General features: G+C 40.1%; 1 protein-coding gene and 1 long non-coding RNA gene across 2 annotated transcripts; one reads left to right on the top strand and one right to left on the bottom strand.

The window, feature by feature from the left end:
• Positions 1–37,919: 37,919 nt before the first annotated feature.
• On the bottom strand, positions 37,920–41,037 carry LOC145447953 (uncharacterized). Its single transcript, XR_013917757.1, has 3 exons — positions 41,001–41,037; positions 40,396–40,555; positions 37,920–38,284 (listed from the first exon to the last, which is right to left on the bottom strand). It is a non-coding gene; the product is annotated as an uncharacterized LOC145447953 (long non-coding RNA).
• Positions 41,038–56,031: 14,994 nt separating this feature from the next.
• On the top strand, positions 56,032–68,105 carry LOC145447985 (ectoderm-neural cortex protein 1-like). Its single transcript, XM_080326297.1, has 4 exons — positions 56,032–56,123; positions 63,700–63,847; positions 65,249–65,460; positions 66,998–68,105. Exons 1-4 carry the CDS (start codon positions 56,084–56,086, stop codon positions 67,543–67,545), a joined length of 948 nt encoding a protein of 315 aa, XP_080182423.1. The 5' UTR covers positions 56,032–56,083; the 3' UTR covers positions 67,546–68,105.
• Positions 68,106–72,089: the final 3,984 nt, after the last annotated feature.

The raw sequence follows: 72,089 nt of genomic DNA, 5'->3' as shown, positions 1-72,089 counted from the left end.
TCATTACCTTTAAAAAATTCTGCGCTTGGCGCGACTAGGGCATGAATGCACAGTGCACACTCCACAGTTGCATGACTGTTATCAATTTTAAAGCGTAGTAATATAAGTGTTGTTTTCAATGTTACCTGATACGGTTCGCTCCTATCGGACGACTAAAAAAGGTTATCAACATTCCACTTGCCCGCGAAATGGTTCTCATGTGGCCCTATGGCCGAAAAGGTTGACCACCCCTGATCTAGATATAATTGGACATGATTTGCAAACTACAATTCAATTGCACAGAGGAAGAGAATCGCAATATGCATCTTCGCGATGCAGTGACAAATTGATTCAATTCTTATAATTATACCATGATACTGTCGCAGAGTGAAGATATCGTCTGGTTTTGTAAAATTGTAAAATTGATGTAAATATAACCAAATTCGCAATACAATGGACCAATGACTATGGCTATCACAATAAATAGGCGAGTTTATGCTTCAGAACATATTGAACGGGTGTGCAATATCGTACAATGTTCATTGTTCATATCAGCTGTACGTAACTTGTAAATTACATTCCTTTTTTGATGTCATAAAAAATGCTTCTCATCATTTCAATGTTGGTAATGGATTTATTGGTTCATTTTGGGGGAGAACAGGATGGAGTTGACATTTGTTGAGCTTGTCATATCTGTCTTTAATATTCTTGAGGAACCTGCCGCGAGGGCTCAGACATATCAAATTGTTACTCACTGTAAGATGCTTATAAATAGCACAGTGCACACATAATCGCAGGTGCGTTTAGCCAGGGTGGCAGGGGTCGAGTTTGAGAACAGCTGTGCTAGATGGTGGCCAGGTAACCTCGAGCCATCATTAGTATTTAGCATTTCTAATACATTGCAGCCTTGTTCATCCGTATATCAAAAGGCCGAGGTGGCCAATCTGCAGACGTACGGTCGCATGCAGCCGTACGGTCGCATGCAGCCGTTAAACAATAATTATGCGGCCCTCCACATATAATTAAATTAGCTTGTGTTGGCGACCATCAATATGCAATTTGAATTAACGAATAGGTTGCAAAATCTTTGAGAGATTTTCATTAAACTTGAAAATTTTATTCACGCTTGGCACGATTCGGGGCATACTTGGATTTTTCATATTTAATATAATAGTGTATTCTGAGCCTCACCATACAAAAGCGCACCGCAGAGGAAAATGATGCACCCGATAAAGATATACCAAGCCGGAATCGTGTGCGTCTCTCGAATGAAGGTTTTCCTCGCACGTTTGGGCGATTCCATATATATTTCGACTATGCTTACAAACCTGATTGGCGGTAAAAATAACAACATGTAACAAAGTAATTATTAAAAAACGAAAAATTCACCATAACTTATTGTGTGCCAAAATTTTCCGAAGATAATCCCACCATCAGCTCTACCGGTTTATTTTTTCACGTGAGCCAAGAATGGATAAATATTTCATGGTAACATAAGAAACAACCAATAATATCGATGAAATTAATTTTCCAGGTGGAAAAATATTTTGCGCTCCGCGTGACTAGAAAAGGAATCTAGATTACTTTTCCTAGCATTCAACTCACGATTTTGGTATTCTGCTGCTACAATTAAAAACTTTTATAGGTAAGGTACATCTCATAAAATCAGTGATGGTACAGAACACCACACGGGCTCTCCGTGGAGCGAAGTCTTTACTAGCCAATTTAACATGAGTATATGACGTCCAGATCGGCCATGACAACTCTCCACTGGAATGCGGCCGTATGCTATATATGGAATGGAAGTACGGCCTTGAACAGCAAAATGGTGTCAGACCCCCTGCAATAGGTTTACTAAACAGAATTAGTGTGTTATGTGGTCAGGGGTGTACGAGTTTCGGATAAACGTTAAAAGGGTGTACCACGACGAAAAAGGTTGACGAGCACTGGTATAGTGTATAATGACTCATACTGACTGACTCATACACAAGAGCTATACACTTTGATTGTGTTATCTACATTATATTTTACAGGATTGGATATATGCCATGCTTAAATGATTCATACATAATAGGATATTAGAGAGTCCATGTTATAAAAACTTATAAAATATGAAAAAGGAGGGATATTTAGAAAGGCATTCTTTCATGTTAATAGTATAGTGAATAATTCGAGCTGCGCCACAATGAAACAATTTTGCATGGCACCGTTAATCATATGTTTGCATATGTTTAATGGTAAGATGATAGTCATTTAACCGACACTGTTTTCGAAGTAAATTGGTAATACTGTTGGAGTCGGAGTTCGTGTTGCAGTTGGAGTCGGAGAAGGAATCGGAGTTCTCTTAAGAATATAGTCGGAGTCGGTGCGTTCAAAGACTCAGGAGTCGGAGTCGGTATATTTACAATGTGTGGAGTCGGAGTCGAAGTTGAAGTCGGTGGTAAAATTTACCGACTTCACAGCCCTGCTTTATAAACAATTTTGACAATTTTGACCTAACGCTACAATTCTGAAAATATTTTGACTTATTTTAACATGTCGAAAAAATCGCCCTAGTTATCAGCGAACAATAAGCTGTCAAAATTAATTGTGTGATATCGGTAACTAACCTTTTGCAGTTTCGACTTCAATAACTCCGGCAAATCGACCTGCTTGATGTACAGTTGTTCAGGAAATTTAATACTTTTTGCTTCGAAAAGACTTCCCAAATACGCCGCTTGAGAAAAGACAGCAGACTGGTCGAATATTAGCGAGGATTCCTGTGAAAAGCACATGTTATTTTTTCGTCACAAGTACAATACGACAACAAACACTTTATTGCAAGCTCACATATATACATTCGAGCGATTACAACGACTAGTAAACGTAACACCCACAGGCGATCAAAGTAGTAAAGAAAGTTACTTAAGTAGAAGTAGTGACGCAAAAGTCTGCTCAAGTACGAGATGAAGTAGTGCTTTAGAAATCCACCTAAAGCTACTTCAAGTATTTTCTTTCACGCTCCTCATCTTCATAAGTGTGTATCATCCCACCGGCTGAGCACTGCTATAGTGTGTAACATGTGTAATGCACAGTCCTGAGTCAAACTCCTATATGTTAGACTTCTAAGGTGGGTACTAGGTAAAGGTCGTATGCTTTACTAAAGCGTCAAACGGTCCTATACCCTATTCCTAATCCCTGTGTTAGAATCCTATATAGTGGAACCTAGGCATAGTCCCTAGGGCAGGGGTGGGCAATTATTTTTCTCCGCGGGCTAAATGAGAAGCAAAAAATACGTTGTCGGGCCGAGTGAAAACTTTTAGCTGTATTATCCATTGTATTAATTTTATTTTTAAATTTGAAGCAAGGATTGCACTGCTAATAAATGCTGTTCAGGGAATGATATCAGGGAATGAGAAAGTGACGGTTAATTAATTAATTAATTATTCACCGTCATATTTCGTAACAGTATTAAATATGATACATTTTGGACGCTCTTTCAACCCTTATCCGCGTTTTTCGATCAAGAAATTAAAATGTATAAGGAATACTACAAAGCACTGTGCAGCTTGGCGAAATAGCCTTGCCGTTGAGCGAAGCTTGAAGTATGTCTTCGTGTTCTTGTCACATGAATGTTCCCTCTAATTTTTGACGAGTCCGAGCACACTCACCAACTCACTGCGCAGACTCTTGGACAACAGTGCGTAACGACAAAAAAAGGTCATCACTTCGGATTTTCTGTGCGCAACTTGGATTTTCTGTGCACAGAGACCGTGTCACCACTGCGCATTTGCGCACGTGCGCAGCTTAGAGGGAACATTGCACATGACTGACTCAAATGTCAAATTACACTCGTAAAACACGGTGACCTGCTTGGCAGTAAATAATAAAAAGACAATTGTGTACACCTGACACCAGTAAACAAATATTTAGTGCTCAAAACCCTCTTTGAATTTCAGCTATTGGCCTATAGCGATAACTTTCCAACACCATCAGGTCAGTGTCAGAATGGCATAGTGATCCGAGTTTCATGAGTGTTCGGGAGTTCGTGAATAGTAGCCTAGAACTTAACGATGCAGTAGAGCGTAAGATAAAACTAAATACTGACTACGCTCTGTAGATACCTGACGACAAAAAACACAGGTCAAACCGTGGATCTCGAAATTTCGAAAAATCAACCCATTCATCCATGCACCTGATAGGTGTTGAATTTTTGTTAAATTAATCCATTTCTTTTTTTTTGTTTCGTTTCGTTATCTATTTCTGCGTTATGTTCTTACATTTCATTGAATAATAAGATATTTACAATATCGCTGTGTGATTGATGGCACATTTACAGTTGTATTCTTTTACATGATAAATCGTGCAAAATGATGCTAAGTTTTAGGTAAGTTTGAGGATTTCCAAGGCAGAGTGGAATATGAAAATGGTGTCCTGAACTCATATGGCATAAGGCATGAAAACGGACTGAAAATCGTGAATTTTTTGAAGTCGGTCAACTCTGAACAATCTTACCGGACACCCTAAAACGAGTTCACGGAGCCCTAATTTTAAAAACCCTGTATTATAATGATTGCCATTTCAATCGCCGGAAACGTCCTTTTAATTATAGTGAGTTGATTTTATAGAAATATGATGTCAGTGTATAAACTCGTCTTTCTGGCTTTTCCTCATCCTGTTGTTCGCAGAATCTGAGCCAATGACGTAAAATGGTTTCACTGATATATGCATGTTTCTGTAGTGAAATATATTACTATATATCTAGAAATATGAGCGATGAAATTGTTTGATGATTTAAATCATTAGCATCGAATGGCTATCGAGGTTGAATAATCGCGACAACCAACCTTTATGTTGAAATACCCAGGGCATAGACCTGTTATGATTATGACATCTTCTCCATTCACGCATTCATAACTTGAGCTGTCAGCAGTCAGGTAGACACTCTGAATATTATTCAGCTGAGAAACTTGTGTTCGTGGAGAGAAAAGATCATCAATCACATATCGTAACATGATATCGCAGACACAGTGATGGCATGGATTGAACGGAACCGCCGATACCGGAAGCCAGAAATATGACATTCATAGCAGCAGACGCAAAACACAACCGAGGCATCCAACGGCTTCACTGGTCTTCGACGACATCGTTGACAGGTTGTGTCATTTTACACTTGCAGAATTATTTTTGTCTACATGAAATATAGTCACTGGTGAGCAGCATCAGCTATAAACCAATACCGGTCCTTAGGGGAGGATTGGAGCCGTAACAACGTGCAGACGATTCATATGATGCGGATCAATCAAACAAGATTAAATGAGTGCCCAAGTAAATTGTGGATCCACACTCACTTCCCAATCCAAATTTCCAGATACCAGTTCTATTCTGCGATGCCCAAGAAGTGAACGAAGAGCTGTCGGTGAGAAGTTGTTTCCGGTCAAAAATACAGTCTTCGCCTAAAATGACGGAAATATTTGAAAGGTGGATAACTAAGCGAAAAAGTTATCCAACTTTATCGGCATCGACATACAAATTAAATTAATCTGGGAGCTAGGTAGACTTGCACTACTATATAATTCTAGATGTCTATAATTTCACTAAATTACGGCGAAATGGCAGTAATCCTAATTCTAATATAACTTTTGATATGTTTCTATGCACTAATTCTAATTCCAATTCCAATTTAGCTCGGTAAATATTTCTACACTCCAATTTCAATCCAAATCTAATGCATTGTTTTACTGGAAATGCCACTGTGTCCGCAGCCCTTTGCAGCAAGGTAACAAATAAATCACTCTCATGCGGGGAAATCCAGTGCCAAGCGTCCATCACATTACTTACACCGTGCAGCCGTGTTGACATGGTTGGTTGTATTCTTTGAACAACCTTCTAGTTTCGATCACAAACAGAACGGCAGTGAAGAAAAAGAGATAGTTAACACAGGCTTGTTCACTTTCATGCCCTTAACTGCATCAATCAAGAAGAAAAAAGGAAGATTGCCTTGGATCTGACCTAAGTAAATGTAGCTTGAGCCTATACTCTCAAGTGTCCACTGTCCACTATCCACTAACCACTGTCCACTGTCCACTGTCCACTGTCCAGTCATGCAGGAGAGCTGTTGTGTGCTGGACGAGCTAAGCTTGGTGTACAGACGTTACCCATTCTCGTACTTACGAGAATGAACTCTGATTTGCCATGAACTCAACCTGAATTTTGCTGTATTTCATTCTTCTTCCGAATTTCGTTCAATTTATAAGATTTTGCGAATTCAGTGATTCTAATCTGATTTTGAAAAAACTGCGCAGCTCTAATAAAATTCAAATCGAATTTAGAGATGTTTCTGTAGTTCTAATTCTAATTTAATTGGGAAAATCTGAAAATTTCAAAGATTTTGGGGTCCATAGGAGATAGCGTAGTGGTGAGCTTCAATGGTACTGATGCTGGCGTCGCGGAATCGATTGCCGCCGTTGGAGGCTTATCTGGGCTATTCTTCTCCTGAGTACGGCATCAAAAAAAGCCCGGAGAAATAAATACCCGATGAAGGTCAGAAACAATGTATCGGATGAAAAAGAGCAAGGAAGAACTGTCTAACACAGTGCTTTTTAACCTGTAGGATGGATACGCACTTGTGCGAATGAAAAATCTGCTGTGCGAATGACGAAGGTGGTGGGAATGGTGCGATTGGAAATCAGGATGAGTGCGGATGAAAATCGTAAATAATTGTTAATTTTTTTGATGTTGAATAATTCAAATGAGCCTAATTGGAAATTCAAGGACAGTGTCTCCCTAACTTTTGTATTTGCGATTCACTTGTAAAATATTGTTTTACCTACAACGCACTACTGATCGAGCTTTGACAATAACTTTGTCTCTCACAAGCGTTAAATTAATATTTTCGCACTATAATAAATACGTACCGAAAAGCGTGGTTTGTAAGCCGATGTAGTGACAGACATACAATGTATCAGCCAGTCTGAGCCGGCGAAAGGCTGATAAAATAACGTCAGATTGAATTTCTGCTTTGTTTCGTTGTACATTATGTAGCCTACAATCATCATATCTTCGTAATGACAGTTCGATTAGTGCGAGGCACGAGAATAGTAGTAAATACCATCATTACACACTCACATTTGCAAGTTATTGTAACGCAAGTTGTTAGAATTAGAAAACTGAATTGTCATACAGGCGCCGCCATGTCTACTCTTCTCCACGATCAATCAACGTATTGTGCAAAACTGAATTCAGCCTTCAAGGCACGCCATCTGTCCGGTTAAGCGAATTCGGAAGGGATGTTGACAGCGATTTTGATTTGTCAAATGTACAGACTTCACGTGGAGCTCGATTTCGATTATTATTGATCGTTTGCTATAGATTAGAATTATTTTGCGCATAATTTCAAAATTCCGAAGAAATCGCTTGCGGCACACTTGCGAGACGTAAATGGCACACTAGTGTGCCGCGGCACATCGGTTGAGAACCACTCAGCTAAAGATCCGCACACACGGGATCGTGACCTTCTTTGATCTTATCATTTGCTCGCCAAACAGAAAATAGGAAATGGAAAAAAAGAAACAGATCACAAGTTGGAGCGACGTATCACAAGGTAGCGAGCTATAATGTACCCACTGTCCTCGATCGTTATGGAGCTTATTTTCCAAGGCTTTTGTGTCATCTTTCAAAACGATTTCTGCCAGCGAGCATTTTCGTTCGCGGAAAATACGCTGTATTTGGGATACAGGAGTGCAGAACAGTTCTTAAGTAAGTTCTTAAGCACTATTAGACGTTCTTGTACAAACCCCAACAACTTGCTTGGCCGAGAAGGGTTTTGGTGAAATAGTTGAAATGAAAACGAGCGAAAAGAATTTCATTTTTAATGGAACACTTGATGGCCAATTTGTTGTCTTCTTTCTGTATAACAATTTTCGGATGTTTTTGCAAAATAACATACATTTTCCACACAAATTGCGAATGGAGCTCCAAAAGTTTGAAAAGCACTGGTCTAATGAATGACAGACGCGAAAAGATCAACATCAAACAATTCTTTCATCGGGCAAGAGGCCAATATCAGATTGGGTGACCGTAACTGGTCGTTTCGGTATCCTCCTATCCAGGGTTGTAATGACTCGAGTCATGACTCGACTCGAGTCACGATTTTTTTGTGACTCGACTTGACTCGAGTCAATATTTGGATAGACTCGACTTGTACTCGAGTCGTTACGCATGACTCGACCCAAGTCATTGACTCGGCTTATTTTATATGACTTGAAGATGAATAAATTTGCAAATTGTAATGGCTAGATCAACGCATCTGACGAATTCTGCCGTCATCGCTATTTGTCACCACTGCTTCCGATGCACTCGTCTGATATCAGATATGCCGCCGTAAAAACAACAGACAATGGTACATATTAGCAATGAATTGCACAAAATGATCCAGTAATGAAGGTGTAATAGATCCTCCGCAATCAAAGTACTCAAGACTTTTCAATTATACAAGCAAACAATCGAAGCAAAGTTCAATTAGAGCCAATGCAATGACTCATATGGTCAAGTGCTTGGAAGAGCTAGACTGATAAGCTCTTGTCTAGATTTGAAGGCGATGATTCTTTGCATTTTTCGGCGACTAGAAAGAATGAGTATTCAATGCTCTTCAGTGTGGTTCAAAAATGCTTGTCCATTCCTGCATCTAGTGCACCAGTGGAACGTGTATTCAGTAGAGGTGGGTTAATTCTAAAGTGGAGTTGCCAGACGTCTGTAATTTCCCGGACATGTCCGGAATTTCACTGTTAAAACTGCGTCCCGAATGAATTTCGAAAATATGCCAAAATGTCTGGAATTTTGAAGTAAGCTCATAATTTTTTCCTATATCAACATAAACAATATTATATTTGGGTAGATTTATGCTACGTGAAATTTTTCTTCGCGCTACGCGCGATTTAGTATCACATATGTCAGCTTTAATATGGGGACTACCACCCTCGCAAAAACTGCGATCAAAGATAAATAAAAATAACATTCATTTACAGAAATAAGTCTAATTGTAATCGTAATTACAATTACAAGATAACGGTATATTCATAGAGTCGGTTTACGCCATTTCGATACTTTAATCAAAGATAGAGGTTCTAAACCTGGGGTTAGTTTGCCTTTATTTTGGGGTACGCGAAGTTGTTGAATGCAATCAAATCAGTTTCCAAATATGCCGTGGATAAGTCTGGGCAAATGTGCCTACCTTTAATTAGTAATCAGCCCATCAAATTTTGAGCTGGGCCACGGAACATTGTCATATTGGAAATGGAGTCGCGACCATAAACGGTTGGAAACCAGCAGATGTGCGGTGTTTATATAGCTCACTGATGCGTTGCGCACAGGCATTAGGCTGATAAATAATCCTATTGATGTGACATGAGCATGACCTTGCTATACTATGTACAATTTAAAGAAGTATTCGGAAAATTTGAAAAAATGGTTTTGAACAGCCTCGTTGTACAATTATTTCTCCAATGTTGTAAATGCGATGTAGTCTGTAATGCAATTGGGAAAACCTTTGGTAATATCACGAGGTATCTTTTCTTTTGTCACTGCACAATGCACATAGCTGCATGTACGCTTTTACAGCATGTTGGCCTGATGAAAATACCTCTCCAGACATAACCATGCATTTGTTGATTCTCTATTAGCTCTGACGCGAATTCGTTGGTTCTTTATCAGATAGCATGTAGACGTGAATTCGTTGGTTCTCTATCAGCTATTTGTGAGCTGTCGTCGATGTGCTCGAAAAAAACTGAATGCTTGTATTTGTGATGTTTATCGGACTGACAAGACAGATATTTGATTTTAAGTTCTAAGATTAGTAGAGTTATCATATTGGCAGCCTGTCTTGTCTATCTGTAGCATCGGAATTCGATATCACCCAAGCAGGATTGAAAACATGAGTGGAACATGACTTCAATACTGTGACTTGGACTCGGACTCGAGTCATAACACTATGACTCGGACTTGACCCTTTAAACGGTGACTTGGACTCGGACTCGACTCGGTGATGAACTGAAAATGACTCGACTTGACTCGAGTCAAAACCACAAAAGTAAGATTGACTCGTGACTCGGAACCATGTGACTTGGTTACAACCCTGCTCCTATCTGTTCGTTACATCGCGTTGTGCCTTGTGTAGACTGGTGCATTGTACATTGTGTGCGTCTTGATTAGATCAAAAATATAATCTGACGATTACTATTATGACTGGCGAGAGATCTTCAGTGCAGCCTACATAACATAACAATATGCTGTCATGGTTCGTGATAATAGGAGTCTAATCAGAAAATTAAATCAAAGTAGTTTAATATATCACTAATCAATTGAAAATTCAAGATGGAATTGGATTCAAAAAATTTGTGTCTTTTTCAAATTTACATGATGGTGCTTGTATACTAGGGGTGTTCAAAATGACTTTTTCTCTCGAATTGTACAGGTTACTTGATAAAATTGTTAAGTTACCTAATCATAACCTGCACACAAAATTTGGTTCAATTCCAACTAGTAGCCGCATTGCTACAGGATAAGAAAGTTTTTTATTGGAATCAAGCCAAATTTGGTGAGCATCGTTTTCATAGACAACGTATCAATTTCATGGGGTGACCAGAAAATTTTGAGATTTTCTCATTTTATATAATAAATAAAAAACTTTCTTCTCCTGTAGCAATGTGGCTACTAGTTGGAATTTAACCAAATTTAGTGTGCAGGCTTAATTTAGGTAAACTAACGATTTTTCAAGTAGCCGGTACAATTTGAGAAAAAAAGTCCATTTTTGAACACCCCCATTGTATACCGAAACCCGCAATTCCCTCAAAACTAATCAATGTATCCGGGAGAATTCCGCACATTTGAGATATAGCATGACGAATGTGCTGAAAACTGGACGACACGGATTCTGCGAGTGAGGGCCGATGATACATGTGAGCAACATATTTCAAACGTTCATAAATATTTATTTAAAAAGGAGGTTATTCATCGCTGAAGTTTGTATGTAGATCTTGAACCAAAGTATTGATCCAGCAAAAGATCTGCTATTCTCGGCTGAATGTTTGGGGGCAATTTTGCAATTATGGTTCATCGGTCCCACATATCTCCTACTTACAAGTCAGCAGCTGTGGCATCAACAACCCGGCATCTATTTTATATAATATTTTCATAAAGCATCAGTAAATGCGATGTTTTGAAAATATAATTAGCATCCATTGCACTTATTGTAGTGAGCTATTCTTCAATCTAGACAAGTGATTCCCAACCTCGGCTCCTCTCAGAGTCGAATGCGGCTACAAGGGAGCATTCTTGCCGCTCTGATTGACGTCTAAATATGCCACAAAAATATAATATACGACAAATGTTGTTTGTTTCTATGAATAGTTATAGTCAATTTATGTATATGAATGGTAAGATTAGTGATGTTATATAGCAGGGGTGGGCAAACTACGGCCCGCGGGCCGCATGCGGCCCGCAACACCGTTCTGTGCGGCCCGCGAGAGTTAAACGAAACTTATTAAAAATATTGATGAAAAGCGTATAGGCCTACTAAAATTCGAATTAATGCTGGGACGTGACTAAACTTTTACTTAGTATATTTCACCATGATAATTCTAACGCAGTGGTTCTCAAACTGGGGCGCGCGTTCCCATCTGAAAAGCAGCTGAAATTTTTTTTCGCGCTTCGCGCGATTTAAAGACAATTCTTAATTATTGCTCTGCGTTTAGTGTTAATTTCATATTTTAATATCTCTCATCCACAGTAGTAACCTTCCATGCCATCAAACTATCCGTTATGTTTGCCAGCATCCTGGTATCGTTTTGTGATATGACGATAAGGGGGGTGCGAAATCTTTCACCGTCATAAGGGGTGGGGGGGGGCGTGTCTTGAAAAGAACCACTGTTCTAAGGTAATCTAACTATATTTTTTATGTGTAATTTCTGGCGCGACAGCCCGATCTCAAGGCCCACGCAGTTCGCAAGGTTTCAACTGCTAAACATCACAGAAATCCTAAACGAGATTGATATCATTCGGATCACGAATGTGATTTCAGATTGGCCACTCCAGTTTTAATTATTTCAGTGATGTGCTTATAAAAAACGAGTCGCGCGTGTCTTAGGTAGATTATTCGATATGTATGCGTAGAATTGGGGTATTCATATTTTATCTGCACATAGTAGAAGCGTGTTGGAAGCTAAAATGGCTATGATGCTGTCAGCATTGTGTGTCCTGGAACGAACCAAAAGCGGAATTAGTAAATCTATGAACAGATCGCTCTTCACAGATTTAAATTACAATCCTGTTTTAAGAATCGAGGCAACCGACTTTCATCTCTATAGTTTTGACAAATTGGTTATTGAGGTCGACCAGCCTATGAAATCTCGCCACTGTTTCTGACGCGTGTACGATATCATCAAAGCAATCTTTGGTTTGTTTTAAATAAGCATATACATTATCTCCATGTCCTCACTATATAATCAAACACCAACATTGCGTTTTGGTTTATAATCTTAATTTTATATAGTGCGGCCCGCGAATGGATTCAGACGTTGAATGCGGCCCGCGAGCTCAAAAGTTTGCCCACCCCTGTTATATAGGTATGTCTAAAGCCGTCCAAAGCCGCTTCTGCAAACCAAAGAAGAGAATTATTGCAGACTATATAGCGTCAAACGCATGTATGAATACCCGTCAAACATGGGCATGGGCATATCTCGAGTTCTGCTGGTCATAAACCTTTATATATCGTCTATGTTAAAGGTAAATTTCGACACAATATTACTAACATCTAAATAACGGCTCATAGTCAAGTATAAATATTAATAAGTCCAATTTACTTAGCCTATTATGATTATCCCGCGCTAACTTGTGGATTAAGTGCCGGGATGTATGAAGTGAAGAGTTATCACATAACGACATAGTAGTACGTTGTAGTAATTTCAGTTTATTGCAATGTATAGAAATCACCAATCTGCGTCTATCAATGCTAAAATAACCGATATATCTACCTTTAAATTTTCGTATTAAGAAGCCTACTCGAGTGTTTCCACTCGGCTCCTATATCCAGAAAGGTTGTGAGTGAACCTATGATCTAGGCCAGCGGTTCTAAACCGGGGGTCCGCGGATCCCTGGGGATCCTCGAAGCAATTTCAGGGGGTCCGCGAGACCTCTAAATTTTTTAAATGGTTGATAACTTAATTTTTATTTTATTTTTTAATTTGAGAAAGCATGAGGCAGTTTTGCATCACAACTGCTAAAACCTCATGATTCATATCATCATAATAATCGTCTGACACGAACTATAATAGTGTGGAAATTCATTTTCACTGCCAATTTCCCAATAACCTGCTTATACAAACATATTGCTGTTTAGAGACGTTTTGTTGGGGTTTGTGGAGAAATAAAAACATGAAGATAATAACGTCAATCAGGGTGACTTCGTAATGTCTGCGAAACTTTCTCAATTTAAAGTTGTCAGTCTCATCAAATTAGTGAACAGTCGTTTGAAATAAAAATTTCCGAAGTATTTCCCTAATTGGTCGCAATGCTTGGATTGAAACCTCGCCACGAAATCCTTTCAATCCTATAATATACATAACCACGATTTGAACAGCTTCTTGGAGGCACAGAAATTCAATATACAATTGAATAGTATATTCATATTGAAATGAACCCGAATATTTTCGGCTGACACTCGTCATAAATCGGACAATGATATACCTGCTCTTAAAGCTCAGCTATCAGATTTGGCGCATTCTTATTGCGGATGACCTATCGACAAGGCTGATTTTTGATGAACAAGGAGTGTTTCGTTGCTATCAAAGCATTACGCTCCAACCCCGAAATTCATATCACCAGTTATATTGGTATGCGGCCTTGTCTTATTAATGTTCAAGTGTTCATGGTCGAAAATGTTTGTTTGTAAATATATATGTAATCCCGAACAGAACAAGTCGTTTCATGACAGTCTTTCTCACGTTGGAAAACTTGGATCCATTCCTTGGCGCATAAAATTTGTCTAATCTTTTACATTAGGATTTCACTTAGACGGTAGAAACTCTCTGCGGGCCGCAGTCCGTATGTTGCCCATCCATGCGCTAGAAGCTGGACGTGATATGTTCATAAACGATAAGTTTCTTCATTTTGGTGCCATAAATGTTGCGATCAAACCAAAAGTATCGTCGGAAGCGTTTTGCGTTAGTATTGCATTAGCCTTCATCTATCTCTGCGGAAATGGTTTTCGGCATTCCTCGTTCACATCAAAACGAAGACGCGGATTTTCAAGACACGACCACGTACTTCAAGAAATACAGCAGGAAAATAGCTTTGCAATAATAAAAGTCTACTAATTTCCAGTGTTGGGATGACTCGAGTCACCTTTTTCGTATGACTTGACTTGACTCGAGTCACTTTGCTAAAATGACTTGACTTGACTTGACTCGGCGTATCGAAAATGTGAGTTGACTCGTGACTCGGAGCAAAATTCACGAGTCAATTTCAAGTCATCAAGTAATCGGTGGCGATAAAAATCACTATCTTGCATATGTTCGGATTGTTCGCGAAACGCAGATGTAACCCGTGAGAGCGACCAATAATTCAGTGATAGTGCGTTTTACTGAGCCTCCATTGTTTCTCACAAATAAATTGGCCTCAAACGAAGTGATCGAAGCTTACAGCCTACATTGTCGTAAACTAACAAAGTAAAGTAATTTAATAGCAAAATGGCTACTTCTGTTCTATGTTCTTGCCTTAACCAAACCTCTTGTTTTATTGAAATTGAATTCGCATATAGTTTACATAGTCCTCAGTCATTGGCGCAGGCTCGAATTGTATCATATCAATTTGTAAAGTGGTAATGTATTGCATCTTATCAATTCGTTTCTCTTTTCTCTATTTTGCCTGGTAACTATAAACTGAGGCTATGCAATTACGTAATTTAGCAGATCTACGTATATGTGAGCGATACAGCGCCTTCTTGTGTGTATATTTAACTCTATATTCGTTCATCGGTTGAAGATTTAATGACCATTCAATCTGTGTTTCAGACAGCTAGAAAAATGCAATGACGTAATCATGCCCCCTACTTCGAAAAGGCAACTTGACTTGAATTGTGACTTGACTCGTGACTTGACTCGACTTGACTCGACTTGACTCGAGTCACCTCCAAAAATCGAGTGACTTGACTTGACTCGAGTCACCTTCGAAGATCGATTGACTTGACTTGACTCGAGTCAAAATGTGCAATGACTCGAAATGACTCGTGACTCGAAGGTAGTGACTTGATCCCAACACTGCTAATTTCTACATAAATAGTAGGATGTTATTTTCAAGAAAAATCATTATTTTGCTGTTTGTCACAGGCATACAGTTTATATTTGCACAAGACAGATGAAGGTTGCACCATAATAGAGCTAAAATTGAACTAAAACGTGAGGGGTCCGCGAGGGCCCGTGACGGTCAAAAGGGGTCCGCGAAGCCAAAAAGGTTGAGAACCACTGATCTAGGCCTTTACATGCATAGACTCACATGCACTCGATCTTTCAGACACCTTGTTATAATCGCCAAAAGCTCATCGTCGATGCTGCATCTATTTAGATCGAAAGTCTCTAGACTTTCACTGCTTGCCGTCAGCGATCCAATGATATGAGCTTCATCGCGACTCAACAAGATTTTCGATGCATCAATTTTGGATAGCTGTTTTATCAGAGCCTCACTTTTGGACTCGTAGATAGCGATATATAGTTCCATTCGTGGGTATCTCTCTCTTATTCCAGTCTTCAGCTTGAGTTGTGAAAGAAGCGACTGATTGAGAACTTGTTGTTTCTCCTCCTTATCGTAGACTGTCAGACAACAGGAAAATCTGATAGCACTAATTGGTACTCAGAAAAAATGGCACACACGAACTATCCCTAACTTGTTCTAATCATGCTGCCTGCCTCATTTGAGGATGCCAAACTTGATTTACATAGATCTTTTGCATGATACGTCTTTTATTGCAATACAATGAGAGCCATGTTATATTATTTGCAGCATAAGACAATCAAAATTTAGATTTCCAGCAGATGTAGACAACGGTGAAAGTCAGAATCTACTATTTACACGCTTTTTACAGGTAATGTGCTGTTTGGTGTTGTATATGGTATTCCTGGTGGCTTTTTATTCTGATTGATAAAATTGTTCGAGGATAAGCTGCAGTTAGATACCATCGTCACTTATAGAAGTTCGTGGATTCGTCTTGATGCTCTTTTTAAAGGCGATGATCCATGATCAGATACATCTATATATACATATATGCATCTAAAATTGAAATCAATGCAATTGTTTATACTTATATTTATTTTTGACTGTAAACAAGATCACGTTACGATTAATTGAATCTGGGCAATCACAATTTACAAAAAATGAAGTTTCACATCTTCGCAACTGAAATTGTGTCAGTTAAATTCAAATTACTTATGCATTATTACCACTGCTCCGACTCCAGCTCCGGCTCTGAAATTATCGAATGGGCCTGTCTATATCAGGGGTGCCCAACCCGCGGGTCAAATGTGGCCCGCGAGAGGGTTTTGCGTGACCCGCGAGATAATTTTCTATTATCTTATCGAAAATGAATTGCTCAGATTGTGAACTTGCAATGCCAACCAAAAATTACAATTCTGGCTGCGACCCTTGGGATGTTGATGACTAAAATATCAGTTCCGACGCATTGGCAGAACCAGGGTCCAGTCACATTTTCAGTAAATCGTCGTACATTACAATAAACTAAAATAGTAGCGAAATTTTTCTTCACGCTACGCATGTTTAATTGTCACACGCTTTCTTGCTTGGTAGCCTACCCCCTACTGAAAATGAAAAAAACACCTAATTAACCCGATTCAGTCTAACTGTATTCGCAATTACGGGAGAAAGTCTTTTCGCGTTTGCACTTGCATAAAGATTGTCGACGGTGAAATGTAGGCGCAACATGATTGTCGTATATTATCGGATACCTTCGATATCGATGTGACCAGACGTCGAATAGTCGTGTCCTTGCAAACTGAGCCTAGCGAGCGGTATACAATAGACCCGCAATACTCAAGTAATATTATTATTGACCTAGTTCATAAACTTACTAAATTTTACCCGCTTGGCGCAGCTAGTGGACCGCACATTCGTTCGTCAACTGCATGTGCCCCTTTAGCCGAAAAGTTTGGCCATTCCTGGGCTATATAAATCACTAATCTACCCATATGTTAGTTATCTATAGTAATCCAGAGTCTGTCAGACATCAGTAACATCCGATTTAGCAACTAAGACATATAGGTGCCGCCGTGCCGGTTTGTGACGTCATACTGAATACTTGTCAATTTTCGATAACATGGTAGTTGCACTAGAACGCACTTTACTCTATGCCATTGCTGTGCACAGCATTAAAATTCAGGCCTGCTGTTCAATTATGATAAATCAGCAGATGTGGTTGTTGCACATATATAATGGCATCTTATGAAATAAGTCGGAGCCGGAGCTACTCCTCAAATAATGGGCTCCAGCTCCGGCTCCGGCTCCAGCTGAATTTTATGTAGAGCTCCGGCTCCAGCTCCGGTGAAAATGCACGGCTCCGGGGCTCCGGCTCCAAAGCCCTGGTGACAACAGGACATACACAATTTTAATGTTTTTCAAGTAATAACCCTGTCCTACACCTGTCACCCAAAATGATGAACTCAGACTTGTAACCCATTGCAAGGATACATGCGCGAGTAACAAAAATCCTACTTTTCTCAGCTGGGGTAAATTGTCTAATAACTCACTTGTGCGAATATCATTTGATGATTCCCAGTAGACAACGCCTGCTACGAATCGTCGAACAATTGACCAGCGATCTTCATGAAGGTGTTCTTCAACGAATCGTGAGAAATCGTCGAATTGCATTTCCGCTACAAAGATTGCTGCCAGAAATTCTTGAATACTTTGATGACAGAAGAAGAAGTCGAAATCTCCTTGCAACAAATGACGGCTGAGTAGTTTATTGCCTGGAACTTTCGTCATTAAATCTTGCACCTCACTTGTGGAAAGTTGAAATCGACGCAAATCTGTCTCTTTGAATACGACCCTTCCTTCCTTCATGCCATGAAAAGCCATTTCCTTTAGTTTGTGGATAATCACGAATATTTCGTCACGATTGCGAATATTGTCAATGTTTTCTAGAGCTAATATAATCCTGTCATACAGTTCTGTCACAGTAGCCGGAGGAGGATTTTTCGGATCCCTCCCCATCACAATCGCTGTTAGTATCAGAAAAACGGGTACATTGATCAAACTGAGCAATCGGGGTGACATAATTTCGATTCTCTGCCAGAGATCCTCACCGTTGTCTCCTAGTAGAAAAGCAAACAACTTATGCGCATCGTCCAGTGTAAGGCCATTCAGCGTAATGATAGTTTTGGGTCGAGCCATCGCTGGCAACTCTGAGACCTTGAACTCACGTGAAGCCATAAGGATTTTGACCTGAGGAAGTATATTGCGGGATAGAATGTTAAACATGACCGTCGATGTACTTGCTTTGTCGTATTTTCTGATTTCTCGGAGATTTTTCTCATCGAAATCCCAGCTTACTTGATCAAGCCCGTCGAAAATTAAAACTACATCAGACTGGTGTCCGTCCAACCACTCAAATACCTGAATCTCCTCGGATTCATTTTTATAGAGTCCGCCAAACAAAAATTTTGATGGTGTAGTACGCATTTCTTCTTGGACATTTTTCAATTCAATAAAGATTACCATTTTCGGTCCGCGAGAAGGAATGTGTTTGGCTTCATTCATACTGAGAAGTTTTTGAGCTATTCTGCGAGTGAGAGTGGTTTTTCCTGATCCCGCAGATGCGACAATAGCGGTAACGCCAACTGGCTTGAGTGACCTTTTTTTACTCGAACACATCGATGTAATTATGTCGTCAATCTCGATCGATTTTGCCTTACTTTCGACTTGACGGCAGAAACCAACTTCCTTTATTAGCTGATGTCGACCGACTCTGCCCGGGGATTCTTCAAAAGCTGTGCTATCCATTTCATGCAGACCTTTGTAATATTGTTTTACGCCGACATTCCTCATCTGCGGGTGAACTTCGAAACATGGTTCCTCAAGTTCTTCAAACTCGAAGTCTTCAAGGATGCTACGTCGCGTTATGTATTTAGTCTGGTCGTTGCAAATCTTTATTAGTTCTTCACATCTTGCGGCTGTAACAGCACAGATACAGTTAGCTCCGCTTAATTCGGACACTTTGGTTCCGCTCACTTTCGGCCGAATTAAGCGGAGAATCAAACGTTCGTTTCATGGTCGTGCATAACGGCCGGCAATACGGTGAAAATACTGTACTGTTGTGTTAGAAATGAATTGAAGCTGAGCTATACTGCAGTATTTAGCACGGATCGCATAAAAAGTACTAGAGGTACCTTCAGGATAGTTGCATGTACAACTTTTCGATATCCAGCGATTCGGCAGATACCGTATACTGTATAATTGACAAATATAGGAATAATAATACAGTTATATGGCTAATATGGTAGTAAGCCATGAAGGAAAGGCTGAAAAGTTATTTTCACTTAATAAATCTACGCCAGAAAAACAGAGTGGGAGAGAGAGAGATCAGATTTACATTAGTCTGTATCATCGAGGTGCTATGGATGATTGAGATGCGATACGATCTTTAGGTAAGGTCATCTAGAATGGGCCACCATTCTTTTCTCCTCCATGTTATCAGTGGATACTGAGGGCCTATAGCGGGATGGCCGCGGATACCGGTTTTTCAAGTCTGGTCTGTCCCGGTTATGGATTGAACCCACGACCTACCGATCAAGAAGGCGGACGCAACATCATTACGCTATCCCGCTCAAAAAGCTTTTAGCGGGGCAGAAACATCTTAGTAGAAAAGTTATCCCCACTAACTGAAGGCTAAATCCCAAAAACACAAATGCTTCCATGGGTTTACGCTTCGGCTGTGGCTGAAATAGGGCGTCAGGTGACGTTTGAATAACTGTATGATGATACCCCATATGCCCCAACAGCAATAGGCAGAAAAATCCAATTTTCTGTCATATTTTAATTGAACGGATAATTGTGGGGATTACATAAATAACTATGACCAGTGATTTATATTCACCAGATCGGTCAATGGTTGTGACATATCTGCAATCTAAAGATCTTTATTACAGAGATTCAGAAAACAATGGTCTACACGATTTTTGCGCCAGGACTGCTTTGGGTCAATTATACCTAATTTGGCGGCGCTGAATACGAATCTGACGATATTTTTGCTCCATCACGTCACCTTTTTGAAATATTATATATGTTGAATATTTCTACCTTTTTGAGGTACTAAAGTAGATTTGGGCTACTTGCAGTACTTACTGAAGTAGTATTATTTTACAACTACCTCAACATCTACCTGAACAGTATTCTGGATGAACTAATTACTTTTTTAATTTGGTTTTTGTAAAGTAGAATGTAGTTCAGGGATAATATTGCACCACTATCATGAGTTAAATTGTCATAAGAAACTCGTAATATAGCCTCTGAATCACGGTAACTGAACATATTTTTTCGAAGATTTTACCCATGGGTGGTGTCATTATAGTCATTTTGCGTTATATGCGGCGATACATCTTGCGATTTCGCATGTAGCCACCTCCGACCAACTGTTGAAAGTATGCGACCACCCTCCCGCCAACCAAGCATACTTAGATATTTACTGACTTAAGTAATTCTTAGACCTTTCATTTCGTCTTCCACTTGAAGTAGTTTTGATATGTCTTAAAAATGACTACTTCTACTTGTAGTTGAGCAAAAAAGTAAGGCGTTACTTGTACTACTTGAGTAGCAACGCTTATCACTTCGACTGACTCTAGTTCATAGTACAATATTATGGCAAATGAGAAACCACCAGAAATTTCAAGTCAATTGTACTGTACAACATTTCGACACAAGCTATTCTTCACAAAGATTTAAATATATTACTAAATCATGCAGGAAAGGCTGAAACGACATTTCCACGTGATTAATTTGCACCCCGAAACAGTGATACCATTCGAAATTGACATATTCGCGGAGAAAACCGACACAGGGAAGGAACCGGAAGACTCTACCATGTCTACATATTTTATATGATAAAACGGCGTTATACATATACCTTGGTTCACGCTACTTGGTTCACCGTGGACATTCGTACCGAAATAGTTATACTGATTTCCAGACACGATGTTGTTCGTGCATTTTGTCATCTTCACCTCGACATGTTCACCTTCAGCCAATGTTGCGGATCCTAAAGTACACGAACACTTAGTCACAACGACAAGGTTACGCTACAATCATACAAAATTTGAGAATATTACCGGATCGCGTTTGTATAATCTGAAATGCGCAGCAACTTTTTGGAACAATAACACTAGTCTAAAAAGTGATTTTTTCTGTTTTAACTTTGATGATCTACTTAGACTATTTGTGATTGCTGAATAGTCTACAATGCTGAACTCAAAGCTGCTCTATCACAGTGGTTCTCAAACTGGAGTCCGTGGTCCTTTTGGAGTCCGCGCGACAATTTTTAGGACCGCAAAGCACGTTCCAAAAAATCCAAACGATCCAGAAAAAAACAGCGTTTAGGAATGTAAAAATTACAGGCAAATTGTTTTAAGCTAAAGTAGATGGTGGCCCAACATTATATCGTTAATTAACGTAAAGTATGGCGTTTTAAGGCAGAATTATTCAATTTTCAATTCAATCTGATAGCGATTCGCGCGTTTTAGTGTTACGTTGTATTTCTGATTTTATTCTACATATACCCACCCTTGGAAAAATGCGCATCATATTACAGAAATACCTGTATTCGCAATTATGAATGCATCGCTTGAAGCCGCTGCAATACTGTTGCACCGAATAGTCTTAATCTCAGGTAGCCTACGAGTGAGCGATTTAAATATATTCTGAGAAGCGACAATCATTACATCAGTTCACGAAATATAGCAGCAACAAAGTAATTATTAGAGGTATGAAAGAGAGCTACTACGACCGGTGGGTCTGCCACATGATGGCAGATTACTGGTGGTAATTGAAGAGTGAAAGTTACACCACTATGCCTACAGACTAAGGTCATCATAACTAAAATTTACGAGATGTGATTGAAACTATCCCTCCATTTTAAAAAGCCTTGACACACATGATTTTTAATTAAATTTATTGTATTTATCATATATATTATCATAACAACGTGGCATGAAAGAAACAAAATAATGCAAGATTCGGATTCAACGCCCCCGAATTAAGCAAACTAAGAGCCAGCACAATGGCCCGCAAAAATTGTGTGGACCAGTATAATATTTATTTAAAATTACCTTAACAGCGATAGGATTTATTTTGGTGGTTTGATGGAAAATGCATATGAACAATATATATTTATATTGCACAAAATTAGTAACTTAAATACACACGGCCCACTTACTTTTGGTCCCAGATGGTAATGGCGTTCGTTTGTCATCATCGGCTCCAGAAGGTAGATTTTGAATTCTTTCTGCCATGCTAATGATGACGAAGTACTAAATAGTGAGTGCATAAGACAATTCCTGATAGATAATAGATGTAGTGTAGGGTGACAGCTTAGTGGCTATAATAAGTGAAAAAGTGAGAGAAACAAAATTTAATATGAGAATAGGTTTCAAAGGCACCCGCAGTCATATCGATCGCAAGGGCATGATGAAATTTAACTGATGTCAAGTGCACTTTGGATCAGAATAGTTCAATAAAGATATCATTTAAATATTTACTCTCTAGCTCCGTGGATCTGAACTCTTTTGGTTGGGTGGTTGCATAAAACCCTAGCGGCGAAAATTTGTTTGCTGATGGATAGTAAAGAGGTCTATTAGTGATCGTATTGTTATATCCTTTTTCAACTGTGGTCGGTACGGAAAATTCAACAAAATAAGGACACAAAGCAAAAATAAAGACCAATCTTATAAAAACTGACAATGCAGTTTCAGCATGGATCCCTCAGCAATTATCTGCGGACCTCCTCCAAGAGGTCAATGGATCTCAGGTTAAGAACCCCGCTCGAGGTGGCTAGACAGCGTAGTGGTATGATCCGCTGCTGCGGCTAGGTTGCGGGTTCCAGTCAAACCGAGGTCTCCCCCTAAAAACTTATGGCTGTTTCGGTAATAGGATATGGCTCTCAAGTAAATATTTATTTTGGCATGTAATTAGCACTTATTTATCAGTATTGCTCCAAATTGTTTCTTGTGGTAGCTAAGACAAATCTTTGTGAGGTTAAGACAATGGCGTGCCCACTGCCCAGGGAGCTTATGTGCTTGGAGCTTCCCCTTAATATAATCAATAAAAAAATCAATGCTCATTTATCAGACCAATAGTGTCGTTTTCCTATAACTGGGCTGTGGTGATTGTCGCGATTGTATCAGTGCTGATTACTGCAATCAGTTTACTTGGCTCTGTTCATTCCTTTTGTACCTCAGTTGCTTATATCTGTGTTGTGGAGTGCGTGCCTTAGTTCCGTGAAGTTGATTGTAGCCGAATTTCAGTTGATAAAAACTTAGAAAGCTGTCATGCAGTTTCGTCTCCGTCTACCTACGCTTTCCTGGAAAGGCCACTGCAATTTTATTAGCTGCTATTGACACAATCGACTCTGGAATGGCTTTTTCTCGAGAGAAGTATATCCGCGTGCCGGTTCCAGATTCATTACCGAGCGCTCAAGACTCTTCGAAGGCATTCAACTACCGGGAAAAAATGTTGTCGAGCTTCATATAGGCTGTAGAGTCTTCTTTGCCCTCGACCATAGCGGCACGACACTCGGCAAGAATCTAGGAGTGGCCACCGCGTAGTAGTTTTCGACAAGTTGGCTATTTTGATTGGATATACATCTCCAAGCGTGTACGCTTTGATCGAATATCATGGGAACGTGCCATGGCACACCTAAATAAGGTATATCGTAAGAAAAAGAACATCATGTATGCTCGACATTTACTGGCAACTGCTAAGCAATACTCTGGCGAGACCGTCGCTTATTTCTCGCAGAAGTTGATCGCTCTGCGCGCGATTGCAATTTCGAAGCTATTAATGCAGAAGTGCAGAAGATGACATGGTTCCGGGAAATCAGGAAATGCAGAAGACTTCACATAAGCCTGATCAATCGCATGTATTTTCTTGTGGCTATGAATTGGCTGCATTACAGAAATCTCCTGAAAAGAAGTGCGTATTTTGTGACGGTTTTCATACGATGCTTCCAAGTTCTGTCCCGCCCGAAACAACGAATGCTTGAGATGGGCCCGACGGGGTCACTTGCCAAAGTTTGCAAATTCGATTTAGTTTCACTAGCCGCTGTACCCGGTTCTTTGAGGCGTTCGACGTTTGAGGTTTTTGTTGCTGAAAAGTTGGTCAAAGTACTTGTAGATTCAGGATCATACTAATGCTACATTAGCTCATCGTTCGCCAAAATTCTCAATCTCGTTCTTACTCCTCGGGATTACACCATTACCCTTGCATCAAAGTCATCTGCTGCTCAAGTGATTGGTCAGATGATCACGTATACGCGACACTTCGTATCGAAGATGAAGATTACGGTGCAACTCAATTTTGCGTCGTTGACGAATTGTGCGCCGACGTAATTTTAACGTAACTGTTATTGAGTCTAAAAGCATAATGGAGTAATATTTGAATTCGGTGGGCCGAAAGGAAATCTCTTAACATGACGCCAGCATTGTGCCGTAGCTGCCACTAAAGTGAGTAATCCGCCTGAAATATTCAAGTTTGATCCAGCTGTAAAGGCTGTAGCAGTGAAGTCGAGAAAGTACAGCTCAGAGGATCGATCTTTCATACGGAGCGAGTTGTCGAAGCTCCCGGATGAAGGCGTTATACTGAAATCGGTATCTCCTTGGCGAGCTCAAATTTTGGTAACCAAGGACCTTCAACATAAAGAAAAGGTTATTGATTGATTACCCGTGGACAATGAATCGATACACCCCCTTTGATGATTATCTGCTACCAAAAATCGATGATATTGTCAATGAACGTGCGAAAGGTGTTGTTTATAGCACGATCGATCTCAAGTCTGCCTATCATCAGGTGTTTCTCTCTGCGACCGACCGACCCTTCACAGCTTTTAAAGCTGATAGTTGTCTGTATCAATTTCGTCGCCTTCCCTTCGGCATCAACAATGGGGTCGCTGCATTTCAGCGGTTCATTGATAAATTCATAGCAGACAACCACTTTTAAGGCACAATAGCTTACTTGGATAATGTAACTATATACGGACGGAATCGGAAGGAGCACAATGAGAGGCTCTCTTCGTTCATGTCCGCCGCTGATTCAACAGGTCATACTCTTGACTAAAAATAGATGTGCGTTTGGGGTTTCGAAGCTCTCGCTGCTCGGCCATCTGATATCCCACAATGGTATTCGACCCGATCCGGATCATTTGCGACCCTTAACGCAAATGCCGGCTATAAGAGAAACTCGTAGTCTGAAGCGCTGTTTGGGTATGTTTTCGTACTATTCTAAATGGATTCCGTCCTTTTCCGACAAAGTGAACATGTCGCGTTCCCCTTGCTTGATAAACAGAGAAACGAATTTGAAACGTTAAAACAAAATCTACTTCACGCCTCTTTGAGCTGCATCTATGATGACGACACGTTTCAAGTTGAATGCGATGCCTATTTGTACCGTTACCTAATCCGGTTCGCTCCTATCGGATTATTAAAAAACAACGACATTCTAATGGCCCGAGCAATGGTTCGTAAATCTCATGTGGCCCTTTGGCCGAAAGGGTTGGCGAACCCTGGTGTAGACTGTAGAAATATTGTGGCTAGACGCATGAAATCTTGCATACTACGAAAAAGCATCATTCGATTCAATCTTAAATAGAATTGACACTCCCATAGATTCCGGAACAGTATCCGCTAGTGATATTAGGCACATGAAATTAGCTTACTCTGAACAGCAACAACAATATGTTCATGTTCAAACTGAAATCTATTTCAGCATTTCAAAATGCTTTACTAGGAGTTCTTCCGAAATTTCAAATCAGGTCGCGGGTCGCAAAATATGACCTCGCGGGCCGCGTGATGGTAACCCCTGGCCTACACAATTGCGTCTGCCATAGGCCTGATACGGAACATATCATCGCTGGCCTAACTATCGCGTCTCGGGCCTAGCATGCTGTGGCTCCTGTCTGTCGATTGTGATTAAAGATAGACATTGCGAAACTGAATGACATCGAATGTCCGCAAACATGTGCGGCGCGTGCATACATGCGTACTTGATTTCCGCTGATACTTAAACATACCCCTCAGAAGATGTGTGTCAAGGCTTGAGTTATAAAAGATGAAAGGTTTGAACCACCTGAAATCGATGACATTATAGAACAGACTCCATAACAACTCAGCTATGCGTCTGAATACATTGATCGAACTCGAGTATTTAGAAAACACAATGCGAGGCAATAAGACCGAGACCTCGATGCTAAAAATGTCAATTTTTACAGGCACTAAATGCAGCAATGGTCATCTCCTGCTGTGTTGGAATCAGGGCATGGTACGGTATGGTATGGTACGGAAGTGTGGTATGGAACGAAATTTCGGTATGGAACGAAATTTCGGTATGGAACGAAACTTCGGTATGGAACGAAATTTCGGTATGGAATACGGAAGAGTGCAAGTATGGTATGGTATGAAATTTTCCCAAGTATGGTATGGAATGTTCCTTCTATACTTCCATACTTTTTCCATACTTTGGCAGTTTTGCCAGAATCATGACAATGATCACTTTCGATTTGTCAAATTGATTGCATATCTCAGAACATCGCTCACTGTCTATTTTCATATCTCAAATCGCGATTTATCACTCACCAGCCCCGTTCGACAGCTTTTGAAGACAGCAAAGTAGCGCTACGCTCATATCAAGAAAAAATATTAATAATGAATAATCAAATCAAATCAAATCTAAATATCATAAAAACAAATGATATCCGGCCGATGTCGCGTTACAATTTGCATTTCACTTATCGTAACTTCGACTCCCTAAACTACCCAAGTAGTTTTAAAATCGCAGATTCTGAGAATGTAAAAGTTACAGGAATATTTTTATCAATTTGTTGAACTTGGAAATAATTTTCTGCGCTTTGGTAGGATGATCTCATGATAATCATGCAATATCTATTTGACTTAACCATCATCGTAGTTCACAAATACGTGGCTTGTCTTGGAGCGACGTTACGATATGCCGTCCTCCAACATGCATTAAACTTCATGAAATTTGGTTATCTCTGATAGAAGAATAGACACCATATGATCTTGGCTAATGAATCTAATGTGTGGCCCACAGATTGGCGGGAAAAATGGACATTTGATCCGCTCTGTCAAAATGATTGTAGTGATGTAAATTTATATTCTAAGATATATTCTAATGCAGTGGTTTCGAGCCGGTGGGTAATTTGGGGTTCTGGTCGGGTATAGACTCGCTTGTAAAAAACTCTTAACATTATTAAGCTCGTTTATCACACGTCTTTATGAAATACCGACCGTATCTCTAATATTTAGGCCTATTAGCTCATTTGCAATTCAGTAATTCGTGTTATCAGTGCCTCCAATTAGCGAGAATCGAATGGACAGCGTCACGCGATCTCCCGCATATACGTTGTTGTTAAGGCGCATGCGAAATGGTGTTCGATTGAAATCGCCCGATTAAGTTCATATGTATATCAATACGTATTCAGGGAGATCGCGGACCCGGATGAAATGACATATTTATTTCCGAGTTATGTAGCGTACGAAAGTGTACCTTATGGCGGCTTATATCTAACAGCAGGAAGTTTATCTGAGCCATGCATTGTTTGGCATTTACACATGCAAATTTATGCTACCACGCTATATATATGGGAATATTTCAAACCCTTCCTATTTTTCTGTCGGCTTACACAGACATTTGACGGAAGCGCAACCTTGGGTTTACGGTTACCAGTTCAATACTCATTCATTTCCTTGCGCGCGGTTCAATTCTGGGGTTCTTAACTTTCACCAATAGCAAGTCTTTACAAAACAAAGCCTTACTATATTTTATTGCAGAGAGCAATTTTAAAGGCCGGAAATACAGAGTTCAGGTTGTGGGGAATAAAAAAAGGGATCTTCTAATTTCACAATACCTTTGGTTTGTGTACTTTTGTAGCTGATGTTACTGCTAGCAGTCCGTTACCACACTAGATTTACATGTCATGAGATTCTGTTGTGATTCCAAATAATCCTGTGTGTAGGCCTATATACTATACATTCCGTCTTCGATGATTAGGCAACATACATTGCTGACGGCATATGATATAAAGAAACTGGGGATATCATTGGTGCATCGGGGCTGTTTAACTGGATAATTTCATCCACAATTATTGGAATAAAAACGTCGCAACATATCCACATATCAAAAATAGAATATCACTTGAGAGGTTGGGCAAGTTGCGAAAGTATGGAAAAAGTATCAAATATGGTATGGAAGAATGTTGCTATGGTATGGAAAATTGTCAAGTATGGTATGGAGCAATTGGGCGGGTATGGAGTATGGAGAATTTCCATTCCATTCCATACCATACCACGCCCTGGTTGGAAGACGATATCTGATGCGCTGGCCAGAACTATCGCGGCTACTATGATTGTGATGTCAGACTGGCTCAGACATTGACCATGGACGGAATTGATTGAAATACATATTGACCATGAACATACAGCAGCGTAATTGATTTTGATTAACGCTAGTACTAAAACAACGATCAGAAAATGTCTTGCAGGCTCTTGATATTGAAACTTCTGACTCCTCTGAAATCAATGTCACTAATGAATAGAGTCCAGAACAGACTTTCTATATGGGAAAATAATTCCTGCAACTTTACCAGCCGTCGCCAAATATCAGTATTTGTTTGTTCTCAAGGCGGAGTGATTGAAATCTCCTGATTGTCGGCGCGCGTGTTGGCGAATATGTTGCGGGAGATTGCGAGCTCGCTAATCGACTGCAGAGTTCATACTGTGCAGTGTGCACAGTGCGCAACAGTCGGACTCGCTAGTAATCTTATGGTAGCGTGATGTGTAGAGTACATATATCATAAGTGCAAGCCCGTTACACAAGGATGCTGATCCGATCGATGTATCGTCGGCATTGGTGCATGTACTTAAACCAGAATAAACTGTGATGCTGCCTTGGTGAACTTGAAATGAATTCAATCAATTCAGCAAGCGGCCGACTGGCTACGCGCCTGCTCAATAGTATCGTAATTTTGTCACCAATGTCACAATGTACAAGTGACAGGTGATATTGAAGGCTTGCGAATCGGCTCATTTTTTAATCCTGACGGACTATGACGCCAGCCATTTGTGACGTCATCGATCCCGCATACCTAGGCAAATTAGAATTCAGCGCCTGTGGTGCAAGAATATCAATTAAAACTTTAGCTGGATTACGGTATTCAAATAATTACGCAACTATCATACCGTAATAATTTCGGTACCGTTACATAGAAGAATAACGCGGCTTACTGCCGGTTCTATGTCAGGTGTTGCCAAATAAAAATATTCAAAGTCACTTTTCAAACTTGGTAGACGCTACGGGCCGTAATATTCCTGTAACAAAACATAAATGACCTATATGTTTTAGCAAAGATTCTACTATGACATGCAGCGACACTCCACAGTCAACACGCCGTTTTCCTCTCCAACTCGGGCGATAGACATATAGTATATATATAGTATTTACAATATTGAAGAAATGTGGATAATAATCTAAAAATTGAGGTATTACGATCTCTAAGTACTCGATTTTCATTTTGTATTGGCAATGAGCAAAACTGATGTTCGCCAATAATGCTTAGCGGCGACTAAGGAGTCAGTCTTTGGTCTAATTTTTCATGGATTATTCAAGATCGTTTGCAAATGTTCGTCTACATGCGGTAAGCGTATATGGCGAAAATATTTCAATTAACCTTGTGACTTCGTTGAAATTAGGTACAAAGTGGTGTTGCCTAATCAAACACTTCATCTGGCAAAACGACAGTTCACGTTTTGTTCTTGAGCATTTTGTAATATCTTCTTGCGTAACGCTGCCGAACATTATATCTTTTGGACTGCAATAGATTGCTTTCATTGGTTTGTTTAATCTCAAACCACCCTCAGGCTGCAGAAAATGACCTGCCGCGCAGACTTGGGCCCGTATTCAGAGACACGTCTTCATCTCAAACTCCAGTGGTGCTTAACGGAGCACAGGCTGAGTCCAGCTCAATTCGAGAGAGCGTTTGGTATTTAGTTAGAATTTCGAGTGTTGCTCAGTTTTGAGTCTTTACTCGAAAGATTTGACTGGTGATGACTGCTCGCAGACGTCTGCAGTTTTGTTAATTGCTCGCGATCTGGCAATCCACTGGTTTAGATGTGATGTTGGTTGCCTAGTATTGCCTTCAATTACGTCAACACATTATATTAGGATTCTACAATGGATACATATACAAAATAACGGGTACTTTTATTTTGTACTAGGAAACTTATGAAAAAGGAAACTTATGAAACTTCTTATGAAAAAGGAAACTTATGAAACTCATGAAACCTTATTTTGTACAAGGAAACTTATGAAATAAGGAAACTTGTGAAACTTTATATTGTACAAGGAAACTTATGAAACAGGGTAACTAATGAAGCAGGGAAACCAACGAAGCAGTGAAACTAATGAAACAGGGAAACTAATGAATCAATATAACATGAAACAGGGTAACTATTGAAACAAGGAAACTTATGAAACAGGGAAACTAATGAAGATGTATGTATGTATAGGGGGCGGGGGTGGTTCTCAGCAAACTTTCCTGATTTCATAAGTTTCCCTGTTCCATTAGCTACCCTGTTTCATAAGTTTCCTTGTACAAAATAAGGCACCCCCAAATAACACCGTGCTATCTGTAATCACCACCCGTACTATCAACATAGTCCAAACTATTGAAGTATAGCTCGCCGCATATACGATTCATTTCAAATCGGTCAAGATATATAATATATCTCAAGCTCAATAACAATTTAATGACTATATGAAATACTGTAGTAGCCAAAGCAAATATTTTCAAATAATGAAACATCAGACTTCATCCTAAAGTCCTCAGGCATAAGTACAAGTTATTTATTGGATTACTGATGATGGGTAGTGGTACCGCGTTGTTGATATTTCCGCCATACACGGGGACGGACGGTTTTATTAACGGTATTGCGATGATCGAACATTGCGTAGCCTACATTCATAAAGCGCAGGTAATCTACCATTGTGTATTTCATTCGTCTGCTGAGGCGCCGTATTGTTAAGATTGAAAGATCACTATTGTAGACAAGAGCTTGTGTGTGGTTTTTCAGTAACATTCATCCTTCATTCGTTTCTACATATCCTGATGCTACTACTAAATAATTCTAGCTGTCTAAATTAGAGTAAAATATCGGTAACGTAATTCTAATCTAATTTGGGAAACATTTCTTCGCTCTAATTCTGATTCTAATCTAATTTGTGAAATCTTTCCGTGCTCTAATTTTAATTCTAATCTAATTTCTGGTTTTCCCGGAAATGCTACAGTGGAACTATATAGCAAAACGAGCCAAGCTTTCTGTATAGACATTTGCCACGATCATGCATATGAGAATGAATTCTGATTTGATATAAACTGGGCTTGATTAAATTTCCAATATTTCGCGAATTCAGCAATTCTATATCTAATCCAATTCGGAAAATGCTGTGTAGCTACAATTTTAATTCTAGTCTAATTTGGAATCGTTTGTAGCTGTCCAACTCTGCTACCTTGTTCAATATAATATCACAGCAACTTCGGTATTCATCGCTGCGGGCAGTACATAAACGCAAGGCCTCCATGCAAGTATCCAACATATTCACTAATCATCATCAGCCTACACTTGAGCCTGGAATAGACGATCCGTAAACGCGTCCGTCTCTTTCTCTCCTTATTTCTCTTCTCAAACGGATGCGTGCGAGAGAGAAGAGGGACGAGGAAGAAATGAGGAGCAGAAAGAGCAAAAGTGTGAGAACTCGCACGCGTTTGCTTTCACGCGTATTTTCCATCCGCTCAGCTGCGTTGGCGGGTCTGTTGTGATCGGATATCGCACTTTCTGAAGTTGCAGTGATTAACCATGCGATATTATGCTAGGGTTACCATATCTCTGCCCCCCAAATTCTGGACACTCTTTAGCGCCCACTAGCGGATTCCAAAATGAACACTGACGTCACACTAGCAAAGCTTTGCTCATAGACCAGAGGTGGTCACGATCCGCTTCAGGAGTATGTGGCTGTGTGTTATGTAACCGGGACCGAAAGCACATGTTTTCAGCCCCTTCCCGCCCACCAAATAAACAATGATTTTGAGCCCGCACTATAGGGTAATCGATGCAGCTTCTGTGGGGGGGGGGGGGTGCTTGCTATATGAATCTGGTTTCTATGTGTATCTGGTCATTAAATTATTAGAATGAATTCTGCCAGTAATATTGGTTGTTCCATATGTTACGTTACTGATACTACTCTCTGCCCACATGATCAGAGTTAGCGGTAGAGCTGGTGGAGGATGATTAGTTCGAAAATACAGGGAGCGTAATTGCACATGGTTAAGTAATGTTCATGTCCTACCGATGAGATCGTTTATCAGCCTTATGCCGGTGCACACCACGGAGCTTTATAAACACCCCACATCCAGTGGTTTCCAACCTTATATGGTCGCGACTACGTCTCCAGTTTCAAAATTTTCCGTGGCCCATAACAAAATTTGACGAGCTGCATACTTAAAGAAGTCAGCACCTTTGCCCAGACTTACTCACGGGCTATTTAGGAAGCTGATTACTTTCAACATATTAGCAAACCCCAGAATACAGGCAAACGACCCCCCTCCCCGTTTTGAACCACTATCTTTGAATAAAGCATTTAAACGGCCTTAACGATCTTTAGGAGTATGTTCTCTTATAATTGCGATTATTAGGCTTACTCCAGTAAATGGTTGTTTTTATTTATATTTTATTGCAGGTTTTGCGAGGGTGCTAGTTTCCATATTAAAATCAATAAACGTGATGGTAAATCGCGCGCAGCGCGAAGAGAAATATCATGCATCAGCATAAATATTCCTAAAAAATATTGTTTTTATGCTGATTTACGAAAATCTTATGAGCCTACGTCTAGTCTTCAAAATTCCGGACATTTGGCATATTTTAGAAATTCCTCCCGGTCGCTAGTTGGAACAGTGAAATTCCGGACATGTCCGGGAAATTCCGGACGTATGGCAACCCTATATTATGCTATTTTCAGTTGTAAAACAAAATGAATAATATAGAAGACGAGAATCGAATTGCCGCTGTGTATAGAGCTGTACAATCACACCAACTCAGGCTACTATAACAAGGTATAGCCAGGAACACAATTTGGCGTGATATTGTTCTGTGATATGGACTTGAAGATTTGTAAAGTATGCGGAGTCTTTGCATGCTCGGCATTGTACACATCAACATTCAGAATCCAACGGGGGAAGACAAAAGCAGCCAGAACACCTAAAAGTTTAACATTTTTGAAGGGGGCGGAAACGGTCAGGGGGCGATAAGGGGGCGCTGGGCTCAGGGGGGCGATAAGGGGGCGCTGAAGAAAAATGGCTTTACCGTAGACGATGTGGTAGTAGGACATATCCTTAATGAGTATTCAGAACGAATTAACATTCTACAAAACATGTTAAACCCAGAATTTTTGGCCGCACTACGCGACGATGTTTGCTACATATGTTCTCATAAATGTAGTGGCTTATTATAATTCATAGAAAACGAATTGCGTGTACTTTTAGATCGCCGATTTCCCGTTATTTAAAACACTGCCGTCACGCTTGCTAGGATTATTCTCAACAAAATTATCGAATTAGGTATTGTCTCCCGCAGCGCACAGCGTATGAAAATCGAAGAAGGAGGCACTGTATATCACTTATGATTGAGAGTGAGAGCCCCTTGTACATAAAATAAGTTTTGAAGCTTTGTTTACGAACTGAATAACTAAATATACTTTTATTTGAGAGCTACAAAATCAAATCGTCAGAATATTTCTTCATCGTATCATAAAGGATGATACTATATCGTGCTGTGGTTCACAACCTTCCCAGCAAACACTCGATTTCCAGTTGACTTCCTGTGAAATAGCCGCAGGGCGCCCAGCGTTACTTCCCTGGAGTGGATTTGTCGACTACTAGAAGCGTCCTAAACACTTCCTGAGTTGGTCTACTATGGACGTGAAGTGACTGTAGCGGTCGCTGCAACGACTTGTTGCAAGACACGCTGGTATAGTGCTCGATTGGAGTCGACGCTACAGCTTACAGTTCCTGTTGTACGCACTAGTTGACTGACTAATGACCGCTCTGAGTACTCTTGCAATCCTGATCACACACGCAGATCCAAGGAGCTTTCTTTACTAGCACAGAACAGCCAAATAGTAGTAATTAGTGGTCAGAAACTTGTAGATTTACCAGGTTCAAATCATACTGCAATATATTAACGAATATAGAAAGAACAAAGTTAGATGTATCTAATTGCCTGTATACGACTCTGTGACTTAAGCGAGCACGCCCGCTACGGCGCTATACACTGGCGAAGTGGCGATCTCTCAAAGCACGTGCTTCGCAGACTATACTTTATCGATACGATGTTAAGGTCGTGAGAAATGAGGTTAGGAGAGGGTTGCACGGGAAGATTACTGACACCCTGCTGGGACGGATCTTACATTCCCCACTTTAAGGACATTTTTGTGCAACACAAAATGTCTTTACAACTATTTTCGTAAACAATGTGGCTCCACGTCGGGGTAATCGGACTTTTACAAACATTACATCGAACACAAAGGGAGAAATAGACCCTAACAGGCAACAGGTAACAAACACATACAAATGCTAATCACATACATTATACAGCAATAATACAAAACAGACAAGGATAATCTCAGACCAAAGCACCAATTATACAACATCAATCACCTACAGTTTCATGCTCGGACACTTCAATACAATTCGAAACAGCGGGAGCAGAGCACGGATGCAAGCTAGTTAAATGTAACTTGTCACATTTCCTACAAACTACGCGGTTTGGACAATCTTTACCATGGTGCATTCTAGTACATCTTTCCCCACATCCATAACATAAAAACTTGTCACGCATAAACGATATTCTTTCAGAAAACGGTAAATTCTCAAAATCCACACAATCTGGGATATGGTGGTCATTTTTTCCACAAAACATGCAATTATATTCGCCTGACATAACATTAGTTCCAAATGAAACACATGGCCTATCACGGCCATACTTTTGAGCAGATTGCGTGATATTACTATGTCGATCTTCATCCAACATTCTGAATTCTGGCATATTTCGACGTTCAGACTGATCTCTCACAAATGACACAAAATACTCAAATGGGGGGTAGCAATTTACATCATTCATCTGTGCCTTGTACTTTGACACTTTACAACGCCACTTATCAATAAGTGACGGAGGTAACTTTTTCACAACGTAAACATGATTTGACGAGTAATCAAGAGTGCCCAACTCTGGCACAAACCGTTTGTTCACAAAAACTTGCTCCAAGAAATCAGAGAATTCTTGCAGCCCAAGTCTATCATGTTCCTTTATATGACGCCAATCTTTCAATTTATTTAGAAAGGCCTGCCCAACAACGACAGGGCTTCCATATCTACTTCGCAAGTCACTTATTGCTTTTCGGTAAGATTCCTCGGTACCATGCAAAAAATAACATTTTACAACTTTCAACGGGCCCGGACCAAGATGTTGTTTTAACAAATTCATCTTTTCATGAACACAATACACTCTATCTTCAACTAACGCTTTAAACGAATTTTCCCATTCCATATAATTAGTTTCATCGCCATCAAAAACCCAAACTTTTATATCAGGTATTCGCGTCAACGGTTTCATGTTGTATTGACGATCAATTGGTACATCGATAGATGGATTAACGGGCATCTTTACAAACGTGTTTCGGCCGGTTTCTTCCGGTTCAACATGTGGGACATTGTTCATTTGCACAGGAGTTTTATCAATAACTGGGCCGTAGGATACGGGTTCACTAGATATGACATTACATTGCCCTACTTCAGGGTACACATATGGGTTACTAATAACGAAGTTTTGTACCTTCTCTTCCGAATCCAATACGGGAACCTTACACCGTATATCTGTATAACTTGGTTCTTCACGTACAACACCTTCATCATCATCATCAAAACCAAAGAGGTTTTCGTATTCCTCCCGTTCAATTCGCTCACAAACTGCGATCACTGCTTCTTTTTCAGCAATTTGACTCTTCAGAGCCAATTGCGACAACTTTGCTTCATCTTCAACTAACTTTTTTTTCATTTCAGCTTCAAGCCTTTTCATCTCTGCTTCATCTTCAACCAACTTTTTTTTCATTTCAGCTTCTTGCTCTGAAAATTCCAGTCTTGCTTTCAAAGCGGCTGTTTCTTTTTGGTGATCATGAATTTGCTGTTTGTGACTGGTGCGACTGTTTTGTGTATGGTGACTTGATCTCGAGCCGGCTTTATACCTCGCGCGGCTACATACGGATCCATTTTCAGATGGAAGCATCATGAAATCCATGACGGTTTGCTGAACTTTCTCAATTTTCATTTCAACCAACCTCAGACTCTTGGTTAAGTCCTTTGTTTCCGTATTTTCGGCGTACTTGGAAGTAATTTCTCCGGTAATTTCCCGCAATTCGTCTCTGTAGTAAGAAACACCTTTCATTGCTTCCCTTACTTCTTCTTTATTAGCTGATTGCGTTATAATATCCACAACCACTTCGATGCGACTTTTAACATCTCTTTCCGTTTCACGGAACTGACGTTCAAGTTCAACCAATCTCTGATCGAATCCATGGAAAGTGCCGTCACTACTGGTTGGAACATCAGAACCCACTGACTTGCTCTTCGCGGGGATCTGGTCCACAATTTCTTTCTTGACACTTCCACGTTCGTCTTCAACATTTTCCGAACTTGGTGGAACTGGGCAGTCAGCACTCCCTGACGTTGCCACAGTTTGACTTTGTACGGCTGAGCCGTCAGCTATCTCCGACGTTGCTTCAGCTTCCATTATTTTCAACTTTTCCGACTTTCAACTTTATGGCTGGTAAAGTTTCTGACTGTAGCGGTCGCTGCAACGACTTGTTGCAAGACACGCTGGTATAGTGCTCGATTGGAGTCGACGCTACAGCTTACAGTTCCTGTTGTACGCACTAGTTGACTGACTAATGACCGCTCTGAGTACTCTTGCAATCCTGATCACACACGCAGATCCAAGGAGCTTTCTTTACTAGCACAGAACAGCCAAATAGTAGTAATTAGTGGTCAGAAACTTGTAGATTTACCAGGTTCAAATCATACTGCAATATATTAACGAATATAGAAAGAACAAAGTTAGATGTATCTAATTGCTTGTATACGACTCTGTGACTTAAGCGAGCACGCCCGCTACGGCGCTATACACTGGCGAAGTGGCGATCTCTCAAAGCACGTGCTTCGCAGACTATACTTTATCGATACGAGATTGAGGTCGTGAGAAATGAGGTTAGGAGAGGGTTGCACGGGAAGATTACTGGCACCCTGCTGGGACGGATCTTACAGTGACTCCATATGGACTCATTGGATCTGCTGTGAACGTGACGTGACTCCCTATGGATGCGTCAGACCTACTGTGGACGTGACGTGACTCTCTATGGATATGTCATTTACCACCTGTTCTATTCCTCAGGATTACCATATCAGGACTCCCCTTCACACCTGGTGCAATTACATGGAATTCAACATCATATAAACTAACCAACTTTTTATATTGGGTTACTGAAAAACGACAATTGCAAAATACAAGTACAACATTAACTAATGAACTATTTCTTGTTAACAAAGTTCAGGCTTACGTGAAAAATCGATCAGGAAATCACTACGAATAAATGTGTCAGTGGGATTTTGTATATAACAGCAAGTTCTAACTCAATTTTAAAATACCATTACAAACATTTCAATTGAAGTGCATCATGAAATTAGAAATAAACGTGTCACATGACTTTGAAAAAGTACAAATGCTAATACAACTAAAACAGGGAAAAGCATGGAGCAATCATAAGTAATAATTTACATTGCATATTATAAAACGATGGATCATTTGCACCGCATCATGTTAAGAGCGCGAGCGCGTATTCGCAATAAACTTGGTTGCAACAACAGTTTTCTTCTTGGTCTTTGTTTTGCCTGAAACATATACAACAATGTCAGCAAATCATTTGTAGAGCAACTCTGCTGACATAGCACATGAAATTTCTATTTCCTCATGCATTAATTGTGATATGTCTTGTGATCCGCTACTTCTACTTGTGCTGAGTGATAATTTATGACGATACTACCATGTCTACTCGAGTGCGGGGAGCTTCTGACGTTGTGATACGGAGTATGCAACCCGTCAATCAAATTAAATTGTGGAAACACCTCAAGTACATACTTCAGTACTTTCCAGAACTTCTACTTTACCTAAAATAGTTTTGATAAGCCGTGTATATCGCTGCTTGAGTGCTTGAACCCGAGTAGAAATACATTGCGTTACTCTTACTTGTACTAGAATACTGACGCTACAAATATTTCTAATTGAGTGCTGAAAATGATTACTTTCCTTATCTCTGGTTAAAAGCATACAACTACGACATTCCTCAAGTCTCCATATTTTGACCGTGTCGACACTTGAAAGTAGTTTGATGTCTTGTAAATCGCAATTTATACTATTTAGTACGGTACTAACGATGAATACTTTGACCACCTTCATTTGGAACTTACCACCTACTATAACTAGGGCTTGCCACGAATCTGAATAGAGTAACGATAAGTCGAAACAGATGATCTTTTCGGGTACATAAATTGTACTCAACAAGAATTAGAATTCCGATTCCATGTACCACTGCGAGGCCTAAAAACATCGATTGGTCATATCGCAGAACACGGCACATGTAGGACGTAGCTACGCACGATCGTGTGAATGACAAATGTATTGTCTCAAAGTACATTAAAATAGGAATTATCTTAAATCTAAAAAACATTCTTTGATATGATGTAGAGCCGGTATTCATTTTCTTTGAAGTCGCATACGAGATCGATATTTCAACTTTTCCTTGTTCATAATGTTGTCACATCATATAGAGCAGAGGCTTCAAATTCAAATGGGGTCGCAGGTCAATTTCAGGATTTTTGACGACGCAGCAAGATAGGGATATTCAATGTATAATTTCCATGTAGGCGGGAGCTTGCAGACAGGCATTCCACAAACATTTCGAGAATGTAATTTACTATTGTATTATTCACGTTTGACACGAAAAAAATCACACTTTTGAATATTTCAATAAAATTATTTTTGTGCTGGGCATAATTTGTTAAAATAATGAGTTATAGAGATAATGCAATAGGATGCATCATGACATCGTCAAACTCTGGGTTATAATATTGCAGTTGGTGGACCTTTGACGCGTCACAGTTTTATGTCGAGTATTTTAAAATCTACTGAAATTTGATCTGGTATCAGAGCATTTGAGCGGTGTAGCCTAAGCCGGGTTTTGATATAGTCGTGATAAGTAGGTTGTTGCTACTGTCATTACCGAAGTCAAATTAATTCAGAATTAGCTGTTGCCTTCGATTATTATTGAAACATATCAATAACAACTTAGCCATAGTAATAGCATTGTTTCTTAGCCTTAGCGATCGCACCCTTCATGCTACCAATAAGATTTCTAGCAGCCCAAAATTTATCTTCAACACAATTTCTGATGGTACCTATATTAAAATCAGATAGTCAATTCACACAAAATTGCGCATAGCACAAGAACCACAGCATATAGGTCTAATCCCATGATGCATATATCATACCCTCTGATGTGGTGCTTCGTACCACGAGAGGGTCTACAGGCCCTGGTTAAGAACCCCTGGGATAGAATAGAGCACAAAATCTTATTTTAGAACTTTTTACTTCATTTTGAAGTGAATTTTACAAGCCTGGTAAATGGCTAATTGTACAGCAGTTGAAATTCAAGGCGTTGCAACTATTTCAACTCCAGTGCAAACAATAATTACTTTGACCATCAACTATGATTAAACGCTAAGAAGGCCTACGCAACACCTCAACCAAATCTACTTTTTAAAAGTTATTATTTGTATACTTTCCAGAACTGCATTATCTACTTCCATTTCGAGTAGATCTAACGCAACTTCAAAGTTGTTACCTCTAGGTGTGTATAAATCCATAATATTACATCTACTTCAATTCAAAAGATGATTACTTTCACAGCCTCTAGTTTCCATGAAGTGTATTCAATGTTTTATACCTTCTGGCTTTTTCCTGAGGATGACGCAGCAACGATTTTACAGCAACGCTTGTCCCATGTGGCAGTAGTTCTTGCGAACGTTTTTGGTTCCAGTCATCAAGACATTCTTTATACAGTGTTCTTGACGTTGTTGACACTATCAATTGAAGACATTGCCGATCTAAATAATCAAAATTATCATAATGTTTGTAGTGAAGCCATTCGTCAAGAAGCCAAGCTAGGAATCTAGAATATCCTGTAAAAAAACAAAGACACTGAAGTTCAAGCTGGACCATTCCCACATTCTACTCACTGAAATGACTAATCAGTAGGGCTGAGCACATCGGTATGGTTACTCGAATCTCGAACGAGTATCAATTCTTATGATTCGAGCCAAGTATGTGACTATTTTCAAGACAGCCTACTGAAATTACATGCTCCATGCCACTATAAGAATGCAGTTTATAATAAAATTATAGTTCCACGCAGCACGTTTTAGCAGCCCGATTGCGAACCACCGTCAATAGTATATTTCCGGATTATCGATGGCACTTTTTTCAGGGTAATAAATTGCTAATTAATGAACAATCATAAATCATCATATATAGTTCGTAACTTCAACTTACATAATTCAACATCTTGATCCATGAACAATGCACCACTGCGGCGCCTTCCTCTGAAGTTTAGATCTACATAACATTGCCTGTTCAATATCTAGTCTCCTGGTAGAAATGAAGTAACTTTGTATACACAAACACAGATATGTCCAATCCATATATAGTAAGAATCCATTGATATTAAGGTTGTTTTCTTATCGACGGCAAGATGACCAAGAGCAATCAGCCTTCTTTAGGGCCCATCCATAGCCTACTTTTTTAATACTGCTGCAATGTAGGCAATGTTTCCGTGTATATATACTAATATCGAAAGTTATAATCAAGCAATAAAAGTATGCACGGAGGCCGTGCCAACATTGCGGTAACATTGCCAACAACCCGTCTGCACCAGGCCATGAACATGTTAAGTTTATAGAGTTTATAATTGGTTTGGTGTTGGAGTATCCTTTGATTAGAGCGAGGTTAAAGATGGGCTAACAAACTAATATAATGTTGTTCCTAAAATACCCTAAATATAAACCAATATTGCCATAAATTCTTACATGTTAACTGAAAGCCTCAATTATTTCACTAACGCTATTATAGATGGTTATATACTGTTGTGGACACAAAAATACGAAAATGGATGGTATTGTGCTGCTACAATCTTCATGCATCCACAAAATCAGCAATCTCACATTCCATAAAGGAACATTCCACATTTCTATTAGCCTACATAACATTTCAAAATTCAGCATATACCGATATGTTATAAAATACCGGTACATTACTTTATGCGGCATCTGGTTTGCTGATTGGGTCCTGCAGTCCTAGGAAATCCTTGTAAAACTTTTCACAGGATGCACATGAAATGTCAAGTTATTGCTTGTGAGACATTATGCAACAGAGCACAATAAATCAGACTTCTATGATCAATTCATTAGCCTATCATATAGTATCAAATGTACTGCAAGAATTATCGGCTTGCATGAGTTACCGATTAGCAGCGGGTCGATCAATTTCGTCTGTAGGTGATATTACCGCCGTTTCACTATAATCATATAGTCGAATTCATTATATCGCATCAGCAGTTCATGATGATCGAGACTGTTGCTGTTTATCAAATATAGCACTCCAATACCAAGCTTCCTGCCCTTCCGGTACTCATGATAGAGACATCTCACAATCCATGCTGTTAACGTTTCCCATTACGAACTAAACCATTACTGTGATAAATTCGTCCCTCCGCCATTGCTACATACGCTGATCAAATTGAATTACAACGCGCATGCGCGATGCTCGCCAAATAGAAGAAGGCAGGCTTCTGGTTTTATGGTTGGATGAATTTCAAGCAACAGGCGTGTTCGACTCCATTATCGAAATAGCCGAGAGGATTGCTTACTGCGTCGTTCCATGATTGGAATAGTCATGACAATCCCATCATGACGATTATCAAGTTCTGATGTCGGAAGATTTCACATGCATCACGAGTATTTGCCCCTGATGTGGGCATTTTCGACCCAGTAATGTCACAATAAAATAATCTACTGTGTCTCTGTATCGCACATTATATCGAGCCTCTTTAGCACTGTGCGACCGCAATGATCGATAGCCGGGCATGTGAAGTTCCACGCGATGGGAAAGTCATCACCATTCACGGCTTCACGCCACTAGATTTTACTTATATCATGAGTGCATTCAACACAACTTATTTAGCATCGACTGCAGAATAATGCACATTTGAGTTCATAGAAACGATTTCCCAGTAGAAGGACATCCAAATCAACTCGTGTGTAGGTGGCATCCAGGCATCACACTATTATGACATCCACTGGAATGGTCATTGGTGACTAGCATAGGAGAACTCCAAAAGTTACTTCCTCTGGGGGTCACTTGGAGTTACATAATCGGACGTCAATTTGTGACTCACTGAGCAAGTCCTCAGTCACTAAAAGTGGGACGTGGGATGATTGGGCACAATCGTGGACGTACCCGTAAGTCCGTGGGAGATCGGGTGTTTGCTGGGTAATTTCCCATTATATTATCGAAACTGGTTGTATCATCGAAATTGAATTGCCCAGATTGTGAACTTGCAAGACCAGCCAAAAATATGATTAGTTTGGCCGCAACACTTGGGATGTTGATGACTAAAATATCAGTTCTGACGCATTGGCAGATCCAGGGTCAAGTCACATTTCAAGTACATCGTGGTATACGTTACAATAAACTATAAGAGTAGTAATAATATTCTTCACGCTTTGCGTGTTTAATTGTCACACGATTTCTTGCTTTGTAGCCTACCCCCCTCCTGAAAATGAGAAAACGCCCGATATAGCCGATTTAGTCTAACTATATTGGCAATTACGAGAGAAAGTCTTTTCGCGTTTGCGCTCGCAAGAAGATCATCGACGATGAAATTTAGGCACAAAATGATTGTCGTATATATTAGCGGAAATCTTCGATATCGATACGTCCAGATGCCGAATACTCATGTCCGTGCAAACTGAGCCCAGCGGGCGGTATACCGTTGACCCGCTATATACCCAAGTACTAATATTAATAACTTTGAAAATTTTACGCGCCTGACGCGCCTAGTGGGCAGCGCACTCGTTCGTCAATTTCATGTGGCCCATTATAGCCGAAAAGGTTGACCACCCCTGTTCTATATAGATTACTAATTTACCCGTAGGTTAGTTATCTGAAGTAATCTAAAATCTGTCAGCCGTCAGTAACATCGGATACAGCAACGAAGACATAGGTCAGGGATGGGCAAACTACGGCCCGCAACAACGTTTTGTGCGGCCCGCGAAAGGCTCATGAATTGTATCTAAAATAATGAAAAAATGCGCAGTAAAAATTTAATTTTTGCAGGGACTCGATTAAACTTTTTCTTATTATATTTCACGAGGATAATTATAAGTTACATTCTGACTAGTATATTTTATTTCATTACTGGTGCGATAGCCCGAACTCAAGGCGCACGCATTTTAAAGGGTTTCAATTGCTAAGCATTACAGAAAGTCAAAATGGGAATGAGTTTCGGATCACAAGTGTAATTTTACATTGGCCACTCCAGCAAGTTTATTACTTTTAGTGCTGTACTTAGAAAAACCAATTCCCGCGTGTGGTAGGTAGATTCGTTCTGGGTATGTGCAGAAGTTTTTATATTTATAAAATTTGTATATAGCATATTTGAACTAACACGGTTGTGGCGCTGTCAGCATTGTGTGTCCTGGAGTTAAACCAAAAGTAGAATCAGCAAATCTATAAACAGATCACTGCTCACAGATTCAAATCTCCATCCTGTTATAAGAATCGGGAGAACCGGCGACTTGCATCCCAAGTTTTAAAAATTGGTTATATTGAGGTTGGCCAGTAGCTAATGAAATCTCGCCAATGTTTCTGACGCTTGTATCATATCCTCAAATCAATGGTTGCTTTGTTTTAAATATTATATATATATAATTTCCACACCCTCACTATATAATCAAATACCAAATTGCGTTTTGGTTTAAAATCTCAATTTTATATTGTGCGGTAGGCGAATGGATTTAAATGTGGAATGCTCAGTCCACGAGTGTTTTTACAAACTAGTTACTGATGAGGACGATCCAATTATACATTATATCCATATCTCTTCGGTCACTATATGACAGTGATTGTCAAACTGGGGGGGGGAGGGCGTGGAAGCATCTGAAAGGAGGCGCGAATCCGTAGTAAACTGAACATTTTTCGCGCCTCGCGCGATTCGCCTCCTGTTCATGGTTATTGCTCTGTCTATATTTCATATTTGATAATTCGCTCGTCTACAGCCATCAAACTATCCGTTGGGATTGCTAGCAATCTGATTCCTCTCTTGGATATTTTGTGATATCACGATTAAGGGGACGCGAAATTTTTCACTATCATATAGAGGGGCGTGTCTAATAAGGTATGATTATATAACAATATTGCCTTTTGGCTGATAACCTCAATTTAATATGGTGCGGCCCGCAAATGGATTTAGATGTTGAATGCGGCCCGCGAGCCCAAAGGTTTGCCCACCCCTGACATAGGTGGAAGGTGACGCCGTGTTGGCTTGTGACGTCATAATGAATACTTGTCATATACTTGTCGATACTTGTCGATAACATCATAGTTGCACCAGAATGCACTTTACTTCATGCCATTGCTGTGTACGGTATTGAAATTTTGATGCGGCGTTTTAACACTGGTACTGTACTCGTTAACATTAAGCCATACAGCTCAATTCAATCTTTAAATAAGCGATTGTTATTCAAGTTAACTGCATTAAGAGCAATATGGGCGGAGATCACGACCTCATCAATAAAAAATCGATTTGTACCAATGGCCAACGGTTTGACGTTCGATATTGGTCCACTCGTTACCAGTCCATCCGGTGTCGATCAAGTTTATCGGAATATAATATTTTTCCATTGAAACGAATCGAATAATTGAATTAAACACTGTGCCATGCACGTAGCGCCATGCCCATAACGAATTAAACCAGGGGTCACCAACTCAAAATGGGTCGCGGGCCACTTTTCAAAATTCCTGGAGGCCGCATGCCGCAAGACTTCAATATCGAGATTCAAATAGACAACGAAGTTTAACGACCACGTTTCATAACTCTACGTTAGTACAGTTCTGTGCTCTCTAACATGCTGGGCGGCGGGTATAGTCACCACGAAAGAAATAATATTTTATTGTACAAACGCAAATACAACAAAAAATTCATGATCATCAATTTCATTCTATTTTGAACTATGAGCTGCGCACGATACCTGACAACACTCTGTAGCAACTATAACAGGGGTGACCAACCTTTTTGCTATTCACGGCCGCATTTCGATTACTCAATCTCATGTAGCTTGCGGCCGCATAATGAACAAACTGGGGCCAAATACCCACGTTAAATTGTCCATGTCCATTGCCGGTATACTCCGGAGTAATCTATTTACTCATATCGGTTTACTATGCGCACCGAAATTGTGAGTAGTAATGTTATGAAGAGCCACAGGGATTAGTTGTGTAGTCGCGCGCAGCGCGAAAATTTTTTCATTTTCATTAGTGAATTTTGTCAATAATTATTAGCATAGTTTGACATATTACTATCAAATATTTATCCTTTCTCGGCCCATGTGATCAGATTCACCGGTAGAGTTGATGCAGGGGATGTATTGGAAAACTTAGAAAAGTTATTAATGCTGTGCTGCATCTTTGGTTGTGCCAATTCTTATTGCTCCCCTTTGTTGCATGCAGTCATTTCTTGACCTCCCATCAGACTTGTCGGTATAGTGGAGATATAGCCTATATTTGATTCGCTCAGATGCAGGCCTACACGAAAAAATTTCATTCATGATGAGGAGAACACGGATAAAAATTGTATTTCATTATGGGGCGCATGCATCACTTTCCTCAGCTGTTTGCATCTGTACTGTCGTCCTGTAGAATTTTCGGTCAACCTAGAAAAAATTCTTATAAAGACGTATTATATACCGTTGGAAAGATAATTTTATCAGCTTTTCAATGATGGATTTTGTCACTTTTTTTACTTTGGAGAAAAAAAGTTATGACCAAAAACGTGCCAGGGGATAAAGCACTATTTTGCCTAATATTAAAATACAATTATAAGCTAAAATACGATACCTTCGTATTAGAATACAACACCATAAATTGGAATACCACCCCCAGTAAAGCAAACTAACAATCGAACAGCAAAACAATAAAACATAACTTTATGTAAGAGGTATTTATCATACGTTAAGGGGGCAAAAGTTGACCGAGACGGAGATAACACTGGTTTACAAATTTCGAACAAAAATTAGGGTAAAAAATTTCAATGATCGATTTAGGCTAATTTATGGTTGCTGAATCCGATTCTGTGCTAATAATTTCTCCGTCACGTCCGATCTTTTCCGTCTCAATTTTCTCATTTCCATAAATTAATCAAATTTCAGCTTTCGTTAATGACATCACGCTTAGCATTCAATAGCAAAAATTCAAATATTGGTATTGAAATCATCTATCATGAAACATGGGTTGTTGTAATGCAGAATGAGTGAGTTTTCGGTGAACTTGGCTACAATGATTCTCTATCATCGTTCAATCAGAAGCTCTTTTCGACCCATAAAATTACACTGGTAAACAAATTCAAAAACCCACACCAAATACCATATTGGAACAGAGGCAGCGATGTTTTAAATGGTATCGAGGCTTTTTGTTTGTGTTTTGCAATATTAAACGCCAATACTATATACAAAAAGCTTTGCATTTTTGGCGGTTTCTGATTTGCCGTAATATTTTAATATGAACTTGAGCAGTGGTTTTCAACCTTTTTGTATTCGCGGATCCTTTTTGGACCGTCACGGACCCCCGCGGACCCCCCTCCCCCCATCAACGAAGTTCGAGTTCCAATTTAGCTCAATTATCGTACAATCGTCATCTGTCATTTGCAAATGATAACTGTAGGCTAGTGATAAACAGCTACAAAATTATTTTTCTTGAAAATAACAGCATTCTATCTATGCAGAAATTGGGTTGACTTTTATTATTTCGAAGCTAATTATTTAACTGCATTTTTTGAAATACGTGGTCGTGTCTTTAAAATCTGCGCCTTCGATTTCATATCAACGAGTGCTGAAAATCCATTTAGACAAAGAAAGGTGGTGGCGAATGCAATAATAGGGCATAAAGCTTCCGACGACACATTTGGGTATGATCGCAACAATTATGACACCAAAATTGACAAACGATATTTTTTATTGAACAACGTCAAGTCTGTTAATTTATATCTAGCAGCTCAGCTTGGAGTTATTAGGGAAAATGGTTATGTAGGCCTATATCACAGGCGAAAACGGATTTTTGCGAACATTACGAAGTCTTCGTGATTGACTTTACTAATCCAGCCATTTATTTTTTACACAATGCCCAACAAAACACGTTTATACAGCCAAATATTTGTATCAGTGGGCTATTGGCAATTCAGCAACTAAAATGAGTCCACACAGCAGGATATTCCATCTCAGACGGCCTTCCTGTTGATGTGAGTTTTACTTTAATGAAGCAAAACTGCAGCCTCGTGATTTTCCTAATTTTAAAAATATATATTAGGTTATCAACTATTTTGTAAATTTAGAGGCTTCGCAGACCCCCGGTTGAGAACCACTGAGCTAGAGATTGTAAAAGTGATTGGTGTTGCTAAAGGTAGCTTAAGTAACGCCCTATATTTTCTACTCAATTAACAGTATAAGTAGTAATTTCCAAGACACGTGAAAACTACTTCAAGTGGCAGAAATATCTAAGTATATTTGGTCGGGAGGAGGGTGGTTGCATACTTTCGACAGTTAGTCGGAGGTGGCTACATACGAAATCGCAAGATGTATCTTCTCGGCTAACGCAAAATTTTTATAATAACACAATACCCATGCATTGGTAGAATATTCGAAAATATATTCAGTTACCGTGCTTTAGGGGCTGTTAAGGCTACTATATTTAAGAAATCATACGCAGTCAACATCGTCGCGGAGCGGAGCTTTGTTTGGAATACATTCGTGTTAAAATGAATAACTGGGTGCAGTACCAAATTCAATGTGGGCAGATATCTCCATGACATTCCCATGTTGATTTACTATAGTCACACAAAGCACTAAAACAAAACCCAATACATTTAATTTCCCGTATTGCCAATCACAGATGGTAATTCGGATTGCGTACATCTGATTCGAAGCACATGGTATGAGCCCGACCGCGATGGCTGTTAAAACAACCTTGATTTGACCCCGAATATACCACATGCAAATTATATATATATGCGATAGAAGCGCAAAATATTTCCAATAGTAAAATCTCAACCAGGAAACAGCGACCGAGCTTTGATCTCTTACCAGGACCGTAACTGCCGCATCCCAAATCGTCCAATTCAGGGGAGGGCAACTAATTTTCTCCGCGGGGAAAATGAGAAGTAGAAAATGCGTTGGCGGGCCGAATGAACAATTTTAGCTATATTCTCTAGCGGATTTTATTTTATTTCTAAATTAGATTGTTAATAAATGCTGCTCAGTAAATGTGTTGATGTTAGTTATGTGATGAGAAAGTAAACTTTAATTTAAAAAATATCTATTTGCCGTCATGATTCGAAACAAAGTTAAACATGATACATTTTAACTCTCCTTAAACCCCTATCCAAGTTCGTCTATTATGACTCTAATAGAGTGGTTCTCCAACTTTTCCAGGCACGCCTCCCTTTATGATGGTGAGAAATTTCGCGCCCCTCTTATCATGATATCACAAGAGATAAAAAAGTTCAACCAGAACGCTAGCAACCCCAACGGATAGTTTGATGGTATGAAAGGTTATGACAGTTGATGATAGAGTTGTGAAATATCCAAGTCGGACATTACATGGAGCAATAAGTGCAAGCAGGAGGTTAATCGCGCGGGACGCAAATTTTTTTTCAATAAACTTCGGCTTCGCTCCCCTTTCTGATGGCTCATCATGCCCCCAGTTCGTGAACCACTGCACTGAAATGTATGCAATGGTACAATACTTATTTTCTTGCTCGCTGTATTCCGAGCAGTGTGCATGTGCAGCTTAAATAGCCTTGATGTTGAGCGAAGCTCGCAGTTTTTCTGAACTTTGCTCTCCCGAGTGGTTCGTGTTTTTCTCATCAGACCGACTTTAATTAAAATCCTTAAAGGGGCACTGCACTCTAAAAATGATGTGGTCTCAAATTGAAGGGCAAAACGAAAAAAAAATTGGCCGCAGCCGTTTTCTTCAGAACTTCACGCTCCAGCACTCACGCAGAGATCGATCTTTATATAGTTGTCCGCCTATGTTATGAAGGAAATATGTAATCGTGGCATGAACAAGCTTCGAAGTAAACGAATTTCCTGTTCAGTTGATACAGCGTATGGGATTAGTCATTCACAAAGCAAGTTTTATGTTTTGAATTCCAAGCAACCTTTCGCGGGTCGCACAGAATGGCTCCGGGGACGCATTTGGCCCGCGGGCCGCACTTTGCCCAGGCCTGGTCCAATTGAAGGTCCCGAGCTCGAAGGGGGCCCGAAATTATGTCGGTTTATGAACATAAATTATTTATACATCTCTTATTGACAATTTATGCAATTCTTTTCAATTTCGTTCGCGCTGGACGGGATTTCATGTTGCCAAATTTTTGATTATTGAGTACCCTTCCCCCACGAAAAAAACATGATTTATAGAAAATAAAAATAGGCATTTCGACTTCGACCATTACCACTGCGCGATGCACAAAAACATACGAAGTATTTGCCAATATAGTAATCTGAAAAGTGTGCCAATAGATCGCCTGCAAGAAAACCTTTGCCGAAAGGGATTGCCCTTATGTTGACCGTGAACTTCGAAATAAATATAAGCCTATCTAATTGTCCATATCTGCCTAAATGCCTCGACAGGTCAAATAACATTTCTCGGAGAAAAATTATTTGCAAGTGAAGAAATACCAATTTTTCGATAAAGCCACCACAAACGTTTCTTGGATCTCGCATTGTTTCCCAATAAATTACGGCATGATGTGTGGATGTACGTAATATGGTCATTTTCTTAATTTTTCAGAAAAGTTGCGATCAGAGTTTCACAATACAGTTTCAATGAATGACGAATTATAGTGTCCAAAGTAGGGTTGCATTTAAAAGAAACACTGTTGTAAAACAATTTATTTAAAAAATATTTTAAACAAAAGTCATATTAAAAAAAATTGTATTTTTTAAGTTATAAAATTATGCCATTATTGTGTAAATATTCTCCAAAATCATGTTGTATGAGCACGCGGACAATTACCACCCAATTTAGCCGACGTATATCGTTATGGGATGGATGGAAGTTGGAACCCTCAAAATAGTCGGTTCAACAGTTGTAGTACAGATATTTCGTCAAAGAGGTTATATTTACCCTATATTTTCAATAGTCAATTTCAATCCATGAATTCACAATTGAATATTCGTGACGTCATGATTTATAAAAAAAAACATGTTTTAAATGAGGTCCTTCTTTTAAACATGTTTGTTTTTAATTGATTTTTGTTTTAAATGCAACTCTAGTCTAAAGGGTGTGTGGTACTATCACTCTCGCAGAAATAAGCTCCAATGAGACACATTGAATCTCCAGTCTGATAGCCTTTTCTACACTTAACGCAAATTGCTGTTTCTTTTTGACTAAGCACTATCTAAAAAACAAGCAAGGTAAATGAGACGGACCATAGTAAATAAATAATAACATAATGAAGTTATAACGAACAACGACAGCTCAACTGCCCCCCCCCCCCAACTTCCCCCTGTCCTCCTCACTCTTACTCCCTGAAACAGATATATAATCATATTTTTGTTTTCATTTACTCCTTTTGCATCTATATCCTGCTTTCCCGTTGATAATTCATTAGTTTCTAGCCTTTTGTTTATATTTTTAAGTTAATCTTTCCCCAATTTCAATTTTTACCCCTTGACACGTTTTTAGTCATAACTTCTTTTTCCTAAGGTAAAAAAAGTGACAAAACCTATCATTAAAAAGCTGGTAAAATTATCTTTCCAACGGTATATAATACGTCTTTATAAGAATTTTTTCTAGGTTGACCCATTTTTAGACCAAATTCTGCAGGACTACTGTGGGACTCAAATTACAAAGGACACTACTAAATTAAAATCAAAAGTTAACACGCACTAAACCGCGCGGAACGCGAAGAAAATTTCAAGAATTGCTCAAACCTCTCATTAATATGGGAGTCAATTCGCAAGTTCAATTTGCATATTAACGGCAGCCAACACATCCTAATTGAATTAAGTGTCGACGGCCGCATACTTTTTCTTCTAATGCCGGAGATTGGCCACCCCTGGAATAAAGTATCGATATTGGGGTTAGGTAGACACGTCAGCGCTACTAGCTGGAAATTTATCTCCTCGTACAGCATGGTCTTTTGGGGAGCCTGAAATCGTTTTCAAGCGCCCCAGTCTCGGCAATGGTGGGCCATTGCACGTCAAGGCATTATGCCCATTCATATCAGCAAATTCTTCCTCCGTGGAATGATATTACCATGCCGAAACCGTATCAGATAACGAGGAATAGTGATATTGGGAATAGTAGAATGGCTTACGTTGAACACCAACAACAATATGTTCAAACTGAAATCAATTCCAGCATTTCAAAATGCTTTAGTAAGCGTTATACCGAAATTTCTCCAAATCGGGTCGCGGGCCGCAAAATATGACCTCGCGGGCGGCGCGTTGGTGACCCCTGAATTAAACTATGCAGTATGCATATTGCACATTTACAAGTCACAGTGAGCGATAATCCGGGAATACTAGATAAGAGTATCGATCAGACATCAAGAATGAATTTACGAAACAGATGATTACAAATTGAAAATCGCGTATCATATCAGTAATTTGTCTCCAACATAAATACCCCGGGGTCCTGACATCGCATTGAGTCGTTCGCACAATTGTTCGCTGAGTGTAACAGCGTTTGGGCTTACTTTTCTGCCATCCCCTATTCACGCTCGAAAATCCTTACTGGAGTAAATGACGATCATGCGCAGTAAGGAATTCCTATTCGCATGCATAATTGCATATTCACTAACACTGTCCAATTTCGCGGCCCGATTAACGAACTATCACGAAAGAACAAGTATTTGCTCATCAGATTCATAGCAATAATGAGATGGAATTTCTCGGGTCGTGCTCGTCATATCGACATGTGCATTGTGCAACGAAATCACGTTTTTATCCTCTCTCCCATTTCGCGTAATACATAGTGATCATTATTTTCGAAACGTACAATTGGCCAAGAAGGTTGTGCTGATGATGAAATTGCGCGTATGCCGAATACCCACAATATTAAGAGGCATATCTAGCATACCGAGGTTTGGCATTCATGTATGAAAATTGAACATTGAACATATGACTGCTCTGCTGTTAAATCCCCAGAAACGTGATTAATCGGATAAGGTAGCACCAAAGAGGAAAAGATTCTTAATATCGCGAAGGCCTGCCGTTTAATTATGTTGTTGTTGCATATATAATATCATCTTATGAAATACGTCGGAGCCGGAGCTACCCCTCAAATAACTGGCTCCAGCTCCGGCTCCGGCTCCAGCTCCGGTAAAAATGCACGGCTCCGGGGCTCCGGCTCTGGGCTCCGGCTCCGGCTCCAAAGCCCTGGTACAAACTGGTGCTCGTTTGCCAGTTCACGTCTTACTGCCTTCCAGAACTAACCACTGCATAGAGGGGCTTCAGCTTTCCCGTGGGCATTCCGTCGCTTCGGTGGCCGGCCATGATGAAATCAGCTCATGGCCAGTTCGTGATAGTCGCACATCCATCTCTTCATTTTTATCTTCACCATCCCTATTACTGTGTTAAACACACGTGTAGGGTTAAAATAGTAGAGTAATTCTTCAAGGACCGAAATACTATAATTTTCACCCGATAAAAGTACTCCACAAAACAGTGGGAAATTAGTAGAAAAAAGCTTTTAGCTAGACAGAAACACTTTTCTGTACAATTCTGTTCTACAAGACGGACGCCATTGTACAGAGATCAGAGCGACTGTAAGGCTGGCATGGCTTTACATGAGTTCATTGTCGATTGATAATGTTTCACCATAATAAGTATAGGGCCAGTTTCTGTTGCACTAAAATCGTGAGAAAGTTGCATCTAATTTTAATAAAAGTTGCAGTAAAAAGTTTCATTTATTCACAAGTTTCTCAGAATAATTCGGTAATGAGATACCTAAAAGGTTCCGTTGTATCACCTAACAGGTCCAATACTAAACTATTAATGTGCCCCTAACGGCGGACTAGTACATTTTAATTCTAAGAAATCAATGATCAAAATACTACTTGGAGTGAAAATGACACGCCGGCCGCACAAAAATATCAGGCGGTGCGAATCGCTGCCTTAACCTGTCATCTTAACAAAAATCATTCCTCCAGGCAGCTTAAAACATCGCACTACATGAATTCGGAGTGTTTAGGAAGCTGCCGAAAGCTGTAAAAAAGTTGCGAAAGCTGCAAAAACTTGCCCTTATAAATCAGTCATCTTGTGTTAAAACGAACCTAGCACTGCTTATTGTGTCATAACGTAACCATAAAAGTTGCGTCCCTGTGTCCGAAGCATTTTTACGTGCAATTTTTACTTTTGTTACGTTCCCGAGCATTCTGGCCTAATATAGCGGTTGTCCTGGTTATCCGGTGTCCAAATTAAGCGGAGTCGACTGCATCACGAAGTTACTATGTGTAAAATCATAATTCGGGTAAATAGGCTTACTATTGGACTATCTGTCAACTCCCAGGTCTATTCGGATCGCCAAGTTTTCAATGCATCGAATGCTTTAGTCCAGTGGTTCTCAACCGGGGATCCGCGGACCCCTAGGGGTCTGCGAAGCAATTTCAGGGGGTCCACGAGACCTCGAATTGATTGTTAAACTAAATTTTATTTTTTTGATTTAAAGTTGTCAGTTGCATCATATTAGTGTACAGTTGTTTGAATTAAAATTTCTGAAGTATTTTCCCTAATTTGTCCCAATGAATGGATGGGAACTTCACCACGAAATCCACTTTATCCTGTGATATACATAACCACTATCTCAGAAAAACTTCAAGATGAGATGCGAGTCATAGTGCCGAGGCTGGACGTGATATGTTATTAAAAGATGTTTCTTCATTTTGGTGCCAAAAATGTTGAAATCACAACGAAAGTTTCGCTGGAAGCGTTACGCGTTAATAGGCCTATTAGGCTACATTATAGCCTCCATCTATCTTTGTGGAGATGGATTTTCGGCACTCCTTCATATCAAACCTAAGGCGCGGATTTTCAAGACACGACCGCATAGGTCAGGAATTACAGCTGCAAAATTAGGTTTCAAATAATAAAAGTCCACGCGATTTCTACATAAATAGGCCTAGTATGATGTTATTTTCAAGAACAGTGATTTTGTTGCTGTTAATCACAAGCCTATAATTTATATTTGCACAAAACCGATGACGGTTGCACCAATTGAGCTAAATTTGAACGAAAGCTGGAAGGGTACCGCGTGGGTCCATGACGGGTCCTCGAAGACAAAAAGGTTGGGAGCCACTGCTCTAATCATTTATTCCCTGTAATTTTGGATAAGTAATTTGATGAGCTGCTTCTCCCATGAACAACTCCGCAGCTCCGCGACGTTTCCCAATACATATAAGTGGCTGCAGCGAATTGCAAATAAGGCTAATGACATCACTGTTGGATGATAATTCTATTTCCTCTTTATTTTTCGCTGGGGCCTATGCGTGCAACGTAGTTGGGTAATTTGGAAAGCTATAGTTCGAAGATAAGCGATTTATTTCGTAGACGTGTGAGAAAGAATAATTATGTTGTCATGCTTGGTGAATTGAAATCAAGTGCAGTTTCCTGACGACCGTTCACATTGGTTTACTAATGACAGATGTTGTAGATTGCAGTATGTTGGATTTACTAAACCAGATAAGGAATAAGTTGTTTGCTGATAACATTGTTGGCCGACTTAGGATTACATGTGTATCCGTTACCCAGCAGTAGGGCATGGTAACGTTGGGATACTCCGATTTATTTTTGAAGGTTTTCGAAACAACATAGCTTAGATTAATTATTCCCTATATAGATACATAGCCTACAATTTGGACCTTACCGAAGTTATGGAATATTTCTTTCGTAAGGGCCGTACATGAATTTGGCAGATGACAACGTAGTTAGGGAAGTCCAGCAAGCCCGATTTCTCGTTGCTAGACATAAAAACACTTATCAGATAGGTGGGTCAATTGAGTATGTTAGTCCAGGGTGGTCCAAGACCACAAGCAATAGGGTCGTGTTGAGGGATGAGTCACGCAAGAGACCATGACGCACCCAGAAGCAATATATATATAATGAGTCATGCTATTGTTCCAACAGCGGAAAGCAAGGAAGTTTCACAATTAGTTTGTACAGTCAGTTGAGACTGCGTCCCATAGCGTTGACCACCCATCACAATGCCCTTATAGCAATCGATCTTTATACACTTTACCACACTATATTTATTTTAAGATAGTTGGATTGTTAACATTTAGGGGTTATTCTTTTGATTCGAAAGGCATGGCAAGTGCGGGACCATCGACTCACGAAAGATCACCTGGTAAGTGCGGAAGTATATGTTTTCATAATGGTACCACCGAATATTGAAGGTGTTGGTATAGGTTTTTAAGAATAGAGCGAACTAAAATGTCAGGTTCGTGCTCAACGTGGGAAACTTGATGATTTTAAGCTTCCCGCACGCAAAAGACCTGTTAATCTCCTTAAATACGATTCATTCCATTCCTATCGGTTAGCAGACTCCGGCATCAGTTTGATTCTCCATCTCCAGGTGATGTCCAGGACTTTCGCTGAAGTGGTAGCATCTGATACGCCTATTAAAATTCATTGTCGTAGTGTCGATAATATGTCCAAATATTAGTTACGATACAAGGCGGCTAACGCGAAAACTAGGTGACCGAAACTGGCGAAACAGCAGGCTGTGGAAAAGCTGTGTAGGAGTAAGTTGTGGTCGTGCGGAGCGAAATTACACACTCGCTCGCGGATGTGTGAAGCAAAATAGGTTAGTTTTGTATAAACATGGCTTGAAGAATTTCTATTTCCAACTCGCGTTAAAATTGATTGTGATCAGGTATGAATGGGGTTTTAACAGGGCATTTTAAACAAACCTCAGAGTCATATTCAGTCTCAAGACATTAAATTATAATCGAAGTGCGGCCTGTTCTACAGCCTTAGGCGTTTCATGCCAGCATGCTGGGTTTTTCTGATACTCTTTAAATCCCTAATCCAATCGAAGTTACATAATGGCATCCTTTGTTGGGGGGTTGCCAGTAAAACTGCACTCAAGCCACTGCAAAAACTACAGCATAAAGTACTCCGAATCATAGCTTGGGCCCGAAAGGGCCTGGTTGCCCATCCAACAAGTCGCTGCTGAAGAGATTCAGCGTCCTAAACATGGAAGATATGCGGAAACTAGAAATCGCCAAGTTTATGTATCAGTTCCATTGCGGTTGTTGCCCCGAATATTTCAATGATTTCTTTACCTCGGAATCAAAAGCGCACAAGTAGGCTACCACACACGCGCATCCACGTCGTCCAAATATCATATGATCGACCGAAAAGATCATCGCTCTATAAAATATGCCGGACCTGATGTGTGGAACAGTATCCCGCCGGCCATCCGACAATCGACGAGCATGTCCACATTCAAGTCGAAATACAAGCAATTACTATTAAATAAATACAGTCGATCCTCAAGATCTCGCTTCCCATGACATGACGCCAGTGGCGGCTCGTGACAATATCGGGTGGTGGGGCAAGGGCTGCGAGCGACTTTTATGAACATGACGTCACAATGGCGTTTTCCAACGTAAAAAAGTAACTTTATGATGGTCACATGAATTTCCCGACAACAGTGATTTTAACGTAGGTGCCGCGAGAGGTTTGCCGGTGAGCCGTGACTTGAAGTGTGGTAACAAATGTTTTATTCATTTATTTTTAATCAAAGGATTATTTTACAAAATGTACGTGAACTAAGAATCGTCCCTATGCCACGAATCAAGTATCAGGTCATCCTTAGTAGCATGCGTTTTGATTTCATGGTAGAGTTATAGATTACGCAAATCGATAGACCCTAAAATCCGACCGTCACCCCAAATTCGAAATCCGGATCCAGTCCGGCCAGGTAAAAAAACATTGAATTCCTGCTCCGGCTCCTGAACCGGACTGTGGCCATCTCTGGTTACGACCAGGTGATAATAGGCAACCAAAGCGGAGGCACCCGGCGTACGATTGGATCAATAGACTGGACAACTTCTAGACCTCTCATTTTCGCTCTAAAGGCAACTGCGTAAACTACGTACGGAATAAAGATTCAATACGATTCATGTTCGCAATTGACTTGACCTGGCTAATTCCAATGACTAGAACTCGAGAGATTGCGTAAGCCTAACTGGAAAGGTCAACGAGTTCGGACACATACGCAATTGTTATCTCATAGATTGGGCCTGTCATATTGAATCCAGAACATCAATTTGAATGGTCTTTGAAGAACTAAGGACAGCAGCCTCGGAACTTCGGTCTCGGAACAACGTAGGACATTTTGGCCTTGAAACTGGAGACTGTGACACAACACATACGGCTTACTGTCTATAAGTCTGCTGCGAAATCGCCGTTGGAAAATATATTAATATATAAATACATGAATAAAAGCCGTAACTTAGTATACTGTTACAAGAAATCATCGAGAAGTAGCATACGCAATCTCATAACCCATTCCGGTATGGTACACTGTCAAAATCAATGCAAACAGACGAACACCGAACTTTGAGTAAAATAGATCGAGGAATAGGCTGATCGAAGATCAGCTGTTAGCCGACATCGAAAATGAAATAGCTATCGCAATTGACAGGGGATTGTAAGCAAATGGTTTGAAGGCCGCAATTTCACAGTGAAATGGACATTGGCGAACATGAAATTATATGAATATTTGAATGCAAACCGAGAATCTTGGTTAGCTGTTTCATGCGATCATCGAGATATACCATTGGAAATATCATCACCGATCTCGTTATGGAACGCAGACTATAGATTAGCAGTTTAGCACAGACCGACACCGGCTTTTGCGTGAGATCCGCAATGACGTAGGCAGGCTAAGTATCAGATCAGCGCGCATCTCTACCATACTCGACCTCGAAAACGAAATAACTGCCTCAATCATTGAGTGTCAACTTTAAGACTTGGCACCGCGTTCGATACTAAAATCAAGACATACCGTGTGAAAGCTCATGACAGATCTAGGTATGGAACATCGTTAAAATCAATAGAGACCAATAACGGCTTTTGCGTAAATTTGTTGGCGATAAATGAAGAGTCAGCTCTTACTCGACTTTGGAAACGAAATTACCACCCACATAGTTCAGTGACAAACTTAAAACTTGTTACAGCGGTCGATACTAACACTTACCGTGCCAAATGTCATGACCGATCTCGGTATAGAACATCGTCAAAATCAATGGAGACCAATACCGGCTTTTGAGTAAAATCTGTTTGCTGTACTATGTACATGATAGATCAGCACACACTCAACTTCCGAAACGGAATTACTACCATTATCTTTAAGTAGCAAGCCTGAAACTTGGAGCAGTGTTAAATACTACCTTCACGACATATCATACCAAGTTTCAAGAATTATCATGGTGCGAAACACCGTCAAAATCGACCTATACCAGCAAAGGTCGACTCTACGCATATTACGGTAACCGAGTTCAGATATAGATACGATTGTTACATCACACCTTAAGGGCGAGTAGGCATATTTGCCCCGGTTGCTCGGCCATTTTACGAATAGGAGAAAGTAAATCACCGTTTCTTTATTGTGCGCGGCTTTGAGAGAATAGATAGTGAAAGCTTGTTATGAGCGCTACCGGGGCAAGCCCCGGCTAGGCATTCACAAAGCGAAAACACAGAAGAGAATTCGATTTTCGCAGAGACTTCGCTATGTATGGGCGTTTGCAAGCGAAAGCACATGAAGAACGCGGGTTTCGCTGTGATCTCGGTATATATTGATTGCTGTGCGTCTATAAATGGTTGAATTGTTATTGAACAGAATTTTAGGTGGGGCAATGCCCCAGTTGCCCTATAGGACGAGCCGCCACTGCATGACGCCCTATTCTTGTCGCATTCTTTTTCTATACTGCCTTCTTTACATTCATTCAGTGTGCATTAGGGCTCTTCAAAAATGACTTTTTTTCTCAAATCGTACTGGCTACTTGATAAAATTGTTAGGTTACCTAATTTAAGCCTACACACAAAATTTGGTCCAATTCCAGCCAGTAACCGCTTTGCTACAGGAGAAGAAAGTTTCTATTTATTATATAAAAATAAATTACAAAAAATTTGAAAATTTTCTGTTCACCCCATGAAAGTGTTGGGCGGTCTATAGAAACGATGCTCACCAAATTTGGTTCAATTCCAACCAGTGGAAGCGGAGTTATTGCCGTCGAAAAATTTTGATTTGAATAAAATAGTATTTACGGTGACTGATTCTTTGTTTATTTATTATTGTTGTGCTCACCGTAAATACTATTTTATTCAAATCAAAATTTTTCGACGGCAATAACTCCGCTTCCACTGGTTGGAATTGAACCAAATTTGGTGAGCATCGTTTCTACAGAGAGCCTAACACTTTCACGGGGTGAACAGAAAATTTCCAAATTTTTTATTATTTATTTTTATATAATAAATAGAAACTTTCTTCTCCTGTAGCAAAGCGGTTACTGGCTGGAATTGAACCAAATTTTGTATGTAGGCTTAAATTAGGTAACCTAACAATTTTATCAAGTAGCCAGTACGATTTGAGAAAAAAAGTCATTTTTGAAGAGCCCTAGTGTGCATGCCTCCACTTTACATCGCCTAGGCCCAGGTGGGTGTCTGATTCCATAGACAAATCCAAGTCGCTTCGACATCTTCCTGTCTATTCATTGTATCGCATTTTTTGGGTTGTATTGAACTGATAAAATTGCTAATAAACCAATGATGGTGATGATGATGATGATGATGGATGTTATTATTATTATTATTATTGGTTAAAAGATGAGTGACGCTTTTCGCCTGTAAGGCCAGGTGCGTCACGGACTAGAATGAGCGATTTACCAAAATATGGGCAATAACCGATTTACAAGTAAGTACCACAAGATATAACAAATTCTGCAACATGGGATAACATTTCGGGGATGATCAATAGATTTTCGAGTGTTGCAGTGATTTTCAGCTCGCGCGCCTTGTCGATTAAAAAGTTCCGATGAAAATCATATCGATTGCAGTGCAGCAAAAAATGCTCGACTGTTTCAGGTAATGTACAGTGGTCGCATAGGTCGGTGTCGCTACATCAAATTTTATATAAATGCGCTTTCAGGCGGCAATGGCCTGAACGAAGCCGAAATATTATTCGTTCGTAAAGCCTATGTCGATGCATCGATGGAAAGTGGCCATCAGTCAATGATCTATGGAAATTTCGATAATGACCTCCTCGCTCATTTCGTTGATATTCGGCGTTCCAGGTCGCTCTACAGTATTGACGTACTTTGGCTTTCGCCTCAACGTGGCTAATTTTGTCTGGAAGCGTCTGAGAAGGGGTATTTTCGATATTGGTCCTGGCAGCTTGCCAAGCCAATTTGTCAGCTAGCTCATTACCACCGATATCAGCATGCCCCGGTACCCAGGCCAGGACAACAATGGTGCCTTTCTGAACCATTTGATTCAGCAAGCGACCACATTCAAATATAACATTCTGCGTTTGCGGTGCCTGCAGGTTGGTCATAGCGGATAGCACGCTCAGACTGTCCGATAGAATCAGATATGTTTGTTGGTATGAGCCATTCTGGCAGATCCATTTTAGAGCGTGGAGAATGGCTTGTGCTTCTATGGAGAAGATTGACTTGAGAGTGGAACACGACTGGGAAAAGTTTATCATCAGCGACGGGATGGTAAAGGCAAAACCGGCTCCCTCTGCTGATTTGGAGCCGTCAGTGTATATTTCAGTGGCATCCCTATATCGTTCGAATATGAAGTCCAGGACTATGGGTTTATGTGACAGAGGTGCGATATCTTTTTTAATGATTTTTGCAAGGTCTAAATCAATATTAGGCGATTGAATCAGCCATGGAGGCAAATTTGGAAGACTTTTTCTTTCCAAGACAAGGTTATTCAGAGACTCGACATTGGTGGCGATGTTGAAGGTAATGAATTTTGGATTCATGAGGCTATATATCTCCTCCCAAGAGTCTTCAAGCACTCCTAATGTTGGGTGTTCGTGAGCCTGGTAACCTCTAAGGTGGCAGCGATAGTTAAGGCTAAGCTGTTTGTGCCGCAGATGGAGAGGAAGCTCGTCACATGATGCTTCCAGTGCACAAATGGGGGTGCTGCGCATTGCTCCGCAGCAGAGGCGGAGAGCTTGATTTCGTATGGTGCGTAACTTGTCCAGATACTTTTTTGGGGCGAAGTAATATGCTGGTAACCCATAGTCAATCAGTGAGCGTATCAGCGCCCTGAAAAGTTACAGCAATGGTTTTTTACTCGCTCCCCATGCGGTACCAGTCACGACTCTGATTAGATTCAGTCTGTTGGAGCACTTTTTGGAAATCGTATCGATGTGCTGCTTATAGTTAAGCAATTTGTCAAACGTGATACCCAAATATTTGTAGGTGTCGACAAATTTGAGTTCATGGTCACCAGTTTTCAATATGAGTGGAGGAATTTTCCTTTTCTTCGTGAACAGCATGCCTACGGTCTTTGCCTTGCTTATGGTAAACCCCCATCTGGAACACCAGTCGCTTATTACATCGAGTGATAATTGAATGGAAGACAAGAGGGGTTGGATAAGAAGACCGCTATCCCAAACAGCGCAGTCATCTGCGAACACCGCATGTTCAGACCGATGCCCTAACGAGCTCGGTAAATCATTGATCATTACCGCAAACAGCAAGGGGCTGAGAACGCTTCCCTGTGGTATACCGTTCTGCAGTACATATCTGTCGGAAAGAGTGTTTCCTACGGTCACCTTGAAAGTTCTGTCAGAAAGGAAATTTGTAATCCATCGGTGCATGTGTCCTCGTATACCGAGCTGGTATAGTTTGTACAGAAGTGCGTGGCGCCACACCATATCGTAGGCTCGACTTATGTCTAAGAAGACCGCTACCACCGATCGCTGATGATGGATATTCTTGTAAATGGTGTCGTGGAGACGCAATATGTGGTCCAGGGTGCTTCGACCACGCCGGAAGCCGGACTGTGAGGGATGTATCAGATTTTTTGACTCCAACTCCCATCTTAATCGATTGGTGACCATTACTTCCATGACTTTACAAATGTGACTCGTGAGGGATATAGGGCGGTACGATTCCGCAGAGGTAGGATCTTTACCCTTTTTGGCAATTGGGCAGACTATAGCATGTTTCCACGAGACTGGCAATTTCCCCGTCTCCCAGGATGCATTGTATAGTTTTAAAAGATCAGCACGACCAGAGGATGATAGATTTTTCAACATCGAATACCCTATGATGATGGATGTAAATTAGGGTTTGACGCGAAATAGGTTAATTTTGTATAAAGATGGCTTGAAGACTTTCTATTTCCAACTCGCGTTAAAATTGATTGTGATCAGGTATTAACGGGGTTTTAACAGGAAATTTTACAAACATCAGCTCAAAACACACATGTATAAAATATGCCCCTTTTTTAAAACTTGCTTTTTATTGTTTTGTTTTTTAGGCATGAAGTCACGAATTCCTAATTGTGACGTCGCAGTGAAATGGCATTGACAATTTAAAATACATGGTAACTGTGGCTCCTGCTATGAAAAAGGCTTCCGACCACTGTCATATAAACAGACCAAGAATATCCCTAACCGGAATACGTCACTAATATGCAGCATTTTACTGAGGGCGGTCATCATCATCACAACACCCATTCCGTACCAATGATCTACATCTACACATGTTATAAATAACTGTTGAACCGAGAACGAATTCGAGGGTTCCAGACACTATACATCTAATATCGTATACGTCGGCTATATTGGGTGAAAATCGTTCGTAGGAGCATATACTACATATATACTACATGTTGTTTGGATCACTTCTGATATCGTTATTGAGTAAATAAAACACCCTATATTTTAGGTTGCCAATGCAACGATTCTTATAGCATATATATGATCGGGTGCAGCAAATATCCTGACTCGGACACTGTTGGTGGCCCCATGCAACGTTATGATATGGGCGAGAGGCAATGGAAGGAGGTTGATCGCCCTCTACCGGGTGGAAAGAGGTGATAGCTTTTTCAGACTAGTGGAAACTCATGTTTGCAAATTATCCTTCTCTGCATACAGAAGTTCTACTTCCTTGCAGCTAAGTATGCCCCGGTTGTAATGTAATGCAATGCAATGTAAAAGTAGGCCAACTCTCGAATTATTACGTCGCTCGTCATCGCTCGCGATTTCAATACCTATATGCTGTTTAGTGCTGCAAATACATAACCTACATAATGATGGTAAGTATAGTGAAACCTGCATGAATTCTAGCTGTTTGCAAGACGACAGGCATTCGTTCATCGGTAGTTTGTGGGTCCGGTATTAGCGTATTACGGTCCTAAACTTTCATTAACAGTGTGCGGTTTTGGTAAGGTTTAATATAAGCTCAATATTCCTTGACATATCGACGCATTATGATGCTATCTGTCTCGTGAGATTCAAATATTGGGAGCAATCCTATATGGCTACTGTATCTCGATTTGAATTACGTGAGCTTCACTTCTTTCGATCGATGAACACATGAAAAACACAGCATCTCAAAATTGTAATATATCTTCGAAGGTGCTTCTCGGTGTTGCATAGCGCATATGGAAACGTCATATGCGTTTTGTGACAGGGTTGTTACCTGGTATAGATGTTCTCATTCGAAGTTATTTTCGTGTGTCTGGACTCGCCCTATAGGCCAGCGGTTCAGAACTCGTGGTGTCAGACGTACTCAATGCGAGATTGCTAATTATTTGAGAATGTTGCAATACTGGCGGTAGTCCTTGAATTCGTCCAAGCGTTATCTTCAGATATTTTATGCTTGTCACGCAACTTACGTATGATTTTTTACGGCGTTAAATTTATTGATGAGAAACGACGAAGATCTGTTACGGTCCTGTCTATAATAAAGTGTCATTGGACGCATTAACACGCGTTCGAGTAACAATTACCTCGTGTCTGGTCTATAGAGGCCATAGTTCAGTGGTTCTAGAACTGACGGGCGTGCCCCCCTTGGCGGGCGTGAGAGCATTCAAAGGGAAGCACGAAGCTGCGGACAATTGAAACATTTTTGTGCTCCTCGTGATTTACCTGCAATTTATGGTTATTGCTCGGTCCATAATCCGAATTTCATATTTGAGAATTATGTCATCAACTGTCATAACCTTCCACGCCATCAAACAATCCGTTGGGATTGCCAGCATTCTGTTTGCATTTTGTGATATGACGATGATTAAGGGTAGCGAAATTTTTCACTATCATAAAGGGGGGCGTGCCTAAAAAAGTTTTAAAACCACTGCTATTGATCGTAATGTGGTCAATTCGTGAACTAACACCAAATTTTCAAAAAAATATTAGCACGCCTCTATATTGGACATGATATTATCATACAAAAGCCATTCACTTCCCGAATTTATTATTCCCCGTGTTTCCAGATTTAATTTCGCAGTTACAACAGTCCGGAACACTATGTGGGTTTTAGGCGGCGCTACCCTACTCGAATATATCTCAAAGAGCGTGTTCGTGTATGACCCTGTACATAACGAGTGGGAATGGGAAAAGGTCATGATACACGGCAGGAAGGGATTGTGCGCCGCTTTTATAGAAAATCGTGTTTACGCCATTGGAGGACAATCTGACACGGCAGGTATGTTTGGTTTCGTAAAATGAACGATGGATGCGATGATTATATCCATGTCGAGCAACAGCTAACAAGTTGTAGGCCTACTGTATATTCTCGACATATGCAGGAAGTGTTATTTTCAAGTTACGTATATCTTGATTGATGAACGGGCAGCCAGCCAGCATTAGGCCACAGCGCTGGATCATTGGGCAATTTGCATCCAGTATTGATGTCTATGCATATAAACATCCGGGACCGTCATTTCCGCACCGGTCTGGGGGGGGGGCGAGCTCGAAGGGGGCCCAAAATTATTTCGTGAATTGACATATATTACAGAGAATTTTTTAGGAAATTCATGCTGTGCGCGCTTTAATATTGCCGATTATCTTGAATATTGGGTATTCTTCCCCCAACAAAAATGCGCATGAATCATGGAAATGGACAATTCGGCGTCGGTCATTACTGCGCCACGACGCACCAAGACATATGAAGTTATAGGCTATGTATCATGCGACTCCAAGAAGAGTGCCAGAACGATCAGCATCGAGAAGACCTGGGCCGAAAAGGAATGCCCTTGTGCCGACCGAAAACTTCGATAGATATACAATTATACATATATGTTTAATTATGCATAGGCGCCTAAATAGCTGGCGCCGAATATTCCTATCCTGGCGATCTGAACCCCACAGGTCAAATGCCATCTCGTGGAGAAAAATGATTTGCCAGTAAAGATATACCAATTTGAAATCGTGCGCGTATTTTAGTTTAGCACCTTTTGGCTATTTCCACGTCTTTTGACATAGCAGATATAGGAGGTCACGAAATAGCATCATGTAACGAAGTTAATATACCGCCCGAAGATGTTTACTTATTATTTAGCGGTCGTACCTTTTCCAACACACGTCATTCCGCTCTACCGGTAAATCTGATTACGTGAGCAGAGAGAGGATAGAAAAAATTGATAGCAATATATATGCAATTCCCGATCATATTGACCGATTCCAACAGCAATTATGTAAATTTTTCCCGCTTTGCGCGTTTAGGCAAGACAAGGTTACTCACTAAACAATATTTCAAATGTAGCTGATAATAGCGGCAAAAAGTGAAAGGCCTGAGGGGGGTTAGGTTTATCACCCTATTGGGGGCCCGAGACCAACGTTTTGGGGGGAGCCTGACGAAGTGCTGTTACGGTCCTGTACAATATTCCAACCGGTTAAAATGTTTTGGTGAAACCAGAGGTGTCAGTAACTAAGTACACTTACATTATTTCGGAGTGCTCATGTAGATTTTGCCCACCCACACTGCTTGTGACTATATACCCCTTTCTCCGCGTGTTGGTGAGACCTGATCTATCTGATCTATCGCTATGTGGTAACATAACCTAATATGTTGCTAGAAACGCTAATGCCATATAGTTTCATATTATATCCACCATATCCATCATATTCAGGACATGTTGGTGGTTTTGACGCCTCCCTAAAGCGTTCGCGAATTCGTACAGCTGTTCTTGCATATCATGTTGTTTGCTGTCATAGATACAATGTTTTGTTTCAAATTTCAGATGGAAACACAGTCGAGGTATACTACAAAGGAAAGTGGGTGCCAAGTAGTCCTATGAGACATCGCAGACATTCCTTTGCGACTGCTGTAGCTGAATATCAAATCTATGCCGCTGGAGGGATTTGGAATGGTGAAGAGTTGATGTCGGTGGAATATTACAGCCCGCTAACCTTTTTGTGGACGGTTTTGTCGCTTGGAATGCCGGAACCACGTGCCTACTTCCAGCTAGCAGTTATCGGGGACAAGATGTATGCCGTTGGTGGTGATGCAGATCAATCCATCAAATCCATTGATTCAATGTATACAGATGGCCAATGGTCGACTGGCCCAGTCCATATATCGCGCTATCTTAGAAACGTTGTCAGCGTCGCGTTGAATAAAGATATCTACGTGGTCGGGTGGATTTTTGGTTACCACGACGAGGGCCAACTCAGGATATTACAACTTGGAGATGTTAGTACTTCATTGGTTACGAACTTGCCGCGGGAAATTCGTTTCAACGGAGCACGACTTGCTGTCTTGAAAACGCAACCATTTGAAGCAGAGTGAGCGCGTGGCGGTTGATAGTTCGTTTCATCGTCATGGATGTCAGGACAAAACGTTTCCGATTACTAATCTTAGTCCAGGTCTGAATACTATTGCACGATATGGACACATGATTATATTCGTACCAAATTTGTATCTGTGTATCTGTTCGTATTAGTAACTCTGCAATACAATATCATACACCGTGTATCGTACACCCTATCGTATGTACCAAAATTTTTAAAGGTTGTACCGCTCAGATGGGATGTACAGGGTTGCACCAGATCCGCATTGCAATGGACCGATAACTAGCTATCACATTCCTTTTGCGATGTCATAAGCAAATGCTTCTCTTCGTCATTTAAACGTTGATACTGGCCTAATTGGTTCATAGAACAGGATGCAGTTGACATGTGTTAAGCTTATGTCGGTCTATAACAGGAGGGGGGCAATTATTTTTCTCCGCGGGCCAAATCAGAAGTAGAAAATACGTTGGCGGGCCAAGTGAAATTTTTTAGCTATATTCTCCAGCGCATTATAATTTTATTTCTAAATTACATTGGTAATAAATGCTGCTCAGTGAATATGCTGATGTTAGGTAATGAGAAAGGGACAGTTGCTACAAAATATCTATTTGCAGTCCTGATTTGAAACGATGTTAAACATGATACATTTCTACTATTAAGACACTAATAAGTGATTCTAAAACTTTTTCAGACCCGTCCCCCTAATCGTGATATCACAAAATGTTACTAAAGAGAGAAATCGGAATGCTAGCAATCTCAATAGACAGTTTGATATCATGGAAGGTTTATTGGTGTTGCTGAGTTGAGAGAATTCTCCAATATCAAAGTCGGACAATACACAGAGCAATAACCATGAGCTGGGGGTGAATCGCACGGAGTGCGAATTTTTTTCTATTTCAGTACTTCTTCGCGCCCCCTTCAGATGCTTTCACGCCCCCTATTTAAGAAGCACCGCACTAAAATGTATTCGCGAGGGTACAATGTTTATTGTCGTTGCTCGCTGCCTTCTCAGAGCAGTGTACAGCTTTGTGAAATAGCCTTGATGTTTAGCGAAGCTTGCAGCTCTTCTGAAATTCACCCTCCCTTGACCGGGTGTCTGTCTTCGTGTTTTTGTCATAAGACCAACTTTAATTAAATCCTTAATCTCGGCTACTTGCTCGGCACAAACTAAAATGACGGGTTTACCCCTGACTCCAGTATACATACATTTAGTGCTCTAAACCAGAGGTTCCCAACCTCTATTGATGACGGAGCCGCATTTCGAACTTCAGAGTATACGCATATGGAGCCGCTTGAAAATGCTCAGGTTGGTTGAGATGTGGTACCGATGGATCACTGGGACCGAAAATACTTGAAAAATTCTCAATGATAATTCCATGATTACACTCCATGAATTTGTCTACAATTACATGCTGGCAGGATCTTTCCTCACATGCAAAAAAATTCGACCTGCGTGAGATATGGGGTCTGTGACGAATGATTTACGTTTTAGGGGGTGTAAAGTAAATTTGGATCGACATTTTAATTTTTCTATATCACCTTTCAGACTAACAAACCCGTCATAATTTTTGATGTGAAGTATAAGGCTTGTATCAGGGTATATAATGGCACATATATTTTGAATCAATACCATCATCGAGTGGACTATTTTTAATTCAATTTCCATATTTATGGGGTGGGGGACCTATGGCACCATAGCCAAATCAAGCAAAATAGATGGATCAACTAATCACTTAACAACAGAAACTCGCCTACATATATATAGGCTGTAAATCATAGTTACCTTTGGTGTTTTATCGCTATTACGAGGTATTTGAAGGTCAAAATGTCGATTTGCGGGTAATATGTATGTGGCAATAATTTTGTAAATTTAGGCGTAAATCAAAACATGATTTTATGCCAACATTTGAGTTGATATAATCTATTTTATTTTTGAAGGTCGAGACAAAACATTCTTAATTGGCTGGCTGTAGCTTAGCTTGTAGTACACAACAAAACAAGTTAACAAATTTGAGTTTTCGAGCGTATGTCTCATAGGTCCCATGGTCGTGTGCCTTCGGACCCACCGGGTGGGGACCGATGACACGTTCGATCAACAAATTTTAAACGTTTATAAATATTTTTTTAAAAGGCGGATATTCATGTATATGTCCGCGATAGGTAGAGGTTGTATCGAAGTTTTGAGACAGCAAAATATCTGCTATTCTAGGCTGAAGATTTGAGGGCCAGGGATCATTTTGTAATTTTTGATCCATCGGTACCACATCTCCCCTACTTATAACGACCATTTTAAAGCATGTGTACAATGTACAGTACATATACACATTGATACTCTATATCGGTAATTTAGGATTGATAGACACGGCTTGGTGAGTGCAATTATATTTAGAGAAAACTGCAAATGCGTAAAATACCTGCTTATAGGCCTATGCCTTAACGATCTAGACTAGGCCTGAAGTCATCAGTCCAAGAACAGGAAAGCGTGTCAAAGCCTAAATGGTGTAGTTCGCATTACAAACAGACTATTGCAATGGTCAGCAGATAAACAGCCCAGTGACTTGATAACACTGGTCTACACGATTTTTGCGCCAGGACTCCTTTGGGTCAATTATACCTAATTAGGGGGCGCTGAATTCGAATCTGACGTTATTTTTGCTCCGTCACGTCACGTTTGTGAGATATGATATATGTTGAATATTTTTACTTTTTCGAGGTACCCGGGTAGATTTTGGCTACTTGTAGTACTTACTGAAGTGGTAATGTTTTACAAGTACTTCAACATCTACCTGAACAGTATTCCGGATGAACTAATTACTTTTGCAGTTTGGTGGAAGAATGTATTTCAGGGATAATATTGCACCACTATCATGAGTTGAATTGTTATAAGAATCGCGTAAGACAGCCTCTGAATCACGATAACTGAATATATTTTTTCGAATATTCTCCCCTTGGGTGTTGTCATTATAGTCATTCTGCGTTATATGCCGCGATACATCTTGCGATTTCGTATGTAACCTCCTCCGTCTAACTGCTGAAAGTATGCGACCACCCTCCCCCCGACCAAATATACTTAGATATATACTGACTTTTAGTAATTCTTAGTCCTTTCATTTCATCTTCCACTTGAAGTAGTTTTGACATGTCTTAGAAATGACTACACCTACTTGTAATTGAGTAGCAATGTAAAGCGTTACTTGTGCTACTTGAGTAACAACGCTGATCACTTCGACCGACTCTAGTTCATAGTAAAATATTACGGCAAATCAGAAACCAACAAAAATGTGAGGATTTTCGTATTTAGAACTGGCGTTTAATCATGCTATACAGCAGAGGTCTCAAACTCTAATGCGCTTGCGTGCCAGTTTTCCAGTTTTGACGACGCCGCGGGCCGCAGCATTTATGTCTTTCCAAGTAGGCCTTATTTGGCGGGAATGAATTCTCCTATTTAAAGTGGACTGACAGCAGACTGACAGTAAACACACATCGTCAAAATGTGATTTACTCTTGTATCAATTTAGGCCTGGCACGAAAAGAATCATCACATATATAACTATTTGAATGGAATTGTTGTTGTACGTGATATATATTACCTATAAGATATAGAAACCATATGGGCGGACAAATGTATGATGCCATCATAAAAGCTATCGGGTTATAATTTCCAGCTACTGTGAACATTTTGAATCTAACAGATTGATAATAGAGACTGATCTGATATCAGAACATTTTTAAGTTGAGCATTGTAATTCCAACCCAGGATTCGGGTATCTCATGGCCAAATATCTTCAAATACAGGGGCAGAAAAAATATAAATAAAATATAAATATATTATTGAATGTGTCCTAGTGATTGAAATGTCGGAACGTCGAAGGGCCCATGCTGTTACATCGTTGGAGCGTACCACAATGGTACTCGGTACCTTTAAGTGGCCTTAATAACATGGTTTAGCGACCAAAGATGTAACTTACAGATTGCCTATGGTTGCCATAACTACTTGCTTAATTAGCGAAATACCAAGCTGCGACCTTCTGGTCTATTACCATTCCCCTGATAAGCGATTAGTTTGTTGCGTCCATGGTTCTATCAAATTTACGGCATTCCGAGTCACTCCAAGTCCACTCGAGTCAATTTCATTTTGCCATCGAGTTAGACTGAGTCTGAGTAATTCTAAGAAAGGTCGCGTCCAATTCCAACTCACAAATTTCAGCACGAATCGTCTAAGGGTCAGGTTTTGTCATCATGAATTGGAAATGTGGCGAAATAGTGAATCTTCCACTGCATGGTAGCGTTTGCAATAAATGTGATTGTGAAGTTTGATGAATAGTTTAAGGCTTTCGGAGCAATTTCAGATGGCATTTGCACTTTATAACCTGAAAAAATATATGTGACACTTATATATTGTCAAATTAATAAAAATCTAAAATGTCGTCGCGGGCCGCTCGGAAGTCTCGAAATTACAAAAATGTCACGAAATTAACTAATGCTAATCTCTGGCTCTGCTCCAGCATAGAACACGTGGTATTTGGTGTAGGTCACAGAATT

This window comes from Botryllus schlosseri, chromosome 10 (genome assembly GCF_051294905.1).
Source record: "Botryllus schlosseri isolate E-star chromosome 10, Bs_hap1, whole genome shotgun sequence".
Lineage (NCBI taxonomy): Eukaryota > Metazoa > Chordata > Ascidiacea > Stolidobranchia > Styelidae > Botryllus > Botryllus schlosseri.
The sequence above is the reverse complement of the archived record's forward strand: the minus strand, read 5'-3'. Positions and strand labels throughout refer to the sequence as shown.

Bases quoted from the DNA above. Each gene is read 5' to 3' on its own strand.
- LOC145447985 (XM_080326297.1), top strand. From the start codon at position 56,084: ATGGCAAGTGCGGGACCATCGACTCACGAAAGATCACCTG. The intron at 63,848-65,248 runs GTGATAGCTTTT...CCGTGTTTCCAG, and splicing joins CCTCTACCGGGTGGAAAGAG to ATTTAATTTCGCAGTTACAA. The intron at 65,461-66,997 runs GTATGTTTGGTT...TTCAAATTTCAG, and splicing joins AGGACAATCTGACACGGCAG to ATGGAAACACAGTCGAGGTA.